Raw genomic sequence first — 70,481 nt, forward strand, 5'->3', positions numbered from 1 at the left:
GAAAGGTTTGAGTCCATCTTGGTGCGGTGTCAGCAGCGCGTTTTGCAAAGGGGAACAAGAAAATCCACTGCAGAGGGGGGAAAGACAATTCCAAAGTAGATAACACAAACATGCTGATGTCTAGATGACACCAGAGGAGAATGAGGGAGGCAGGAACAGGTTTCTTTATAGCAGGAAAGATCTCACACACACAAAGATGAAGTGTGTTTTGTCAAGATACTGAGAGGGATTTCTGCTGTTTTATTTAGATCAAAAACAGAACAGATGCATTGCAAGCCTGTCTGCATAAGCTCTTTTGTTCCATTCAGTTTTCCAGTGAATAATTATATTTGGAGAGTGGAAAAAAAAATATAAACCACCTTGCTATGTGGAAATCAAAGCCCCTGTAACTGAGTGAGTGCCTGTGCTGAGGAGAGGGCTCTGCCTTTGACACCCACCTTCCTCTCCTGCAAGGATGGGTTTCAAGGAGAGGAGTTTCTCCTCTGCTCAAATCCCCACCTGCAGCCGCTGGCGCTGCCAGAACACACGTGGGGAGACCTGAGAACGCTGCTGCCTCTCTGCATTATTTGTGTCACACCAGCAGGGCTGTGTTGCCAGACAACGGTGTAGGAATAGTCACGGGAGTGACTTCCCAAAGCCCTGGGGTTTAAAAATACTGCCTCCATCTTATTTGTTTGGGATTTGGGAGACTTTAGGTATTCTCAGTTCATATTTTCAAGCTTTTGTTTTCATTCAGAAAGACCAAGAGAAAAAAAAGAATTGACTTCCAGAAAGTCCTTGCAGTTCTCATGGAAACACATGAGAACATTTCTGCCTCCCAGAACTGAATCTTTAAAAAACCCCAATATTAAAAGGCTTGGTGAAATTCCTGGAGTTGACACACTATGCAAAACATCACTTCTGTTGCCTTTGAAATATTATTTATAAAATAAAGAGATGTACAAACAGTTCTGCAATGAGAATATACAGAAAATATCCAATTCCTCCTGTTCTTTCTGGAGATGTTTCTCTTCTGATTTTGGGAAACGCTGAGTGCCACAGTTAAACGTTAGTAGCAAGAAAATGCTCATGTGTGAAATGGACAGATAGAATAATTCTTTATTCACTTATAAATTATTGACCCTGGCAAAACTTGTCAGCTGAGCAGCACAAATAATTTGACATTGCTCCACCTGCTCTCTGCAACTTTCTTTGATTTTTCTGCGTTTTGCCTGTGTATATTTAGAACAACATTTTGAGATGCAGCAGCGTCCTTTGTGGTTTCCTTTTAAATATTTTATCTTTTGTATTTTCCTGTGGTCACCCTTTGTTGCAGAGAACACCAATTTGAAATGAGAGGGTGTGTGGAAAAGAAGGATGCTCATTCAAAGAGAGGCAGAGAAGCAGGAGTGTGTCACAACCCGATCTCCATTAGTCCACAAGTGACAGATTGCCTTGCAGTCCCCCAGAATCTCCTCTGCTATTGCACTGAGTTTTTGCCTGTTATTTATGAGCTGTTGCATTCGACTCCAGAAGTGGCTGCACTTCCCACAATGAAAAATTCACTGTACGCTTTTGAAAAGCTCATTAAGTGGGCTCCCATTTATTTATAATATTTACATTTATTATGATCTCCAGCTCTTTGGGTTGGACTGGAGTAAAACACGAGTGAGGAGCTGGAGCTGGCCCGGGATGTGCAGAGGGTGAGGCTGGTGGCAGAGGTGCCCCACAGGCAGGGAAGGGGCTCTGTGAGGTGTCAGTCAACGTGAAATCCCTGTCCCAGAGAGGGGCTGGGGGACACAGGGGACAGGAATGACCCGATGGGCTGCACAAAGCCCAGGGGTGGTGCTGTGCAGGTGGAGACACGGCAGCTGGGGCTGCAGGAGGGCTGCGAGGGCAGAGGAGCCTGGTGGCATCCCTGGGACAGTGGAGGGCAGAGGAGGCTGATGGTGGCATCCCTGGGACAGTGGAGGGCAGGGGAGGCTGGTGGTGACATCCCTGCAGGGACAGTGGAGGGCAGAGGAGGCTGGTGGCATCCCTGAAGGGACAAGGAGCAGAGTGGAGGGCAGGAGGAGGCTGGTGGCATCCCTGCAGGGACAAGGAGCAGAGTGGAGGGCATAGGAGGCTGGTGGCATCCCTGCAGGGACAAAGAGCCAGGTGCCACTCTCCCTCCATCAGCCTCTTCTCTCTGCAGCCAGGTGTGCCCTGCCCAGCTGTAATTTTGGGGGTATGGATGCTCTCCTTGCTCCCAGGGCACGGCAGCTCCAGGCTGTGCCCTGCCCAGGGCCGTGCTGGGCTCTCCTCAGCTGTTCCCCCTACCCGGTGCTCAGAGCAGTGCTCTGGTCTGTGGAGCTGCTCTCTGACAGCTCCTGAGGTTTGTCACTCTGCCTCCCAGGTTGGACCCTCCCTGCTCTCAGCTCCACACTAAACCCCTACTCTCACATTCCCCTGCCACAGAAGCCATGGGTTTCATAGCTGATTTTGAGACCTCCACAACTGACTCCATAAAGACCTGGCTGTGCTCGGGCACTGAAACCCCCCTAAATATTGACCCTGTGTTTAACCTGTGTCCCTTGAGCTCTGTGGGGTCACAGCAGAGCAGTGAGAAGTTTTTTGTATTTCTCCCCACAAAGGAAAAGTGACACTTGGTAATTTGGTGGATATCTTCACTCATTTTTCTCTCAGTAGATGCACAGCTATTAAAAATAGTGGAGATTTAAAAAAAAATTAAAACACATCCTGAGAAATTATAATTTTTTTTCAGAAAACATTTGTCCACGCATTTTTCCCCCTTACTTTTATTGACTGCTAAGTTATTTGCCTTCTGTTTGATTGATTTTATTTTTCATTTCATCTGAGTCATGTAACATTTACCAACAATAGCAGCAGAGCCTGCTGGGGAAAAAAGAACTGCATGTGAATCTAACTCAGAGGAATTCTGACTGAAAATTGTCACCTACTGATGGAATTGGTCTCTTAACTTGGTGGCTGCAGGAACTGCTGCAGCTGGATTGGTGTGGCCAGCTTTGCTAGAACCTGGGGAGGGAATGTGGGAGAGGAGATCCAGGAAAACACCAGGTTCAGCCTCGCCAGAGCTGCTGTTTGCAGGACAAAGCTGAAAGCGTTCAGTGTTAGGAGGCATTTCCTCCTTGCTCTATTTTTAGAAGAACTTTATTTCTTAGGTTGAGATGTTTTAATAAGTATTAGATTTTTTTTAGCTTTTCTTCCCAGAGGATGAGCGTTAACTCAAGCAGAAATGTAATATCTGATTACAGATAGCTGGGAAGTGTGACCCAGAATTGTGAGACCAGAGCACTCTGGAGGAGCCCTACCTCAGATGTGCACTTTTTTTATCTTGAGGAAGCACTGGGAATAGGGAGCAAATTCCTGATTAATATTGGGAACGCAGAGCTGAAATTGCCAACTGCCTACACACGGAACACGAGTTCCCCACTAGGAAATGAACAGCTGCTGTTGAGCTGGGGTGGCTGCGAATTCAGAAGGTAAAATACAGAAAACCTGGTGTAGTCCAAGCCTCATTTACATGGAAAATATGCAGCCAAATGCCTGTCGGGAAACATCTCCAGATTTCAGCAGTTTAGAGCAAATTTGCAATGCGAGCTGTAATTTATCCTGTGGGGCTGGCAGAGGAGTGGCCATCGGTGTTTAAACCTGGATTTCCAGCCGTGATCCTTCACTGGGCAGCTCCGAAAATACCCAAATCTTCCCTCAGAGAATCCCAGGTGATGGAGCTCTCTGCACACACGGGATCAGCAGGGAGAACAACACGGGCGAGCCAGGAATGATCCCAGGCGCTCCACGAGCCTTGCTGCTGCCCAGGCTGGAGGGATTTTAACAGCCCCAAATGATGTCACCGTGGCACTGCATTCGTGGGGGTTCATGTTCCTCTTCTTGAAGGGTTCACCCACTTCTTCATCTCATCAGGAAGAGCTCACAAGGCTTTAGAAAATGAGAACAAAGGAGGCTCTTGGCTATTGCCAAACCATTCCACACTCTTGCCAAACTGTGAGACTTCTATTTTTTTTTTTAATGCTTGAAAGTGTATTCAAAAATAGTTTTCAATTTAAACTGAGTGGTGGAAACAGGAAGCAAAAGGGAAGAATTCTTTTATTTGTCAAATGTAGTGGAAAATGACACCAGATTGCTGGACACTGGTTATCAACCCCATATCGTCATAGATTCATTTGCAGCCATGTCACTACTGTAAGGTTAAAACAATTATTTAATAGATTTTGTTTTCCCTGAAAAGTCTCACAGCCAGCTATTTTTCATTCTTTCTCCTCACTCTCCCAGTGCTTTGCTAGGAATACATTTCTCTGTTTGCAGGCTGTATTTCTGCTGATAAATCTGCTGAGACCTTGGCTCAGCTCTGAGCACGATGCACGAGGAGCTGGATGATATTTCATGTACTGCTTTATATCTAAATTCAGACAATATGACCCTTATGTTCCTAATACTGAAAATGCTTCACAAATGTTCACAGCGTACCTGAAATGGAGTTCGTGGCAGAAGCAGGAAAACAGAAAGAAAAAATTGTATACATTTAACTTTAGGTGGATATTGAGGTTACGCTTTTTTTTTTAACAATACCTTAATGATATTATAATTTAATATAATTTTTTTTTTTTATATCGGTATCTTTAACCTCTTTATTCAGTTCTGAGTGGCAGAGCAGTGGGGATTCACAGCTGGAGCTGCGGGCTGAGGTGTCCTGAGGCTCTGCAATCCCGAGCAGGTACAGCAGTTAATTAGTCCCCCAGTGTGAAGTTTGCAATCAGGTGTCGAAGCAGTTTCAGTTACAGTGTTGTGGTGAATCATTTCCTTCTGATGCTTGTGGTGATCAATCATGTGGGGCCCTCGTCTAGATTTTCACACCAGCTTCAAGACAAAAGACGTTCACAAAGAAAAACAAAATATTATCCATCTGTGGGTGCCCAGCGTGGATCTCGCCTGGCTTTGCTTGTTTTCAAACCACGGGGTTATCCAAACATTCTTCTTTTTGAAAATTTACATATTAATCTGAGACAGGCTTCACGAGGAAATGGCCTAGAAAAAATATCAGTCTAAAATACAAATATTACATTTAGCTCTGAAAGGGTGGTTTATTTGTTGTTGTTATTTTTAATTTTTTTTTAATTGCTGGCCTTTCTGAGCATGACATATCCAGCCCATATAACAGTCAGGAAAATATCCAGCTTTTCCAGAGGCAGCTTTGAAACTGCAGAACGCATTAAAAACCCCGAAATACTTCCATTTTTGGCTGAAATAAACGGCAGCACAGGCCTGTGCTTGTATGACCAGGCATTCTTCCCTGCGTGCACAGCAAGCACGGATGAAGAATTTTCACCTGCAGCTATATGGGAGAGATTGATTTGGATTCAGGAATGCATCCCTGGTGGAGCCCACACGAGTTGGTCACGCACTCAAATGTGGTCTTGGGGAAGGAAAGTGGTTTGTGACTCGTGGCCTTTGCCATTGGCACCAAAACCCCCTGGCCTGGGTGCTTTAGTATCTAAAATAATTGTGTATGTGTGTAACAAAATCGTGTGCTGATGAAGATCTTCAGCTCTGCCATGCTTCAGTGGGAATTCAGGATGGTTGGAGGTGGTGAAACTAACAGCATTTGCATAAAAATGCACACGGGGAAATGAGAACATCAGCTAGATCATAATAATATTCCAAACTATTTCCAGTGTGTTCCCTATTTTTTCAGCTGGCTGATATGTTCAGGGTGGGTTTTGCTAGAAATGTAAATGAAAATGTCTTTCCAAAGATCCATTTTCCCCCTTTTCCTGATGGTAATAGATAATGGAAACAATTTTTAACTTTTGCCCATTGTTCCCTCCATTTCCCAGCCCGGTACCCTGGGGTCTGGGAAGATTATTAACTGTGAGGATTGCTTGCTTTCCATTGCTACTTATAATTATCAAACAGTCAAATGAAAAAGGAATAAGGAACGTGACCTTGTCACCCTGACTCACGCGTGATTGTCAGGTGAGGGATCCCAGCAGGTCAAATGCTGAAGTCTTCATTTATTTGTTTCATTTTGCCACCAACTGCAGAAGGAAATGCTGCTCTCCCAAAGACTTTGGTGCATTCAGACTTTCCAGGGTTTTTTAAAATCTGCCCTAAATCCAGATGGCACAGGAGGGGGCCCGAGGGAATGTGGAGTCAAGCCCAGTGGGTTCCGTGGAGGTTTTCCCATGAAGGGCTGTGGGCTCCTGGGTGACACAAAGGGAATTTCGGCAGCACTGGGGGCGGGAGAGCTCAGTGAGGAAATAATTAAAGTTGCAAGCAAAGTTCCAAACGAGCACTGCTGATGAAAGAGGCAAGCCAAGGAAATGTGAAGGCTCCTGCTCTCCTCTCCTTCGATTCCCAACAATGATTCCCCAAACAGAGGAGGGGGATGGGAACGTTTGCATTTTCAGGGCTGGGGGATATCGCTCCTGTAGGGAGAGCACAGAATCGTGATGATGTGGAGACTCTGGGATGTTACTGCCCTGCTACAGGATTTGGGATGGCTGGATCAATACCACATCGGCTGACCTTGCAAAGCACAACAGGTCAATAAATAAGTTTGTCAGCATTTTTCTGGCTTGCCATGCTGGGAAATAATACAGGTTACTAAAGAATTGTCACCTTTGATTTATAAAGCTAATTAAATGTAGGTGTGTTGGATTCTCTTGAATCATTCAGCAAATTAAAAGATACAGTGGAAGAAAATTCTACAAGTGAGCCAGAGGAATACAAAGTACATCTGGATTCTTCTCAGCTCCTGGGGTGAGCTGCCCTTAATTCCTGTGACTGCTTTTAACACCTGCTTTAGTGCTGCTTACCCCTCATCTATTGACAAAATAGAATTTAAGATTCTAGGAATTCATTTCAACTTTAGTCTTGAAGCAGCAGATATTTTCCTGAGTGATTTCTTGCTTTTTCTGCAGCTACAATTTCCTATTGCTTTGCATGATGTTACATTGATAATACTTGGGTTTGTATTTTCGTTGGGCTAATTTCATGTGCAGACTGGCTGAAGTCTTGTATTAGCAAATATTTCAGTCCCAGACACATCCTTAGAGCAGACTTTGGGAAGGCTACAGACAATTTTTGTTGTGTTGTAAATGAGCAGCTCCTGCAAACTTAAGTAACAGTTCTAGGAATTTTTTTTTAATAATAATGGAATTTCCTCGAGCACCTCTGGCTTGCAAACAATGAGGGAATCCCTGCTAAAAGTTTAATGTTTCATGGCATTAGGATTCCTTTGTTTCATTTTGATAAAAAATCTGGATTTAGGTTGCCTGCATCTGACTGTCATCCCAAACTGTGCCCTCAGCAACCCTGTGCAGCCTCTCCCAAGGAAAACTGGGCTGGGGTTTCCTGGAAATTGCCGGGTGAAGGGCTTTGGATACGCTCAGTCTGAAGAAACCAGGACAATGAACAGGGAGAAATGAAGCCGAGAGGTTGATGGGAATTTCTGGTATTTCCCTGTGGGATCTGGCACTGGGGATGGCAGGTGGTGTCTCCAAAGCCATGGGTCAATAATTCCTGCCAGCCAGCAGCTCCCAAATCCACTCAGCCCCTCCTTGGCTGCGAGGAGCTGATCTGGGCTGATGGATTTCTGGCTGGGACTCCCTGGACAGAAACTCAGGCACGTGTGCTGTGGGATGGCCCAGGGAACAAACCCCACAGTGAACCTGGGCTGCACCAGGCTTGCTGCAGGTGTGGGAACCAGCCCTGCACCCTGGGCTCAAAAACATCCAGCATTTCCCAAAGAGTGGCACAAGATCTCCACATCCATTCGCAGCTCAGGGAATTTGGGCTGTGTGGAAATTCACCCAGCACTGCTGCACAGAAATCCTCATCGTGCTGCTCCTTTAGCCAGAAATCCCAGCTGAGGGGCAAATCCAGCCCTTGGATCTTCCTTGATGAAAGAAAAGGACAAAAAATTACTTTCTCCACTTAGGTGAATAACAAGGGGGGTGCGTGCAAATACCCGAGGCTGGAGCAGCCCTGCTAATCCCAGGGTTTGCATCTTCCCATTCTCCCTCTCCTTGGGCTAATTACTGCCAGATCCATGGAGTTGGTTCATCGGCCGTCACATGGCCATTGTATGGTGCTCTTTAAAGGTTTTATTCCCTGGCTTCAGTGGTTGGTCCCACACTTGTGTCTTGGGGAAAATCCTGTGCCTTTCCAAGCAAGTTCTCCGTCTGTGAGATGGGTGTGGTGATGCCTTGCTCGGTTTGTGAAGGGGAGCTGTGAACACATCAATGTTTCTCTTGTTCCTGTGGCCATCTCTGATTTTAACTAAATTGTGAACACCTTTCAGTGAGACTGGAGCCACCTCTGCAGCTTGGGCCTCCGTAAGACACTTGCTCCTATAAAATGTGGTTTTTCAAAGCCCCACAACCTCACATTACCTTGGGCCTTTTCCTGTGTCACACATGAAGGTCAAGGACATTAGAGCAGTGCTCCACCCTCTCTGAGCCAGCATCAGAAATGGGATTATTCAGAGCTATCTTCAGAAAAGTCTTCTTCCTCCCTTGAAAAATGGTCAAGTAGAAACAAAGGCTGTTCAGGTGACAAATGTTTCTCACTGAGAGTGATTTAAAGCAATGAAAATATTTATAAAATTAAGTATAGGTGAGTTTAGTGAGCCTGCTGACTTTATGTAAGTGGCTATTATAATAAATACAAGGTGTTCTGCTACTACAAATCCATTAACATTCACCCTGTGCCTCCTTGTTCAAAGCAGTTACTGCAGTTATGAACCTGTTAAAAGGATTAGTGATTTTATTACCTCAGGAAAGGATTCTTCCCCCGTTATTTTACAAATTCCCGATTTTATTTCCGAAGCTGAGACAAAGGGAAGGCTGTGCTCCAGCAAGGAGACGCGCTGCTCCAGGCTGACAGCTGGAGCACTGGATATAGGATGGCAGCTCTTGATTTGTCAGCATGTTGCTATGGGATGGCAATCCAGGAGAGGAGTAAAATGCTGGGGAATATTCTGGGATCTCCCAGTGCTCCTGCCCACTCCACCATCCCTCCTCTCCACACTGCCTGCAGCTTCCAGGAAGGAAAACAAATCCTCCTGGTGAAGGCAGAAAGCACATCCTGCCCTTCCTCTCCTCCTTCTGCCTTCGGGCACGGGGACAGAAACGGCCAGAGAGAGGGACAGCACCGAGAACGGGCTCGGGAAAGGGAATGGAGGGAGGAGGGCACGGCAGAGCCCCAGAACGGGCCTGGGAAAGGGAATGGAGGGAGGAGAGCACAGCAGAGCTTCAGAATGGGCTCAGGAAAGGGAATGGGGGGAGGAGAGCACGGCAGAGCTTCAGAATGGGGAAAGGGAAAGGGAATGGGGGGAGGAGAGCACAGCAGAGCCCCAGAATGGGGAAAGGGAAAGGGAATGGGGGGAGGAGAGCACAGCAGAGCCCCAGAATGGGGAAAGGGAAAGGGAATGGAGGGAGGAGAGCACAGCAGAGCCCCAGAATGGGGAGGGGAAGGGAAGGGAAGGGAAGGGAAGGGAAGGGAAGGGAAGGGAAGGGAAGGGAAGGGAAGGGAAGGGAAGGGAAGGGAAGGGAAGGGAAGGGAAGGGAAGGGAAGGGAAGGGAAGGGAAGGGAAGGGAAGGGAAGGGAAGGGAAGGGAAGGGAAGGGAAGGGAAGGGAAGGGAAGGGAAGGGAAGGGAGGCTCAGCATGCTGGCATGGCCTGGGGCATTGAAACTGTGGGATCTCCTCCCTTCAGAGGCAGTTCTGTGTGGGATCCAGAGATCCAGAGGCAGTTCTGTGTGGGATCCAGAGATCCAGAGGCAGTTCTGTGTGGGATCCAGAGATCCAGAGGCAGTTCTGTGTGGATCCAGAGATCCAGAGGCAGTTCTGTGTGGATCCAGAGATCCAGAGGCAGTTCTGTGTGGATGCAGAGATCCAGAGGCAGTTCTGTATGGATCCAGAAGCAGTTCTGTATGGATCCAGAGATCCAGAGGCAGTTCTGTGTGGATCCAGAGATCCAGAGGCAGTTCTGTATGGATCCAGAGATCCAGAGGCAGTTCTGTGTGGATGCAGAGATCCAGAGGCAGTTCTGTGTGGATCCAGAGGCAGTTCTGTATGGATCCAGAGATCCAGAGGCAGTTCTGTGTGGATGCAGAGATCCAGAGGCAGTTCTGTGTGGATCCAGAGGCAGTTCTGTATGGATCCAGAGGCAGTTCTGTATGGATCCAGAGATCCAGAGGCAGTTCTGTGTGGATCCAGAGGCAGTTCTGTATGGATCCAGAGGCAGTTCTGTGTGGGATCCACAGGAGGAGATAAATCTGCCTGCAGTAGAAATGCACAGGCACGTACTCCTAGCGAGCTCTTCCCATCTCTCCTGAGTGTCTGCACAGGTAAAAGCAAATTAAAATTTGCTCAATTAGCTGCTTCCATGTACAATTATCTGGTTTACATGCCCGAATTAGAATAATTACATGCCTAAAGCAGCCATCCAGCTCCACACACATTTGCAACAGTCCTCGAGTTCCTAATTTCTCTTGAAAATCCACTTATTTGACTCTACACCAGCAAAATGATGGAGCTTTTCTGTATGAAACAATCACATTCACCATCACCTTCCAATGTCTGCTGGAGGTATTCATCTAAACCTACACACGCCACACCAGAGGACACAGCACTAGCAGGTTACACTTTTTCTGCACTCGTTAAGGGCTGGAATTCACCTCTCAGCCTGACAGAGATACAGGCCCTGAGCAAAGTGCCCGGCAGGGCAGCAGCAGGAGGCGTGCAGCAGGAAGGGCCTGTTCATGCACGGGGTTTGTAGTGGCACCAGAAATCCTTGATAAAGCCACGGCTGCATCTGTTGGGCAAGGATTTTGTCAGCACCAAAAGCTGTTGTGGGAGAGCTGGGAGAGAGGTCGACAATCCCACAGCTCCCCACTGCCTGTGTCCATAGTCTATCCCAAATATTCTGTTTTCCTAACCACAGGAACCAGCTGTCTCTGCCGAAATTGTTATAGAAACGTCATTATTATAAAACTAGAATATCCTATAATTCTGGGAGAACACTCTGCTATTAAAAAGCCCCATATCAAATTTTTCTCCTATTTAACCTGCAGACACCCTCTCAGATGGGTAAACGGAAAGTGTTTTACATTTGTAATTTCACATTTGATAGTTTAATTTCTGCTTTTGCTTGCACAGAACAAATCACCTTCCTCTTTGTCTCTTGTCAGTAGTTTAAGCTTAGAGAGTCCTCAGTTGGGTTACTGCCTTGTTTGAGAACATCCTTTATAACTGGACAAAAAATTCATTATGTTAATTTAAAAATAAATGAATGCTCTCAGAAACTTCATTATGAAGTAAGAGCTAATTTCTTTTGAGAAGGAAAAAAAAAAATAGCCATACAGGAAATAATGTAACAATGGCAAAAATGAAGCAAAATCTGATTCTTTACTTTGAATAATATCCTGACCCAAGCAGCCTGCAGGAAGATATTCCTGTGTCCCTTACACAATGCTTCCATTGTGCAAAGCACCAACGGCACATTTTGAATTTCCACGTGTGAGTGCAACTCTGGCTTGCTGATGGGCAGGTTTCAGGGGGCTGCAGTGTCCCTGCAGCACCGTGCCCATCACCCCTGCAGAGCAGGAGCTTTCAGACTCCAAACTCCCCTTAAGCCCCTTAACTGCTGGGCTGAAACCCCGGCTGCTGGAAATGGTGGCTGCATTAAGGGCAGGAGTGTCACATTGATATGCACCAGCTGAAGCTCTGCTGTAGCCACAGCCTTCCCCTTCTCATCTTCATCCTCATTCTCATCCTCATCCTCACCCTCACTCTCCCTCACCCTCATCCTTCTCCTCATCCTCATTCTCACCCTCATCCTCATCCTCACCCTCATCCTCACCCTCACCCTCACCCTCATCCTCATCCTCATCCTCATCCTCACCCTCATCCTCACCCTCATCCTCATCCTCACCCTCATCCTCATCCTCACCCTCATCCTCACCCTCCTGCATCGCAGCAGTGCCAGGACTGGGAGGCAGGGCCCCCAGGGGAGGCAGGAGCTCAGTATTTCATACAGGAATGATAACTGGACAGTTCTGCTGGTGTTTTCTGGCTCTCAGGAGTTGCTGTGTGCGACATTGACCAAAATTCCCCGGTGGGATTGTTTGGGAAGTTTGGCACAAGCGGTACAAAGAGGCTGCACTTGGGCTCCGTACTGAAAATTACTTGAAAGCTTCTTAGGTCTGGGAACTGTGGGGGTTTGTGTTCCCCTCCCCTTTCACCCAGCCCAGAGGTGGCAAATGTTCCTCACCTGTCTGCCCCAGCACCCTCCTGCAGTTGTAAAACTTCATTTTTGCAAGAAGAGGGAAGCAGAAAATATAACAAACACAAGAAATGCAAGGACAGGGGTCGGGTTACTTGGCAGTGGTGAAAGGAGAATGTGTTTGGAAGTAAATGATATCTTCTTGTGGTGCTGAAGAGCAATTCTCAATGCCCTGTGAGTGAGAGCATGAGGCGGCTCTGTCCCCATGAGCTGGCCCTGGAAAGCAGGGAGCTCTGGCACACCGCGGGCCTTTGTCCACTGTCATGCTAATTCCCGGCTGGAAACAATTCCTGCTCTCTTTTAGCACCTTTCAAATGCACATTTGGTGCCATAGCAGCTCTGCCGCATTCAGAACCCAGAAGCCCCAGGTTTTTCTTCCTGCATTTCTGATACAAGGAGGAAGTGGTGCTGCTGCGAGTACAATAGGAAGAAACAAATGATGATAACAAAGGCCCGAGCTCAGGGAATTCTTTCTGGTAGCAGATTAGGATGAAGGAAAAAAAAAAACTGTTGCAGCCCTCCAAGAATGGTAATTCCATGTCAGGATTGATCAATATTAGCTTTCTATTTATAGAACACCCTTCATTCTGAGGCTCTGTGGTGTTTATAAATTAATAAACACATGAGCAAGAATCCCACCATCCATTATTAATGTTATCAGCACCTTCAGTTTATGAGAGGCAATTATCATTTTTAACAGCGCGAAAGTCGTGAAAAGAATCACAAAGCCACTTTCGGTATCCTCTTCTCTCTTTATGATTTGGGGAATTAAATGCTGTAGTAGAACCATGGCCCAGTGAGGACACGCTCTGAGGTGAATACTTTTGCAAAAGTATGGCTCAAAAATTAACTGAGCTGCCACGTTTTTCTGAGGGGTTACACCTGACAGAGCCTGGGTAATCTCACAGTAAAACCTTTACAAAATGAACACTTCCTGAACTCTGAATTAGTGTGCAGGGTGCCTCAGTCTCTCTGTTATCTCAAGGCAGATAATTTTGCTTCCTTGCCCATGAGAAGTTCTTAAGGATCTGCCTCCACATCACAATTACAGGGAGCAGTAACTGCCACCTTCAAGGCAGTTTTGGTCTCTGAATACACTGGGAATATGCCATAGGATGGAAAGGAATTAACCTAGAAATGCCTTCTTCAGTCGGGAAACATTCTGTGAGACTCCATTTCCATTATCAGAATCCAATTCCATTATTTTGATGACAGATCCTGTAATAAATACTATTGGTGTGCTTGAAATTTTGATCTAAGATCAAGACAAAGAAGAGAAAAACTTCTATAATTGAAGGCAGAATAGTAACTGGCCCCAAAAAGGAGAAGTGGAAAAAAGGTGACATTTGAATTACACACACAGCACACGTGTCAGAACTGGAAAATGGCTGTAAAATTCTGCTTTGTCTACACCAAGAATCCAACACTCTACAGAGCTCACAAGTCTGTAAAACAAAGCTTTTCAGCTTATTTTGTAACAGGCTTGCACTGAGCTCTCTAATGGAGTGAGGAAGATTATATTAACAAATAGAGAATTTAGGCACATCATCCTATCCAAACAATACATTTAGGTTTCAGTTTTAGAACCAGTTCAGTGCACACCTACTTCTGTATGTGAGTAGTCAGCACAGGGTTGGGTTTTTAATATTAGACTTGTTTTTAATTGAAGAATGGTGTCAGGTGCTAATTAGCAGGAGTGAATGTGCTTTCATTTTGCCATATCCAAGCCATAGAAAGAAGCTGTTTATAAACTGAGAGTGAGAAGACTGGAAGCTCAAACTAATCAAGGAAGGGAGAGGATTAACAGTCAGTCTCTAGATCTAACTCTTGATATTCAGAGTAAAAGCCATGTGATACCGGGAAGGACAATTTGGAAAGTTACAACAGAAGTTTAAGGCCTCTGGTGCTGATAGCTGAGCCATTCTGGGCAGAGACTTCATCATCCCGAGCTGTTTATCTTCCTGAGCAGCCTTTTTCATAGAATTTGTGCTTCACCAATGCATTTCTCTTCCCTCGCTGCCCTGCACAGATGCATGTGAAGCTCATTTCTGTTCCCAGCCCTTTCAGAAGAAGGGCTGCATGCTGAAGGGCTCTTCTCTCTCCTCCAGCCACATCTCAGAAAAGATTTTACTTCTCCATGCAAATCTTTATTCTCTCTGTGTCACTGAGTAGCAACAATTTATTTATTGAATAAATACCAGGAGGATCCCAGAGATCTTTCACCCCATGAGTTACAAGAAAAGAGAACATTCACATGGTGCTGTGCAGTCATTTTGAAAAGGATCCATTTGCAGAACAAAGCACAGGAACAGAACTGCAGGTTGAGTAAAAAGAGGAAAAAAGTGAGATGTTTTCTTTGAGAAATCTGTGTGCTGTTGAAGAAGCTTCTGTTTACTTGTATTTTCCTACTCTAGTGCACTGTGATAAGGAAAAAGAAAGGACGTCACGCTCGAAGTCTGTTAAAGTTCATATGCGGCGAAAACAAAACAAAATCAAGGTCAAACAGAAAATCTTTCATAGCTGGACTGTCAATGCGCCTCGCAGGATTTGAAATCTATGAGTTTACACAGACAGGATGTGTAAAACAGGGACAGAACCCCCCTGCGACTCCTTTATCACTACAAAAACAAACTGTTCTACGTTCAACGTGCTGCTCAGCCAGCAAACTTTAGCGGGGCATCCAAACACCTCCGAGCAGCGCCCAAACAGCGCGGAGGGAGGGCATTGTGCGAGACCGCGGCAGCCTGGGCTGGAGGGCAAGGGGACAGAGCTGATGCTGCCCAGGGAGCCTGGGGCTCGGCGTGGGCTGGGGACAGAGCCCGGCGTGGGCTGGGGACTGAGAGCGACGTGGGCTGGGGACAGAGAGCGGCGTGGGCTGGGGACAGAGCGCGGCGTGGGTTGGGGACAGAGAGCGGCTCGGGCTGGGGACAGAGCGCGGCGTGGGCTGGGGACAGAGAGCGGCGTGGGCTGGGGACAGAGCCCGGCGTGGGCTGGGGACAGAGCCCGGCGTGGGCTGGGGACAGAGAGCTGCGTGGGCTGGGGACAGAGAGCGGCGTGGGCTGGGGACAGAGCCCGGCGTGGGCTGGGGACAGAGAGCGGCGCTCTCCCAGCGCCAGGCGCGTTCCGGGGGAGGGCGAGCCCCGCCGCGCTCATCGCGCCGTGCCCGATGCGATGTCGCAGGAGCCGGTTTGTCACCTCGTGGCTCATCCGTGCCCCAGGCAGCGCAGGAGCCCCGTGGTGGCCCAGTGCGAGCCGAGGGTGCCGGCGCAGCCCCTGCACGGGCGTTTCCTGTAAACACGCGCTGCCGCAGCCGCCCCGACAGCGCGATCCCGGCGCGGGATCCGCTCTCAAATCGTGCTGAAACAGGCGATTTGTGCAAAAAACGCAACAACCACCCCAGCCACAAAACGCCGACAAAGCTTCTCAGAAGCGATCCCACTTTCTGGCCTCGCTCTCCCGTCCGAGCGTTGCACAATTTATTTTGTAAGCGAAGGAGCAACACGATCCTGATTTTGCAAATAGATGGTGTTGTGCACAAACGGAGGGTGTCGAATTTTATATTCCAGCTCGTGGCCCAACAGCCCAAACAGCTCTAAAAAGGACTTCTGGAGCCATTAGGTCACACTCTGATTGTGGTTGCAAGCTTATCTCCTTAAAAGCCTAAAACACTGTGTATTTACTTTATTTATCTATTCATGCCAGCAAACAGAGAATTTCATGTAATAACTTGACTGCTAGAGCATGGGCTTAAAAAAACCCCCAAAAGGGATAAATTTTGGGAGCCTTGGGAAAAGACTTGCCCAAGATCACTCAGGAAGTCTGGGGCAGAGCTGGGACTGAGCCCAGCTCCCCTGAATGCCATCTGTGCCTTAACCACACGACAGGCCAGATTTAATAGCCGCCTAAATATGAATCTAAAATGAGATTCTGTGCAGAAGAATGAAACTTGGCTGATCTGCTGCCAGGGACAGCCCAGGCGTTTGGCTGCTCAGGTCAGTTGTTTGAGACAAACACCCAGCAAGATTTTAAATTTAGGTGAAGGCTTCCTGCTGCCTGCTCTGCTCTGTTTTCATTCTCCCTGACAGCGAGGGTTTCCCTCTGCGTGCTCTGAGAAGAACGGGACTTGAGCCAGATCTCAAAACTTCCAGCCTGGATTTTTGCATAATGTAATTGTGCATAATGCAATTTAAAAGGACTCAGACATTTAAGTACCTTAGGAGTTTGGGGACTGCAATGAAACTTTTCAGCTTTCAGCGGTGTTATTTTATTTCTTGCTGTTGTTCTGGAGGAGATTATCAGAGTTTTGGGCGTGCTGCCTGGTTCTAAAGTCTGCTTTGGGGCTAGGTTGAATATTGCAAGACTGTGGAGTGACATACAGTGCAGCGCAGTAAACACAGGTCTGTCAGGGCGTTTGGTGCAGAAGTTTGTGCCTCATACATAAAATATGGACTGGGGAAGCCTCTCCAGAAAGGCAGCAAATGTCCTCAACACGGGGCAAAACAGAGGGAGAAGAAAATCTAGGATTTATTTTTCCTAGTTGGCCCTTGCCTCATATCAAACATTTCCAGCTCCATGAGCATAAATCACAGAGGTCACCATGGCTAATCTGTAAAAATAAATTGGATGTTTTCATTTCACTCCTGTAATGTGATATTATATGATGCACTTTGAGCAAAAGAAGAAAAGTTTTAAGATATTCTGAGCTTCTCCTTTTTTTTTTTTTCCCTGAAGCAGTCTTTTTATTTTTCTTGTTTTCCACAGAGGTCCCATATCTCGGTGGATAAAAACCATGCGGCTTCTGTGTTCTCTGGTAAGTCATGTTTACAGTTAGCCAGAGCCCTGGCTCCAGGGAGCAGCCCTTGTGATCAAGGGGATCAGTAGATTTCACATGGAAAAGTAAAATTTTCAAAAAATTAAAGAGGGAGGGGGCAAATAACGGGGGTTTGGTGTGTGATGAGAACAAGAAATACCTCAACACCTGACTCAGGGAGGCTTTAAGAATACCAAGTTAAGAGCAAAAATACAAATTTAATGTTTTTATTCCTTTGTGTGCCTTGAATTTGTTTTTAACTCTTCCATACAAGGTCTTTCAAAACGCTAACATCAGAGCCTAACACAAAGAATACATTTTTAACAGACTGTTAAGAGTCATTTGTGGTGGCAAAAACTGGTCCCTCCCACACCCATTTCCAGCAAAATTCCGATTTGTCCTCCTGGCCTCGCTGCCATTTGGAGATAATCAATACTTAAACTGCTCCTGTGCTCCAGACTGGCAGTGTCTGTGGGAGCAGGTTTGGTCACGCAGCGCAAGGTGGTGTGCAGCGAGTTCCGAAGAAATGCAGAGCTCTTGCGAGACAAAGGAATATTTTGCATGCACGGATAAACACCGGGCTCCGATACATCCTACTGCAAAAAAAATCACATTAAACTAGCAGGGATTGAGCAATGAGCTCTCCTGTGTCAGTTCAAAACTCCATCCAGGGCAGTGGGAAGGCCGGGATTTAACACCTGGAAATCTGTGAAGGAGCACAAGGTAAATCCCTTTTCCTCATGGTTCACACAGCTGATGGACAGAGATTTTTAAACTTCAGGAAATTAGTGAGGCTCTATCAGCCCATATGACCATTGGAAAGGGCAGGACTTAATTATCTGTCTTTTAAAATTTTGGCCTTATCAGGTTTGACCACTTCATGAAGATAAATCTGCTTCAAGTCACCGTGAGGCAACATTCAAATTTGCCAATGAAGATATTTCACCTTCCAGAAATACCTGGTAAGTAATTACCGTGTACATATTACACATTCTGTAATGCTTTTTATTAATCTTTATTTGCCAAATAAGGGACCTAAATTTCAGCCTGGCTAGGGCTGCTCATTTTAGACTGGGAGAACATTTTGAGAAGAACTTTAAAAAAACACATTAAAAAAACCCCCAAAACACATGATTTTAGCTGCAATTATTTTAGAAATGTCCTCCATTCAGGCAGGATGATTCTTCTATTGAAGGAAACGAGCCCCCGGGTGCGATGTAAATGTGGTGATGTAAACTGAACTGACTTTAGCAGGTCTCGGTGTGTCTTTGGGGGAAAAAGCAGAGAGCACATGGAGGCTCACCTCCTCCTTATCCCATTTACTCGAGGGAGGTGCTAACCTCAGAGTCTAGCGGAGATTAAGCACTTTGCTAACAGCATTACAGATTGCATTTAACTCCTAAAAACCTCCTCAGTGCCAAGTGGAACACTCGGAAATGTATTTTAAGTCTTTGCCTGCCGCACTGCATTCCTCTGGAGTGTCCATCCCTCTGGAGCAGAGAGAACAGCTGGGTGTTAAAAAAATAAAGAAAAATAGATGAGCCCTCGCTTCTTTGGGGGCAATTTCCACAGTGAATCTGTGTATTCTGAGCCCTCGGCTCTTTGGGGGCAATTTCCACAGTGAATCTGTGTATTCTGAGCCCTCGGCTGTTTTGGGGCAATTTCCACAGTGAATCTGTGTTTTCTGTCCCCCTGCTCCTCGGGCAGCCCTGATGTGTTCCAGGCCCCTCACGGAGCCCTCGGGATCATCGGGGCTGCAGCCACACGACAAAAAGGGTCGTGCTCATGATGTCCCCAGTGACCCACGCAAGGATCAGTGCCCATGAGGTGTGCTGCCTGCCATTGCCCTGGTGCCTGGGTGACACGGGTGGGAGCGCTGCGTGTGGATCGCGTCCATCACTCCTTGCCCCCTCTGAGGGGGACGGGGCGTGGCCACCGCCGGGCGTGGCCCTGGGGGGCGTGGCCGGCGTTGATTGAAACGCGCCGGGCGCGTGGCCAGCGGAGGCCCCGCCCCGCCGTGGGCGTGTCCCGCGGGAGGGGCGTGGCCCGGGGCTGCCCGAGCAACAGCTGCCGCGGAGCCGTTTACAAACAGTGCCCCGAGCGCGGCGCGGCCGCTGCCCCGCGGCGCCTCGGCTCAGGTGAGGCAGGGCTGGGGGGCACCTGCCGGGGGCTGCGGGCCCCTTCCTCCTCCTCCTCACCTTCCCCGCCCCCCCCCGGGGGCACCTGCGGCAGGCGCAGCCCCGTCCCTCGGGCGGCCTCTGCCGTGAGGGGCCGGTTGTGCGAGCGAGCGCGGGGGGGCCGCTGCCGCCGGCATGTCTGAAGGGTTCGGGGCGCAGCCCCCCCCCCGGTTCCAAGCGGGGCTCGGATCCCCCCTGTCCCCGCGCTGTCCCGCGGGGCACGGCAGGAGGAGGAGGAAGGGCGGCGCGGGCGCGGGGGGGCGGAGGAAGGTCCAGGTGTGTGTGGCCGCGCCGGCCCCGCCCGCGGCCGCAGGTAGCGGCCCCTCCCGCCGCCCCCTCCCCAGCGCGGGGCGGGCGCAGCGGCGGCGCGGCCGGAGCCCTTCCCCGCCGCCTCCCGCCCCGAAGTTGGCGCTGGCCCCGCGCTGCCGCCGCCGCCGCCCCCTCCCCTGGCGCCCCCGGACGGGGCCGCGCTGCCATCCAACACCTGGGGGGTCGCTGGGGCCCCCCCCGAGGCGCCGGGCCGGGCCCGGGGGCCGCTCTCGGCCGGGGTGGGGGTGTGCAGCGACAAGAGACTATTTCTTTGTGAGTCAAAGATGTTCCTGGAAGAAGGATTTGTAGTAAGTGGCTCATGGGGCGGAGGGGGGGGGGGTGTTAATGAAAAGTTTATTGATCCGTTTTGCCCGTTTTTGTTTCGTTTACCTTTGTCTTTCAAAGACCAAAGCCTTCCCGATCATTTCTTTAGCATCGTGGTTCTTTTTTTTCTTCTTTTTTTTTTTTTTTTAAAGGGGAATAGGAAGTTTAGGAAATAAATAAATAAGCCTCAACTGACTTCTTGAACAACAAAAGAGGTTGCCAGGCGAGGACAATAAAATTCTAGAATATCCAGAGATTGGATTTCATTCCTGTTCCGTGATGCCCCCTGGACTTTCTGTTTTGGGGTGTGAGGCTTTTTTTGTTTGTTTGTCTGTCTCCCACACAGAAAACCTGCACCCAAAGTAAGCTCTGTATGTTCTCTAATGAGCCATCCCATAAAATGTGCTGTGTGACTCTCAGTAAGTATTTGAATTGAAGTGTAATAGTTTTGAAGTGGTGGGGAACAAAAATCTTTCTGTTGGGTTATTGATCTGCTGATGAAAGGCGTTTGAATGTGAAAAGGGTTTAGTTTAGGGGGGTTGTGTGTTTAAAGGTTTTTTTTATTTAAGGCAACTTTTTTTTTTTTTTTTCATTTTTGAAATGACCTTGAGAGCTTTAAAACTACATCAGTTTCTACCAGTGGGTTTGAGGGGGAGGCAGGAGCAGAAGAATCTAGTGAAAATCGAAAATAGAAATAGGAACTGAAGTGTAGCTGCAGTGAAATATTTTCTTATAGAAGTATGTGAAAAGGGAAGTTTTTGTAAGAATGTGTGGAAAAGAAGAGAGGGAAATAACGCAGTTTCAGATCCAGGGAGGGAGGGGGGAGAGAAGGGAGCATATCATTCTTCACATTTTATTAGGCCGTGAAATGCAGGAGTGATATGATCTGGAAGACACAGAAATAAAACGCCTAACTACAAGTTGAATAGCAGGCATTGACTTGCTGACCAACGCTTCCACGCTTGCTGGGGGCTGCTTTGGGGCTGCAAAGGTAGCAGAGCACAGGGCTGTGACAATGGCTTGCAAATGCTTTAACGCCATGTTTTATTGCTCTTAGGAGCTCTTCTTAACTGGAGGTTTGGGAATACGACCGAGACTTTAATTTGGGATGTCCACACTGAGGTTTCAGCCTTTCCTTGGATAATAGAAAAGGACAGTTGCAAATAAGTAGGATAAACTGCATTCTTTGGCAGAGGGGGAGGGAGCAGGCGAGGGTGGAGGAGGGTTTTTTTTCTTCCCCTTTACTAGTTCTGTAACTGAGTCAATATTTTAAGATCTGTAGCAGGAATGTGGCTTTGTGATCACTGATCGTTCTGCAACGTGTTTTTTTTAGTGAGCAATCTCGTCATGCTGAGAAAAATACTTGGATTTTCGATCTCAATAGGGCTCTTTCCTGAAATCAGCATCTGAGTTTTCAAGTTTTGCCTTTTAAGTTTTTCAGGGTGGTGAATATGAAAAACAAATAACTTTAGAGCCATGGCCATTACAGTGATTATTGATTGGCTTGGCCTTCAGCCAAGCAACTCTTCTGCATGCAGCAGAGTTGCTGATTTAAATTCTGTGGATTGTTTTTCATAAGTTAGCCTTTTTTAATCTCTGAGCAGCATATATGGCAGTTGAGGAACAGTAGATCAGTTTTTAGTTAAGGTTGTTCAATTATGTCTTCATCGCTTTGGAGTTGGTTGAATGACTTGACATGAGATTAGGCACAACAAAAGAAAAGGCAGGGGAACAACAGCTGCCTTCCAGTACCAGAGCTCCAGATTCTGAGCACTTCAGCGTTTTACCTTTTACTATTGCGTGGTGTCAGGTTTAAATGTGAATATTTCTATTCCCCTTTGCGAGGAGCTCGGGCTTGCTGATAACACATCAGCCACTCAGAGCCTGGATGTTCGTGTTTTGGGGGTTGTTTGTCTGCTGCATTTTGCAGAAAATGATCTGAGGATCTGATACTGAGCGGTGAATTGATCTCATTAACTTTTAAGACAAAAGTAGCAAGCAGTCCCCACTAGTTTGTACTTGTTTAGTTACTGTGTGGTAAGAACTTTAAGGTGTGTCCTTAATGGCAACTGACGATTCTCGCTGCGAAGCCTTGTTTATTTTAGGTAGATGTTTTATACAGAATTTCCAGTGGGACAAATTACTCCACTGACTGCACTTATTCTTTCTGAAGGCCGACTGTGAGCATAAGAGAATAATTTTGCCATGCTGCAATCAGGCTATATTTAAAAATTGAAGCCATTAAGTTTTGCTGTGTATTTTAAGGCTTTTCCTACTTCCTTTGTTTAAACATTCTCAAACAGTGCATATCATAGATGAGTTTAAAACATTCATATGGCACTGTTGGGGCCGAATTTAAAATTAAAATGAATACCGACGTCCTTGTTGATGAAAATAGCAAAAGCATTTCTTTAAATAAGTGGATGTTTTCTGGTTTTGAGTGTGGTGAGGAGGCTATATTGGTGTCTTGTAAACAAAGTTTCATATTAAGTAGTCTTTAGAGAATGGCTTCCAGGCTTTGCATTAAAGGATTTCTTTCTTTCCCTCTTTAAGTGAATAATGTTTTTTGGTTTTGCTTTGTTTTGGTGGGGGGGTGGGGAGGGCAGGATTTAGGGTAGGGGCTGGAAAAGAGAGGAAGATAATAAACTTTAGCACCTTTTTATCAGACTGTCTTACACAAAAGGCTACTTGATTCTGGTTTCCCCTTTCATTAGATCACACTCCAAAAATTCCTTTTTGAGCACTGATTCTAACATTCAGAAATACCTCCTCTTCCCACTGTATTTTCATTTAGAACTATGCTGATAGATTAATACCATGTTTTATACAAAGTGCTAGGTTATTACTGTAATCAGGGGGAAATTATTTTAAAGGGGAACTGTGGCTTTCACTTAGACTTTCAATCCAGTGATTACTGTAAACTTTTAGTTACAAAAAAAAAAATCTGAGAGTTTGCAATTAAGAAGCTCTGGGGAAACGTTAAGTAAATTTTAACTTCCCTTTGTTCTTTGGGAGTTTTTGTTGTCCCAGCTCTTTCTAACCTGAATCTTGATCTGGAATGCATTGTCCTAGGAGAAGATTCCATGCAGCGTAGATGTAAATACAGCCCCTCTTTCCTGTGTTATGAAATGCTGGCATATGGAACGAGCAGCCCCCCTTTCCCCAAGGTAAAAGGGGCTGAGCTTTCTTTTCTTTGCGAGAAGCTGAAAGAAGAGTTTGACCTTTGAACTCAGCCTCACACTTCCACGCTGCTTTCAGGATGATTAAATAACCGAGGATATTTGCCCGTGTCTTATGCTTATTTATCTCACTTTAAATGTTGTAATACTTCACCGTTGAGGTATTGTCTTTAAATATAGCAGGACGAGCCTTTGGGTTGCAGCAGGGCTGCCATGTGCCAGCTCAGCTCTCACTGGGGACACTCTGCCTTTCCACCCCCCCTCAGAGCCTTCCCACATCTCATCTCGGCATCGTTTGCAGATTGCTTTTAACTTTTAACCGACTTGGGGGCATTTCTGATCACCTCCCCCCCGACTTTCTAAGGTGACTTTAGAAAAAAAAAAGTTTTTCTTCCTGGTGCATGAATGCGCTGAGGGGATTCTGCTGACTACTGTATGCGTGCTTTGAGAGAGATGTGACTCATTCCACTGGAGATTTGCAACTGAATACAAAAGTAAGGAAAAGGATATGACCAAGCCGTGTAAGATTCTCAACACATGTTGTATTTGAGGATTACAAAAGCATTTTTCAGCCTAAATTTACCTAGGTTTTTATGTGCTTCTAAACAGAAAGTTGCTCTCTCTAAATAATTTGCCTTTAGAAGTCAACTTTTTTTTTTTTTCCCTTCAGTGAAATTGCCAAATAGTCTCCTTTTGTTGCTGATGAAGGGTGTTTATGCCAAACGTGGGTGTATGTCAATGGGAAAAATACATAAAAACTTCTACTGTTATAATCATATGACTTTGGTCAGAGCATAGTTTATAGCTTATCATAAATCTAGCACTCTTGATTCTTCCTCCTTTTTTTTTTTTTTAAGCGGTGTGATAAGAGCAGACTTTGCAGTTTCAAAGTAGAGCAGTGTACATGCTGGGAAAAATGAGTTTGAAATTAAAAATATAGGTGACATACGTGTTTGGAAACACAATGAGATGGAATTGCTTATCGGGCTGCCTTGAGGATTTCAAAAGAAAAGAACAAGAGGAAATGTGGGTAGAATATGCAGGGAAATCTTTGTAGATCAGGGTGACTTCAAGACTGGAGCAGAGAACCATGCAAGCAGAAGTGAATAATTGACTGGATGGTGCTTTTCTATGTGCTGCAGATTTTATGTAACTAAAAGTATCAAAGTCTGAGTTTGTTTATGCGCAATAGGTACACTTGCATTTCTCACTGTAATAAAGGGAGTGCAGTGTGCTCTGATTGAGCTGCATCAGGGAAACTGAGGCCTTTGTGTTGTGCCTGCACTTTATTGTGATAGCAGAGAGCTGGGTGGGTGGAATCCCGGGGTTCTCCTTTGGTACTCAGGATAAAGCAAATTAGATGTGCTTAGATTTACACCAGGGACTGGCTCTGGGTACAGAAAATGATATAAAGGAGGCCCAGAGAAGCCTCAATTTCTGTTCACCTTTCCTGTTTGTTTCTAACTTCTTTTTGTTCTTAGGCTGGTAAACTTGGGCTCTGAAATTGCCTGTTAGAGAGCTCAGCTTCTTGCAGATGCCTCCTTCGCTTTTCAGGCCAGCGTGGCCCTGTGCAGCCCAGGCTGTTGGGTGCATCACGCACACCCCTGCGGCCCACTGGGGAGGGGGAATGTGAGGCCGAGGAGTTAAAAAGTCTCCATCAGTCTCGGGGAGATCTCCCACCTGCATGGGAGAAGGGAGGCAGCTTTTGGAAGTGCCCGTTTCTGTCACTTTTCTATTTTAGTACCTTCAGATGCTGCTCCAGGGGATGACTGAGCTACAAGTAAATGTCTTTTCCCTGGACTCTGTTCCTTCTTCCATATTTCAAGACTGCCTTTTGCAAGCACCTAATTGTGGTTGTGTTTGAGAGTGACTACTTCCCAGTGCCCTGCAGAGGACAGGGATCAGGCAGTGCTCTGTTCTTCCAAGGGGCAGCACTTTGAGCTGTGCTGGGTGAGAGCTGGGTTCGGGCTTGAAGCCAGGTGAGAGCGCTAAGGGCACACTAATGGCCTTAACAAAAGGAACTCCTTGGAAGTGACCACTTCTCTCAGATTCAGGAGTAAAATAATCTCTTTTCCTGTTATTTCACCTATGCTGCCCAAAGGGATGCAACTTGCCTGTAATTGGTACAGAGGAACTCCTGGCTCTTGAGTAATAAGGAATTAAGTCTAATTTGGTGAACTGAATTTACCACTTCTTTGTAGTTGTGGCTGTTGGAGAGACCTTACATCCCTCTGCCAAGAAGTAAAAAAGTCAAATTTGCTTTTAAAGTCTCTGAAAATACCTTCTTTTAAATGAAAACCAAGACTAAACATACAAGGCAGTCTGTGTAAGGTGAGACTGACTCAACAATAAAAATGTATCACTCATTCCACCGAGAGCCTTTACCTGCTGTGGAGAGAACAATAAACTGTTTTGTAAGGTAAGGGGTCATTGCCAGTTTAAGTGCGTGTAACTTCTTGATTTAATGAAGTTGCATCATCCTGCAGCAGTGGTGAAATGTGTCCCAGACTTATTTAAAATAGGATTATTCTTGTTTCTTTCAGCTCTTCTCCAACAGGTATTGGCCACTTCTGTTGTCTAGAGTACACTTTGGTTTTGTGGCTCCTGAGAATATGTTCTGAGAGTATATTCTCTCCTAATCAGAGCGAAAAAGGAAAAAAATCTGGCAGTTTGAGCAGTCCTTCTGAACTTTAAAAGTCAATACTTACTTGTAGTACTTCCTCCTTTAATGCCAAGAATTAGTCTCTTTTATATTTGCTCTTGCTCAGTGGAGGAAAAACATGTGCAGAATGCTGCAAGCTTATACGTTGCCTGCTTTAAAAGGCCTAATTACATCCTTTGATAGAAGAGGCATTCAGCTCTCGGAGGAGACACTCAGCTCATCCATCCTCTGCCAAACCCCTGGTAGACATACAGCCTTCAAGAAAAAGGGACTCCAGGAAAAGGTTTTTGAGAGAAAGAGGATATCCTTTGTTTTTATTAGTATAGATGTCTGAGATGGGGGAGGGAGTTTTCCTAATATTGTTCATTATTAACTATGAGTTATTTTCCACTGGTGATTAAAATCCTGTTTGCGAGGCTTCAGGGGGAAAATGACTCGTGTGTGTGTGTGTCTGTTTTATCTGACTGCAAAAGGGCTTTCAACACAAAATCTTTCTGAAGTGTGTGTGCAGAAATGCTTGGATAATAACAGTCTCGAATTCTCAGTATGCCTCACTCTGGTTATGTTCTTGTGAATTGTTTTAGGATCATTGTGTTGGAAATCTCTGGTGGGGTTAGAAGGAACTATAACTGAGCGTGTCTCTTAGAGGGGATAAAAAGGATAAGCCATGAAAGAGTTTAAGTTTAGGATAAGTTTGAGATCTTCAAGCCCGAAGGATGAAGACTAATGAGGGGGACTTCAATTTGCAGATGGAGGGAGTGGAAATTCCAGTTTAGGGTCATCTTTTATGTTCTCTTTTCAACCTGAACATCTTCGTTTTGATCTTTCCTGCAACTGAAACAAACAACTCTCTTCCTCCCCTTCCTCCCCCTGAATCTCCATTTCCTTTACAAGTGCCGGTGTTAGTTCTTTATCAGGCTGAACTGTTAACAAAGTATAAAAACAGTTTTGTGCTTGCACAGTTGGTATAAGAGGCTCGGTGTGCACGAGAAGCAGCCCTGGGATCGCTCACGTGCTCCTCCTAACACAGAACGCTCTGGGAAGTTGTGTGAAATGATCTACTGTTAGAGATGGGAGTAGCTCTTTCCCTCCCTAGAAAGCAGCAGAATGCCCAGTAATGAGGGATAATTCTTGTTTTCTGTGCTGCCTGGCACAGGCAGGTTTGATCTGGGCTGACTTCAAGAACTTTCCGGTGTTGTCACTGGAGCCGTGGGCATTGGACACTTGTATTCTTTGAGAAATAAGGTCATGGTCTGTGGAGCAAATAGTGCATCATCTTCCCTAGGATCAGGCTGTCCCTGTGTCAGAGGGGGTGGCAGAGGGTTTGTGCCCGAGGAGGAAAGCCCCTCCTGCCCCGAGTGTGCCACGCGCCTTTCCGCTGAAGCGCGCAGAGGAAGTCCCGCGGTTGCCATAAACCCCAGCTACCTGCAGAGACAAACCCCAAGTGTCACGCCGTGGACTTTGGAAAAGTGACTCACCTTTTGGGACAGTCGGTGAGTGAGAACCTCCCGATGACACTTGGCTTCGCTGTCTGACAAAGTGTGGGAGCTTAGGAATGCCAGGGTACACCAGCACTGCTCCCAGCACGGGGCTGGGGTCACTGGTGGAATGAATGCCAGGGTACACCAGCACTGCTCCCAGCACAGGGCTGGGGACACTGGTGGAGTGCCAGGGTACACCAGCACTGCTCCCAGCACGGGGCTGGGGTCACTGGTGGAATGAATGCCAGGGTACACCAGCACTGCTCCCAGCACGGGGCTGGGGTCACTGGTGGCTCATGCAGACACCACGCTCAGCCAGGACAAGGGAGGAGCATCCCAAAATCTGGAGCTCCTAAATATTGTTAGGAACTGTTTGAGGGTGCTCTTTGTGCTTAACTTTGTAGGTGTGGTGCAGCTGCCTTAGCATTGTGCAATCATGTATAAGTATATTAAAAAACCTCCTAAATAAGTTTAAGTTCAGCCTCGGCTCAGGTTTTAGTTGAGGATTTGAAGGTGTATTTATTTATGCATGAGCTGCTCTGCCTGTGATCAGTGTTACACCTGAACACAGCTGTGCCCAGATAAAACAGATAACACACATAAAGTAGTTTTTATTTGTGGTCCCAGTGAGGTGGTGTTAAAAGTGATGTTAACTGGTTTGTTTTATCTCTGGTCCTTAGGTAGGACTGGAACAATTGCAGTAAATCTTTGAAATTGGAAATAAAAAAAGGTGGTAAACTTGTAATTTCCAATAAGCAATCAGCAGTGTAAAATCCATCTACCAGCAATCTGTTCTGGGGCATAAACACACCAAGAGGAAAGAACAGTTCATGTGAAATGACTCTTAATATCCTGAAACTTCTTGAAACACGAGGAAAACTGGAGGGTTTTTTTAAGTGGAAATGAGAGTTGCATGTAAGTTTTTCAAGTTCAGTAGACCCAGTGAAAATTAAGGTGGTTGATTTGCAGCAGCTGGAAGAAGCTGGTCAGCTAAGCAGTGATAATTTTGCTGCTGGCCTTGAATTTGAGAATCTGGGTTTGTTGAGGTAGTTATGTCTGAGTTTATTTCTGCCAGAGAAGAAAAGTAACTTCAGTGTCCTGCATTTGGCTGTAACTCTTCAAGTTTTCTCACTTCTCTTTTCCAGAAAGTGTTGCAGCAACTACTTTAACTTCTGTAATTGTTCCAGGTCGCTTTTAACAGTTTAACAATAGTTTTACAGGACTGAATTAGCAAAGAATAGCTGCTTATCCTGAGACTTGCCATGCAACTTTTATTCCCGGTGCCTCTGTAATGTGTTTCAAATGGGAAATTCAATGGTTAGGCTGTGCTGTTCTCCGAAAGGTGTGTCTAGAGTTTTTGTTACATATTCATGGAAATTTTGAAATGCAGGAAGTAGAAATGCAATAAAATTACTCCTGATAGGTCATTTCCCAAAGAAATCTTCAAGACCGTGTAATATGTTGTCTCGGGTTGTGTAATTTAATAAAAATAAATTAAATTTCTCTACGGGCACTTAATTAAACTTTTCTCTGTTTTAATAATCCATTTATATGCAGCAGGATTTTGGTGTGGTTCTTAGGTTGTGTGGCAAGTGCAATGAAAACAAGATGTTCTCATCTGTCCAGTGGAATCTTTATGGGTGTTTTGTGGTGTTTATAAATATAATGGGTATTGCTGTGAACCTGCTGAAATACTCAGCCAGGGATGACTCACTTGTGAGCTGCAGTGTGCTGAATGCTCAGGCTGAGACTTTTCCGGTAGTTTTATTCTTTCTTCTCAGCTGGAATACATTTCTAGTTGCATCAAGTGCAGTAGGTGGCACCCTGGAACCGAGGTGGATTGGTGACTCCAGGAAGAGTCCAGGGGAGCTGTGCAGGCTCCTCCTGCCCTGCTCACTGCCCTCGGAGCAGCCCCTGGGAGCTGTGGGCCCTGGGCTGGGCAGGAGGCACAGGGGGGTGTTTGCAGATGGGCAGGGAAGTCACAAGTGGAACTTCTTGCCTTGCTGTGTGAGGGGGACAAGTAAAAATTTTTTTTTCAACCTTGAGTTCATCTGTAGCAAGTTTATCGCTTTTCAGCTGTTGGAAGGAAGGATTTCCTGTTTTGTTCTGTTCCTTTACTCAGTATCTCTGATACTGGTGTGTCCTTTTGTCTTCTGAAAGTGAAAGAAGGCAGAAGAAATGCAGGTATTGTATTTTATTTGCTGAGCTCCTGCACAGACCTTCAGCCATAGTCAGTGTTGCAGGTTGTCCACTTTTCCAAGGGAGCGACAGAATTGAGGTGACTCTGGACGGTTTTCCTGCTGCCTCCAGGGTTTTGGATAGCAGGAATGTGATTAATCAGCGGTTTTGGTCCTCAAATCCAAGGCATGTTATCTTCAGTAGGAAGAAGGGTTTGTTACTGATGGATAAAATCCTGGTGGGGATATTTGGGTTGTAGTTCTGGCATGTGTTGGCTTGTCTGAACAGCAAGAGCGTAAAACCCTGCCGACTTGTAAAAGGCATGGATCTAATCAGAGAAGTGTGTAATCACCAGATACAGAATAAGACTGGAGTTTCTAACTCGCCTCCTGCCTCCAGTGCTTGTATCCTTTCTTCTTCTCAGCGTAAATACATTCTTGTCTAGTTGTATCTGCCCTTTCCTGCAGGAATGCTCCCTGCAGTTTCCCCAGTCTGCAGCTGCTCTCTCCTGTGTGTCCACGAGCAGGAGCTGCAGAGAGGCATTTCAGATTCCTGAAACAGGAATATCTTGCTCTGTGCTGCCTAGAGGATGAGCTGTGGCTGCTTCTCAGGGCTGTTCAGAGCCTCCATGAAAAGCAGTGCGAGCAGCCAGCACAGCTTGGTGGAGGCTGCAGAGTGCTCTGAAGTCTCCAAAGGGCTTCAAATCTACTGATAGCCCCCAAAATTGGCCCCAAGCTCCTGTGGAACTCCTGTCATGACTCAGGTGTTGGTTGTACGCTCTGTGTTGTGTGGTTGTGAGGACAGGTTTTGTTTGCCAGACAGCTGAGATGGGATTGAAGCAGCCCTGTTTCCAAAGACTTATCAGAGAAGATGTTCTTGATTGATTGAGGTGGGTTTTTCACCCATCCATGACCAACCTGGGGCATTCCCTAAATGTGATCTTTGTCTCTTAAATTCTAAAAAATCCTGCAGCTGTGGCTGTCAGTGTTGGTTTTGTGCTAGGCTGGCTTTGGGTAGGGCCATGTGTGGTGGCCCATGTTGGAAGGAGCTCTCTTCTCCTCCACCTCGCCCCAGAATGCCACGAAGAGCAGAGCACTGAGGGTGGATTTTGCTGTTCTCATCTGTTTCCTTTCTCCAGTGGTTTAATTCTCGTTGCTCTGTCGTGTGTTTGTTGTAGTGCCACGAAGTGGGAGTGTGAGGAACCTTAATTGGCTTTTTCTGTTTGTAGGCATGAGCAGGGAAGCAGTGGCTGCTGAGTCCCAGCAGTTCCTGTGTGGGACTGCAGGCTCTGCCCTTTGGATCTGCCTCCATGCCCCAGAAATGCCTCTGGCCTCTCTCCAGCAGGATTTTTACACTTCTTCCTGCAGAGCGCTTCCCTATGGCTCTGAAAGCAAATGCACTCCGCTCTTAAGTTTGTTCCACTTTTTTAATCTCGCCTAGATTGTTTTTTGAAATTTGAAACTTAAGTTATTTTCGGGCAGATGCTCACTGAGCTTTGCTGTAGCATGTTGGGTAAAAAATACCTTTTAAAACTCCAGTAGAAATAGAACAAAAAGGCAAGTTGAAACATGAAGTACAAAGCATGCTAACCAGCAGCCTTTGATATGTTTTCTCCTGATGTTTTACAAAAGAGAAAAAGTTTTTTGAATACTTGAGCTTCAAACTTTGGTTCTGGCTCCTTCACCTGCCTGTAGGGAGTGAGGGAAGGTCCGAGCTGGGTGGGGAGGGGAGAAGGGCAAAGGCTGCAGTAGAAGCAGAAGTGTCACCCCTCGCTGAAGTGAACCTGCCTGTTACAGGAGATTTTTGATTCATTCTGCAGAGAGGAAGTGTTAATCATGGCAGTGATGAAACTGAAAACGAGGATAAAGGGCGTAGTTAGAAAAGAGACTTTGGCTGCAGAAACTGCAGGTTCTGTCGCCACCAGCAGTGATCTGGTCCCTCTTACACTCCACCTTCCCCTGGAGGATCCTGCATTTGTGTCTCCCTTGGGATCAGTCTAAAAAAACCCTATACAATTCTTGATACTAATTGTGCTGATTGTGTCAGCCTGGGTTAGAGGACTGGGCAGTGAAGAGACTTTAAACTTTGGAGAAACAGAAAAAAATGAAAACCAAGCAGCTGGCAACAATAATTTTCTCCTGTTCCTGGCGTTCTGGTGTGGTGGTGTTTTATTTTCTATTTTATTTTCTATTTTTACCCACGTTCATTAGGCCCCAGGATCTTGTGGTCTGCATGATGGGAAAGGAGGTGCTGACTTTTCAAATTAAAAGCAAGGAGTGTTCTCAGGGCAAGGCTGCAGGAAGTGGATGAGGTGTTGGAGATGTCGGATCCATGACTCCTGCCAGTGTGTGCTGAGGTTTCCTTGCCCAGCTACTTCTCTTGTCTGGGCTGATTTCTTCTGAAATGGTTTAAGATTTAACGGCTTGAGACCACTTTTTCTGTCCAGCCAGCTCTGATCTGAAATAGCTGAGAGTCCACTGATAATCATCTTTGTTGTGGAAAGCTGGCAGCCTGAACTATTGCAGGGCTGTGGTTGAATTATTGTCCTTTCTTTGGGTCAAATAAAACAAAATGCTTCCTTTTTTCCATGTAAAAGCAAGGCAGATGTGGAAATTGAGGTGAATTTTAAACCCCAATTGTGTCCATGCTGTATTCTGCTCTAAAAGTTACAGAGCATAATGTATTTGGGGTATATTAGTTCAAGTCATGTGGTCACTGGCCAGCTGGCTCTTAGGAAATAATTTGCCAAAGTTTGAGTCAGATTTTGAATGAATTCTTTTCATTAGTTATTACTTTATTTGGAAATGTCTCAGAACAATCCTTCTGCAGTTTATATTAGTCTTGTATTAGTTTGCTAGACTTTTCCTTTACCCAGAAATTTCATCAACCGGAGCCCTGAACTCCACAAAACTGTAATTTGTCAGCCCAAAGTGGTGGTCCACGAGTTGCTGCTAACAGGCATTATAATTCAGTAAACTTAGAGATTTAAATTGGGGTTGTGATTAGCTATATTATAACCCTGTTTAATCTTGCTGAATCTTAAACCTTCCTTTGTAACAAATAAATCATTTTTTTGTTTTGTGCCACTTTGAAAGTAGAATAATTTTGTTTTCATAATGTAATAATTGGCCTCTTGGATGATTTAAATACTAGATTTAAACACTGTTCAAGAAACAGTATTATTAGTTCCCACAAAATGTTGATGTTACCCTGCCAGCCTGGAATTGTCACAGGCATTATGAATTTGTGGCGATAGGGAAAGCTCTGAGCAGTGGGGCTGGTGAATGGTTCTTAACACAAAGATTTGTGCTGACACTCCCTGTGTTCCAGGACTATAAAAGCTGATGCCAAGCTATCTGGTCTTGAAAAAAAAAAAGCCTTTTGCTTAGCAGCCTTTAGGTGACAAACAAGTGAAGTTCTGCTGGGGTTTTACAGGTTCAGGGAAGGGTACTTGGGCCACTGCATTGTTCTGAGTTCAGGAGAGCACTGGAACACGGTGTCAGCAGCTCTGTGTAACTGGGTAAGTGCAGGTTTAGAAGGGATTGACAAAGTCTTGCAAAGAAATAACAGCTGTAAACAGCAGGATGTTCAACCAAACTATTTCAGCTGTGGCAGGTAGAAAAGTGACCCAGGTGCCTTCTACCTATCCCTCGTTGGCTCTTAAAAATACGCTTTCTTCTAAAGCACTTGATGGTTCTCAGCCCTAATGTTTTCATTATTTGGGAGACAATACTTCTCTTTCCAAAGGTCTGACTAACTCTTTTCTCTCTTTCCCAGGTGCTGGAGTTTCCTTGTGGCACTGAACTTGGCCTTGAGTGTATTTTACCCAATGCAACTATTTGAAAAGTTTGTGCAACAAAACTAAGTGCAACGGACTGTATCTGTAGACTTGAAAAATCTGAAGAAACAATCCAAAAGAAAACCTCATCCCATCACTGAGAGAATCTTTGGATGCTTTTACTGGGATGTGTGCAAGCACATAAAGCTGAAGAAGAAACAATTTTCTGCTGGTGGAAAAAAAAAATTAAAAATAATTTTCCCGGCAGAGGTTTTCCAGCTGAGCAGACTTTTGAGCACATGTTGGAGAACTCCACAAGTGTCCTTACTGTGATCAGGGAGCACCCCCAGAGAAGTGCAGGCTGCCTTTAAGGGATGTAAAAGGGAGCAGAAGGGAGGAAAGATGCCCACGCAGCCTCTCCTGGCATACATGGACGGACCCGAGGGAATCGCCAGCGCCGTGGGAGCCCAGATGGAGACCAGCGACGCCTCCATGACCATCAAAGGAACCAACACCATCTCCTACAAAAGCCTGCAGGAGAAGTTCCTGCTGCAGGCCGAGGGCTGCATGCCCCTGGACTGCATGTTCTGTGACGAGACTTTCAAGCACCCCGAGGAGCTGGGCAAGCACGTGTTGACTGAGCACAGGCCCACGCTGTGCGAGCCGGCCGTGCTCAGGGTGGAGGCCGAGTATCTCAGCCCTCTGGATAAGTGTCAGGTAAGAACCAGCTCGCCCTCACCGAGCAACGAGCAGGACAGCGAGGAGCTGAGCTGCAAAGTTTGTGGGCAAACGTTTGATAAAGCTTTTGACATTGAGGCGCACATGAAAAAGCATAAAGATTCTTTCACTTATTGGTGTAATGTTTGTGGGCGAAGATTTAAAGAGCCCTGGTTCCTCAAAAATCATATGAGAACGCACACTGGAAAACCTGGTTCTAGAAACAAGCATCAGCAAGGTTCTGAAGGCCCCATAACAATAAATGAGGTGGTGCAGGAGCATGTAACTGAAAATGTAACGTCACCTTACAAAATTTGTATGGTTTGTGGTTTCCTATTTCACAATAAAGAGACTCTAATTGAGCACAGTAAAGTGCATACCAAAGAATCAGTTCCCAACGGTGAAAGCCCCCAAGTGACTGCTGAAGTCAATGCAGAAGAAACATCTCAAAACCAGGAGTTTTTCCAATTCTTGAACTTAAGACCAAATTCAGTTCCAGAAAAGGACAAACTGCAGAAGCTCGCCAAGTGGATCGCTGAGCTGGATCCTTTCACCACCTATCAAGCATGGCAGCTGGCTACCAAAGGTAAAATTGCAGTTGGCCACGGGCAGATTAAAGAGCCTGGGCAAGAAGGAAGTACAGACAACGATGAGTCATCTTCAGATAAAGAAGAACTCTGTGAAATTTGGAATGCAAATAAAGGTAGCCAGGCTGAAACTACAGGGAAGTCAAAGGTAAATAAAAACAGCAGTTTCACAGGGAATGGTAACTTAACCCAGGACAAACTGAAACATCCCGCTGGTGAAGTGCCTTCTATGGAGATGGATTCTAAATCATCCCAGAACAAAGAGAAGCCAACCCACTGCTCTGAGTGTGGGAAAGCCTTCAGGACGTACCACCAGCTGGTCCTTCACTCCAGAGTGCACAAGAGGGACCGGCGGGGTGATGGGGAGACTTCCACTGCTGCCAGGACCTACTGCGCCGACATCATCGGGAACCTGGAGGAGAACGGGGCAGCAGAGAGGATGGAGGGAGGCTCTGAGGATGGCTCTGAGGATGGGCTTCCAGAAACAATTAATTTAGGTGAGTAGCACTGGGAGCACTTCAGTTTGAAGTGGCTGTTACTGAGAGCTGTTTGTGAGCTCCTTAGAGCCAAAGAACGCGTCGTGCTTTTCCATTATCTTTGCAGAACGCGATAGGAAATGGTAAAAAACTAGATAGGGAATGTGATGGTGGGGAAAAGGGAAAAATGGGAGGGTAAGGAAGGTTTGGATGCTGCCATCTTGGAAGTTGTGCTGGGGCTTCTTGCAGTTACTGCAGTCATTGAAGTCGATTTGATAGCAGTGAGTTTAACAATTGGGAAAAGTCACTGTTTACTCACCCCTTATCTCTGACTTTACTGGATGCTTTGGAGTGTTCCATATCCCTTCTCATCCAGCACATGTTTTTTACAAAGAGCATTTTATGAGAAATAATTGCAGTTTCTCTTTCTGCTCCCCTTTATCTTGTAAGGGCAAAACATGTTCAGTGCTTGACAGCAGCAGTTTTTGAGGCTCTGAGAAGTAAAGAACAATTTAAAACTTTTCTGTCTAACTGCGAGTTCAGTGTTTGTTTTGAACAGTAATTTGAAAGCCTAAATGTCAGAACCAGCATGTCTGAATCATTTGTGTGAGGCCACAGGCTGTTAACATGTGGGCCTGTAGGTAAGAGAGGTGTGTGTTTAACTCCTCTGCCTGGAAGGGTTGCTGACAGCGTGGATGGACTCCATCTGTACATTACCCAGGAGTAATTCTGCATGTCACAGTGTCTTAGAAAAGCAAGTGATACTGAATGATTCCTTAATTGAAAAAGATTGCATGTCAGGGGACACAAGGCCTGGCAGAAAGTCTCCAGCTAATGTGCCGCTGTGTGTGTGACACGCTCCCAGCCGGCTTTACAGAGCAGACACTTGCATAATCTCAGGGCAAGACACGGCGTACAGAATGTCCTGGCACCCACACAGCCCTGACTTGGCCATTTCTGGTAATGTGCAGCCCTTTATTTTGCCTGCAGGAACAAAGGAATGAAGTGATTACCTAATGTGAAGTTGCTTAGTTTGTTTCTCAGCACCTTATCCTAAAGCAGAGCAGATTGTGGTGCGAGCTGCTGAGTCACCCTGGAGACACGAGCTGTGTGTTGAACTCACCGGGCTGAGCCCTGCGCAGCCTTTCCAGGAGAGAAACTTCCCAGCAGGCAGGAACCTCAAAGAGCTCTTTCTAGTCTATTATATATCCGACTTCTTAGTCACGCCGAAGGTCTCCTTCCTCCCGAGCTTTCAGTCAGCCTTGCCTTGGGTGTTGAGTGGAGCTGTCTGGCTTTGCAGTGGGAGCTGCAGCGCAGTCGCTGTGGCTGCCGCTGGTGTCTGGGGGAATTCTCTGCCATTCCGCTGTCCCTGCCGCCCTCCTGTGGCACCTCCTGCCTCTGCACTGGAGTGGAACTGCTTGGGCATCCCTGGATTTGTTCCTGGAATACCCGGGGCACCCACTGGGATGCCCTGGCGCTTCCTCACTCCATAATAATGCAGTGAAGTACTCCTCACCGAATCTAAGGAGCTTGTAGGAAATACTCCTCATCAAACCTGAGTGTCTCTCTACAGGCATTCCATTGATTAGCACATGAATAATACCATTAGTAGAATTAATTTAAGAGAAGGAATATTTGCCTTCCTTCCCCACCTCTCTGTGTTGGGCTGCCGTGCACAGAGCAGATTTTTAGTCTGAATCATCCCACTTGCACTAATTCAAACATCCCCTTTAATGAAATAATACAGTTTATAACCTGTGTGAGTATTTGAGATGGGCCATTCTCCATCAAGGTTCTGTAGGTCAATAAAGAAAACTTTTTTCTTCTTCTTCTTTGAATCTTGTTTGAAATCTTGTTCGTTCTCTGGGCTCCTTGGTCACTGTCACAGACCACAGTGTTGTGGACAGAAATCTCTTCAACTCTTGTGCTCTTGTTACTCAGAGTGCAGCAAAACACAGCAGAAGTTACTTGCAGAGTGTAGAATTTGACTGCAGTTCAGAATTTTATGTTTATCATGAAAAAAATTACTGTTTTCAACAAGACTGCAAATTTGCATTTGCTCTTCATAATATGCCTGTGTTTTCTCCCAAAGATAAAAATGAAGACAGTTTGGAAAGAACAAAAGTTAAAACCCTTGGAACCTCCAGAGAATGCAGCTACTGTGGAAAGTATTTTCGCTCCAATTATTACCTCAATATTCATCTCAGAACTCATACAGGTAAATGGGGGCTGCACCTTTTGGGGAGGACAGGGAAATCTGCTGAATCCACTTGGATAGGATGTTTGATTTTGCTTTTGAAAAACAGAAAATGCCTTCAAAATTGCTGCTGTTAAGAACAAAGTTTTCTCTAATTCTAAACAAAATTAAATAATTGCCATTAAAATTTATTTGAATTATTTACGTAAGTATAAATGGTTTTAAATAATGCTAATTGCATTAAGTATTTTTAAAACCATCTATTTAAAAGTTTTAATTTTTCCTGCATTTAGTGGTACAGCAGAAGTTTAGGGTTTGGTTTTAATTTAAAAACCAGCCAATCTCTCAGGTGTGAAGTTGGTTGTCTGCCAGCTGCTGCTACCTGGGGAAAAGCTGAGTCTCTTTTTCAACTCGACTCCTTGTTTTGCATAGCCAGACAAACCCTTCCTGCTGCTGCCTGTGTGTCCTTGGGACACAGCTCCGTTTCCAGCTGAGCTGTGCCGTTTGTGCAGGGCATAGGGCACTTGTGGGATGATCAAGGGCTGCAGCTCTTGGGGCTGACCCAGAGTTCCAGTCCCTGCTCATCTCTGCCACACACGTCATCAGCTCCATCTCCATCCGCAGCCAGCGTGTGGAAACATCCCAGCACAGCCAGAAGATGTCACTGTAGTTAGTAAAAGCATTGAGATACTGTTGTTTAAATGTTTTGCATGAGTTTGGGACTTGAGAGTGTGTGGAAGGGGAGAAAAAAATCAGTTTTAGTGTTTTAGAGTCCACAGTGTTCCCTTGCGTTTGTGATCAAGACTTCTCTCAGAGGGATTTACTGAGAAATCTGTGTTGCAGGTGAAAAGCCGTACAAATGTGAATTCTGCGAGTATGCAGCAGCCCAGAAGACTTCCCTGAGGTATCATTTAGAGAGACACCACAAGGACAGGCACGGTGACAGTGCAGCTGATGGGAAGGGTGACAGCAAAGGTTCCCTGCGGGGTCAGGAGACGGCGCTGTCGCTGGCTGCTGATGCTGCTCCAGAAACCAAAAATCTCAAGAGGCTTTTCGATGGTGCCAAAGATGCTGAGAGCTGCCCACCTGCCAAGCAGCAAAAGGAAGTTCTGTCCTTGAGCAACGCAATGGGCAGCACAGTCTTTTTAAAAGTAAAGAACAATCCCAGGGAATCGAACAAAGGTTCTGTTTGTGGCGGTTTGAGTCAAGGACCTGAGAACGTGCCCGCTCCTTTCCCAGAGAAACTAAAGGCTGAGAAGGAAACCAAGGAAGCTCAGCCTAAAAGAGAGAGAAAGGCTTCTGTGGCATCAGAGGAAGATGATGTCCAGTACATCTGTGCTTTTATTGGTGGGAAAAATGTGAACAATATGCAAGAATGCACTGAGAACTACAAACGCAGACCCGTCGTGGACTGTCACGAGCAGCCCTTGGACTTATCCAGTAAGACTTCCCAGGAGTGTTCAGTGATTGCAAGCAGAGGCCCGCTGGCCCCCAGCACCTGCCCCTTCTGTACCTACAGGACATTTTACCCCGAGGTCCTCATGATGCACCAGAGGCTGATGCACAAGTACAACCCTGACACCGTTAACAAGAACGGCTACAGGAGCAAGGCCGTGGCCAAGGCCCGGCGCACGGGCTGCCCCCCGGCCCTGCTGGGCAAGGACGTGCCTCCTCTGCCTCTCCATCCCAGTAAAAACAAGGCTCCCGCAAATCCACAGCCAAAGCCACTGCAGACGGGGAAGGCCAAGCAGTGTGCCCCTCCTCAGAACAAAGCCCCTCTCTTCTCCGCGAGCGAGTCGAGCAGTACAGCCCCGAGTAACCTCAAGTTTCATAAACAGCAAAGCAACATTGGAGCTCAGGCAAACAACTACAGACAACCTCAGCAAGAAGAAGTGCACTCCAGTTTCAGGATCTCTCCAGTACTGGACAGAGTAAAAAAATCTGAATATAAAATCAAAGTTCTGGGTGCCCCAGTGACTCAGTCTGGTCTGGTCAGCAGCAGCGTGAATGGGGTTCTGGAGTCTCACCTCAGTGAACCTGGCTGGGCTTGCCAGCGAGGGAGAGACTATCTCTGTAGTAAATCCGGGAGCAATGCAAGCCTGGACTATGGAGAAACCTCTTCCAAACGGATGAAACCCTCTGTGGTGGCTGTGGAGCACCTGGACTCTCCTCTGGCCAATTACAGGAGATACGAAATGAGCAGATTTCGGGTTGCAAACAGATATGCAAATCTGCTACCTCAGGAATACCCTCGCACCAAACCCACATCCTCTGTTCTGCCAAGCAAGCAAGGGCTCCTCAGAGCAGACGATGGTGATCCCCCCAATGGACTGACTGCTCTCAAACCTTACGAGCCATACAGCTGTGGATCCCTTTATGCTGCTTGTGGATCTAGCAACGGCCAAGTCACCAGCTCGACAGGAGAAGGTACAGTCCCTCCTCCTCCTCTCACACCACTGCACGGGGAGGGGAATGGGATATAAATGAGTGTGTGCCCACCCTGAAACATTGAAAATGCAGCTCTGCTTAGCATTTCACCACGTTCAGCCAGTGCTTGGATTTTAAGCTTAAAATCCGGGTTCAGCAAATCCTGCCTTGGGGAATGAGGTGTGGAAGGGCTGAATTTTAAAGAGGGGTCTGAAGTTCCTCAAGTTCCCCCTTCCCCTCTGCCATGGGTTTCTGATGGCAAACATGTATTGTTTGCTCATCAGACAGCTCCAGACATGTTGACTAATCCAGGATACGGAATGAGACTTTCTGCTTAATGTGCCAGAAGTCTTGGACTGTCTGGAATATTAATAAAACTTTTTACCAACAAAAAAGCTACCGTGGACAATTGTTCCCTTCAAGAGCAGAGAGGGATGTATTGCAGATCATAAAACTGCTGTAAGTTTTAGACTTCTGCTCTTCAATGGATTTTTTCTTTAATGTTTAACTTCTAGTAGGAGCAGAATACTTTGTTAAATCAAGACAATGGATTTCTGCTATTCTAATTAGGGTGTAGCAATGCTCTGTGGAAACTTCTGGGCCTAACAGAGATAAATGATTTGTGGTGTATTGGGAGAACTCTGGTACTTCTACAAAATACATGATTCTTGTGTTTTGTCCTTGGTCAAGATTTTCAGAAAGTCAGCAGGAGGCCAGGATTAAAAGGTGCTGGGTGATATTTAAGCAGTTGTCTGACTATTTGTAGAAGGTGGTATTTATGACTTGAAGCTGAGCTCAGCATGGACTTAGCTACAAATACAGGACTTTGAATTTTGAGACGAAGATCCCATTATAAAAATGAATAGCCTGTGTGGGCTGTGTAGTCTGAAAGTCTGTGAAGTTCCTGAACTCTGAATGCTCCCATTCTCTGGAAGCAGTAAAGTTGCTCCTCTGAAGTAGTCTGGGATGGTAAAAAGCAGGGGTGTGTTCCCTCAGGTCAGCAAACTGCAAATACTGAATCCACATTTAGTTATGAGGCCAAAAAAAAAAAAAAAAAGTATCTGCTCACTCTGTTCTGGTTTTTGTTTGCTTGTTTTAAGGTTGTGGGCTTCAAAAATACATCACATATAAATAATTTATATTGATATAGAAATACTCAGGCTTTCCTGGTGGGTTATGGGGAAGGTGAGGGAAGGTGTCACAGTTGTGTGCCCAGGCTGGGCAGGGAGTGGAAGGGGACAAGCACCACAGCTGAGTCACTGAGGGGCGAGGAAATGGGGTTAATCCTGCTGTGGTGCAGGCTCTGGACTGCTGTGAGCAATGCCCAGTGGCACTGGCTTCTGCACAGGGCCGGCCAGGAGCACAGAAGCTGCTGTCCTGACGAGGTGACAGGGGTCAGAGAGTGTGGGGAGGGATGGGGAGGTGAGCAGCACAGAAGCTGCTGTCCTGGCGAGGTGACAGGGGTCAGAGAGTGTGGGGAGGGATGGGGAGGTGAGCAGCACAGAAGCTGCTGTCCTGGCGAGGTGACAGGGGTCAGAGAGTGTGGGGAGGGATGGGGAGGTGAGCAGCGTGAGCCTGCCGCGGGGGCAGCTCTGCTTTTAAACCTCTCTGGAGTCCACTTGGTTGTTCTTTTGGAAGCCCCACCTGTGCCAGAGAAGTCTCGGGCTGGGCTTGGCTTCCTCTTCCCTGGTGCCAGCCTGGAGACGCTGCCCTGCAGTCCAGAACTTCGCCTGGATTGTTGTTTGGAGCCCTCACAACTGTGGCTGCAGCTAATGTGACAGCATTGTTGGCATGGAAATGAGATTTTCATTGTTCATTGCTCGATGCTGGCTCAGGGCAGAAAAACAACTTTTTCTGGCTGTTACCTCGATTGGAAAGGCTCTGAAACAAGCTCCCCTCTAGTGGGTTTTCATAGCAACTTCCATAAAAACCCTGGGCTAGAAGATGTAGGTTTGTGAGCTTAATTTCTTGATTTTTCAGCCAATTTGCTCAGAAGCACCCAACCCAAACCTTGCTGGTTATTGAGAAGGGTTCAGGGTAACAGCCAAGCAACCTCTCTCACTGTCAGAATTTTATTGTGGGTGGAGAGCAGCGATAAAAACTTCTTTAAATTCTTTTTATTTTTCGTTAAAAATCTGAAACGTACCAGTTTCCCTAGACTTCAGCTGTGCGATACCATCTGCAGAGCTGTGCAGGTGCAGACCTGCAGCTTTCTGCCCTCTCTTCCTCTTGAACCCTGCTGATTTTATAATCCACAATGTCAAAACCTTTTTCTAAGGGCCCGTGTGCCTCGTGGCAGCATCCCCGCGGTGCCCCCACCGTGTTCCGTCGCCGTTAAATGCTGGATCAAGTTGTCAGGAGAATATGTTCCACTTGGCAAACTTGATTAAAGCATGATGCCTTCCCTTATTGCTTGTAAGCTTTGCCATCCCGTGTTGCCCTGAAGAGACAGAAACATTCTGAAACCACTCAGTTTGTGTTATTCTCAAATTAGTTGCCTTTGCAATGGCAACATGTTATCGGGGATAACCTGTTGGCTGATTGATTTGGCAGAGGCTGCAAATTAAAGACAATTGCTCGTGACACACTCCAATGGCTCCGTGGATTCTGTTGAAATATTAATCTGGCTGTGCCATTTTAATTTAATTAAAGCTCAGGAGGTTTTTTTTCCCCCAATGCTGCGCTGGAAGCTTTCGTGGAATCTGGATGGCAGTTGGGCTTTTTGGATCCTGTGGGAGTAATGATTCTGGACTTCTTGCCTTGATTTTATGAAGTGTTTTTGACTGCTTGCCTAAGCTAGTAAGACTTCATATGGAACAGGCATTGATTTCACATCTATAAATGTGAATTAATGGTCTCAGATAAACACAAAACGACCTCTATACTAGACTGAAAATTGCTTAACAAAGGTCTGCAAGCAAATGTGTCTTACCACTCTTCAAAGTGTCACGAGTTCCATGTAATCCTCAATGGCAGCAATGAGGCGCCCCAGTTTCCCTCTCAAATACTCACTGAAAAATTCAATTTCCTAACAAATACAGGAACTGAGTTAAGCATTAAGGGTGCAGCACTTAGACCTCCTTAGGTGGGGCATCTGCTGTGGGATGAGTTAAGCAAAGACATCGCTTGGATAAAACTTAGCACAAAGTTGTTAAATTATCTTTTCATTCTCCTTGTATTTATTCTGGATCCTGAATTTCATATAATGGGAATATAGATATAATCTATCTATAGATATAATAATATAGTCTAGATTTTTGAGGCCTGATTGTGAGATGATTTGTCAAGGTGTTTTGGATTCTGGATGCTGATGTGGACCTGGGAGGAGCAGGAAATAATGCTAACTCCCTTAAATGACTTTATTTGCAGGAAAGAGATCAGTGTCATACCAACACTTACCCAGCAGCCTGCTGCAGAAGAGAAGTTACGAGCCCTTTGTGGGGAGCACACCCTTCAGACCCAGTGACAAGAAGAACTGAATCACTCGAGAATGGTACACAAACCTTCTGAACTAATTGAATTGTTCCTTAAATGTTGCATGGGGTGCTGATGGCATCAAAGGTTCCTGCACAGCATGAGGAGAGCTTGTGAAAGTCTGAGCCTGAAAAGATAAAAATTTCCTCCTTATAAAATCACCAGATGCCGGGGTGGCAGCACTGATTGTTTGGAGTAGGGGTAATGGCATGTTTGTGTGGGATAGGGTGCTCCTTTTTGAAGAGAAATGGCAGTGTGACACTAAATAAATCCATTCATAGTTGTAATTCCAGTGGGATGTTCAGCAGAAGCCAGGAAGTCAAAGTTCCGTCAGTCCTTGAGGGTGCAGGAGCAGGAGGGAGAGGAGGTGCCTGTGACACAGTTATGGGTGCTGGGGGCTCTTGGTTGGGCCCGAGGGTGCAGCCCCTGCCCATCCTGCCCCTGGGAGCACCCAGGGCTGCTCTGAGCTCAGCTCTGGGGGGCTGAGGCCAGGGAGGCCTCCTGACAGCTGCTGGGCAGCTCCTCCCTGTGATCAGGGCTTGTCCCAGATGGCTTTCCCTGGCCAGAGGGAGCGTGTGCCCTCCTGGGGAGGGAGGTCAGCTGGAAGCTACCTGGTGCTGTGAGTTCATCTCGGTGCTGCAGCTGGATCTGAGCCTCCACACCCCCGTCCCTGCTCAGGACAGAAGTGCTCTGCAGGACTGGCAGTGAATAGACCTGACCCAGAGCTGCAGATCATTTCCCTTTCAAGGGGAATACTTCAGGAGTAGTTCTGGAATGCTGTAGCACCTGGGCCAGCACACATGATTTTATGGAAAAGATTTTGGGAGCAGAGCTGTCTGACGTTGAGTTGACAGCTTTAAAAACACTTTTATTTCTTGGTATTCTTCTAATCTTACTGCTCCTATTGTCCCCCTGCTAAGCATAGGTGTGCCTGCTTGTGTTGTTGACTTGATTTCATGCCTGAAATTCTTCTTGGGGCTGAGCATCTTCCAAAGTAGGCTTTACTGGTCGGATAAAAGCTGGTAATCCAGCCTTCATGGCAGTATCAATTCATCAGCTAGGACGTGGAAGGAATTCCCTGTGTTATAAAGCCATTCCTCACAGCAAAAATTGCACTGTGCTATTTTAGAGCTGTATACCACAAATTTATATTTATTCCTCTTTTTCCCCCTCCAGGTGTAAGGACACAAGTGCATATTCCATGGAGTTATTCCTGCAGTTCATCCCCTGAGGAAGAGAAAATGGTGAAAGCTACTGAACTAAGCTGTGATTGTACTGTATATAGAAACACTACAGTTTTATAATATTGGTTCTTTTAACATTTTGTACCAAATAGCCATACAAAAGTAGTCTAAACAGTTGGGTTATGAAGGTGTGTGGAGAATGTATATCTTGACCTTGACTTTTGAGTATTTTTCATTAGAATTAATTGACCAAATATTAGGTAGGAGTTCTATTTTTACATACTTGAGCGCTGCTGAAGAGTTTCTCTTGGAAAGAATATATATCGTTGCACCTCAGGTAAACTGTAAATATTGAAGTTGAAAATCCTGTTGGCGTAATGCTCCTTTTTCATAAAAGTGAAAGTTTCTCATCTGTTGGGTTTTTTTTTTCCCTGTTGAACTGTTAGTTTTTTTAAAGTTCCAAATAAACTGTCTGAAACTGTCCGGTTGATAAATGTCGTGAACATTAAAGCAACGGTGCTGACATTGATCTGCCTTGGCTGGGTGAGGACCAGGCCGTGCTGGAGGGCTCTGCTGCTCTGGGGTTCTTTCCAGCTTTTAAATGCAAGCATGAGGCAATACTTGACATTTTGGATTTCCTGAAATGTGGCTGGATTCTTCTCTTGGCACTGGTTGCTGTTCTTCAGAGAAGCCTCTTAAAAACACCTCTGCCACCATCCAAACAGAAAATCCCTGGGACTCGCTTGAGAAACAATAATAATCTCCATGTTCAAATGTTTGGTTCTGTACTAAGCTCCACACAGACACATTTCAAGAAAAAAACTCCTTTGCACCTTTGTCCAAAGCTGTAAAGTCTCGGTAAGAGCCTTGAAGTATGAATTTGGGTTCTGCAGACTGCAAAAGGGATGTGGCTGTGATGGAGCCTGCTTGACTGTGCTTGGAAGCTTCTTGATGTCAAGTTTTAGCATCTACTGGGTGTTTAAAATGAGTGAGAAATAACCTGTAAATGGGAGAATATCTCCTTTTATTTTTTTGTGAAGACAACAAGAGTTTTTTCTAATGCACACGCAGTTTAATTTTTGTAAAGGGAAGATGGCCAGTTACCAGCCAGTAAAGCAGAACTGTTGCATTTTTTAACTTGCCTTCCTCGTTTCTTCTCATGAAGTTGTAGTTAAGAGTTAATTCCTTCTGTACCTGGCTTTGACTTCCATATATTTTAGTAAAACAAAACAATTAAATATTTTGCACTGTTTGTTTTTCCTCTCTTCCCTCTTACAGCAAATGTAAAATAGCAGAACCTCTAGAAACTCTTGTTTTTTCATTATGCAACGTGAGATGTTCCAGTTGTCTTAGTTCCTGTTCGTGGGACTGGTTTTAATGTCTCTGTAAACTGGCAATGGAATGAAGTGCTGTGTATCAGGAAATTGTACACTATTGACCTGTTTTCCTGTTCATAAGCTGAGCCATATGTACATAATCTAGATTTTTGTTTTCCTAGTTTTGCACTTTTATAGGCTATTTTTTGAAGATGAATTCACTTGGAAAAGGGTTAATCTATTTTTGTGTGTGATCTCTCCCTGTCCCGGAGGTGCAGGGCTGTGCCACCCGGGGCAGGGCTGCTTTTTAACGTGTTGCAGCAAACAGACCTAAGGCTTGTTTGTTTTTTAATCTCCCTTCATGCTGGTACAGTTTCCCTCAAGGCTTTTTTTGGGGTTGGAATGGAAAAATGGACCTGAAGACTCCATTCCATGGCAGCATCACCACACTTTGCCCATCAGTATTAACTATTGGGATACTACTGGTTTTGTATGTTCCTTTGGAAATAACAGTGCATATATAGAGGTACAAATTGTTGATTTTTTTTTCCCTTTTTTTTTCCTTTTTTAAATGTATTTATTTCATTCCATTTTGTTCTATTTTAATTGTTGGACCCGGAAGTCGGCAAGCAGCAGGCACACATTACTCATTTAATTTATGATGTATTTCACTTTAGTTGAGTATATTATTACATGTGGATGTAAATATAGACTTGGTGTTTTGCAAAACTGGTTTCTGTGTCTTGCTTTTAAGGCTTAAAAGATGTTGCCTGGAATTTCATGTTCACTTGACCTTTCACCATCCTCGCATTGCTGGGGGAGAGGGAGAAGCTGCCAGTAACCAAATCCAAATTCATGTTCAGTTACATGAAAATACTGAGTCACTCCCCAGAAAATCTGTCTTGAAATAAGGAAGAAACTTTTGCTTTCTTCTCTTGCAGTTATTTTCCTTCAAGAAAGGAGGTTATGAGTTATCAAATGAGTTATTAAATGCATTTTTGTGATAATAACATTGAGAGGAGCATTAATTGTGTTTTTTATTGTGAGACTTCATAATTTGTATTAAATTATTATGAAGTGTTTTAAACCACGTGTGTTCTGCAGAATTTTCTAGGTCTGTTGTGTTCTTGGAGCTCTCCTGAGGTGCCAGACCTCACCAGCACCTCTCAAAACTGAAATGAGCAGCTTGGAAGGCATCCAGGGGAGAGTGGTCCAAGGCAGCTGAGCCTTGGGAGAGAGGGATTTCAGCAGCTGAGAGCCCCCGTGAGAACCAGCCCCATCTGGGGGCACTAACGAGGGGCACTGACGAGGGGCACAGCCTCCTGTGTGCCCAGGCCGGGCTGGTTTGTGGGAATAGGCTGGGCCACGTTCTTGGTTTTACAAAAGCAGCGCTGCTGGGAGGGGGAGCCTTCCAGAATGATGTGGAAATGGAATTGTGGGTGCTGCCTGGGCCTGCCGTGCCTCTGGTGCGGGTCACAGGGGCTGGTGGCACTGCTGGGGAGGGGGAATGTTCCAAAACCATGCAGAAATGGAATGGTGGGTGCTGCCTGGGCCTGCCGTGCCTCTGGTGCGGGTCACAGGGGCTGGTGGCACTGCTGGGGAGGGGGAGCCTTCCAGAATGATGTGGAAATGGGATGGTGGGTGCTGCCTGGGCCTGCCGTGCCTCTGGTGCGGGTCACAGGGGCTGGGTGGCACTGCTGGCGGGACACCAGCGTGGCTGTGAGCTCCGCAGCCATCCCCAGCCCTGTCCCCAGGCTGAGGGTCCCTGCTTTCAGGCCAGCCACGCAGACCCGGCTGGCTGGGATGGGTCTGTGAGCTCCGCACGGATCCCAGGCCAAGGAGCAGCTGCAGCGCTGGCTGAGGAGGGGCTGGAGGGAGCAACCAGGACAGCCTGCGAGCGCCAGGCTCTGTTTGCTGCCTCCAAGCAGAGTTCTGGGGTTTCAAACTGTCCAAAATCGCCAAACTCCAGTGCGAGTGCTCGGAGCAGCATCACCAACACTCGCTTGAGGGCTCTTCCTCCCTGCTCTTAGCAAATTGCCCCGTTAGATCCATCTCTGACTGCTCTGTGCCCTGGAATTGTGAGGAAGCAACTCGTCACTTAGGAGGAAGAGCTAATATTAAACCAGCAAACAGTTTCTTCTCCCCCTTTGTGAAAAAGGAAAATATGCAAGTGCTTTCCCGAGCAGATTTCTCTCTTCATTTGCACACACTTGAGAAAAGTGCATTTAATTAGGATTAGCAAGTCTCTAAATTGCAGATGGTTCTCAGGGGAAAAAAATAGTTATGAGTGCATTCATGACATTAAAATCAGTACATTTAATTCAATTTCATCTTAATATTAATTCATAACATCTAAAGTAGCAGTTCCTACTGAAGAGATTCATATGATCCAGGATTACTGGGGCCAATGAGATCTGCAGCTCCAAACAGGCTGCAGCATGATTACCACGTGTAATTATGCAGATTGACTAATCACGTGCTAATTGCGAGAATGCCCATTTTGGCACGCGGCATCGGAACGAGGGTCAGGTGTGTGATGAGCTTTGTTTGTGGAGTTCTTTGTTGGTGAACACAGAGTCCAGGACCGGATCAGGTGTGAAATACAGAAAAGCCAGGAGCTGGGGAGCAGCTGGAGCAGAATTCCATGGAGGAGGCTGCTGGGATGAGTAATAAAAACCACAAAATGCTCTGGTGCTCCGGCTTCAGGCTTCTCCTCCTGCCCCAGGCTCTCCTTCCTGAAGGATCCCAAGGGGAAGGTGAGGTGTCCTCCCAGCCCACCCTCACTGTGGGATCAGTTCTGTCTGGGTGTCCCAGCAGCTTTGTGTGAAATCAAACCGCCCCAATCCGCCCCGGCCCTTTCTGCAGGACAGGAAATCTGGATTTTGGGAATAATATTCCCTCTCCAGAAGTTTTCCCCGTTTGCTTCCCCTCCGTTTACACCTTTTCCCAGCGCTCAGAGCTCCATCCTGCAGCCTCCAGGAGCTCGCCTGGCTTCTTTCAACCCCTCTCAAATGTCCCTGAGCCTCCGTGGGTGAGAGAAACCCAGCGCTCGGGGGCACTGGGTGGTCCAGGGGCAGGAAAGGCTCTGGGAGCAGCATTCCCGGTGCCAGGGGAAAAACACCAGAGCACCATTCCCGGTGCCAGGGCTCTGCAGCTCCATTCCCAGTGCCAGAGGGGTTCTGGGAACACCGTTCCTGGTGCCAGGGCAGGGCTCTGGAGCTCCATTCCTGGTGCCAGGGCTTCGGGAACACCATTCCCATGCCAGAGCAGGGCCCTGCAGCTCCATTCCCATGCCATGCCAGGGTTCTGGAGCTCCATTTCCGTGCCATTCCAGGGTTCTGGATCTCCATTCCCATGCCAGGGTTCTGGAGCTCCATTCCTGTGCCATGCCAGGGTTCTGGATCTCCATTCCCGTGCCAGGGTTCTGGAGCTCCATTCCCATGCCATGCCAGGGTTCTGGAGCTCCATTTCCGTGCCATTCCAGGGTTCTGGATCTCCATTCCCATGCCAGGGTTCTGGAGCTCCATTCCTGTGCCATGCCAGGGTTCTGGATCTCCATTCCCATTCCAGGGTTCTGGAGCTCCATTCCTGTGCCATGCCAGGGTTCTGGATCTCCATTCCCATTCCAGGGCCCCGCAGCTCCATTCCCGTGCCAGGGTTCTGGAGCTCCATTCCCATGCCATGCCAGGGTTCTGGAGCTCCATTTCCGTGCCATTCCAGGGTTCTGGATCTCCATTCCCATGCCAGGGTTCTGGAGCTCCATTCCTGTGCCATGCCAGGGTTCTGGATCTCCATTTCCGTGCCATTCCAGGGTTCTGGATCTCCATTCCCATGCCAGGGTTCTGGAGCTCCATTCCTGTGCCATGCCAGGGTTCTGGATCTCCATTCCCATTCCAGGGCCCCGCAGCTCCATTCCCGTGCCAGGGTTCTGGAGCTCCATTCCCATGCCATGCCAGGGTTCTGGAGCTCCATTTCCGTGCCATTCCAGGGTTCTGGATCTCCATTCCCATGCCAGGGTTCTGGAGCTCCATTTCCGTGCCATTCCAGGGTTCTGGATCTCCATTCCCATGCCAGGGTTCTGGAGCTCCATTCCTGTGCCATGCCAGGGTTCTGGATCTCCATTCCCATGCCAGGGTTCTGGAGCTCCATTCCCTTGCCATTCCAGAGCCCCGCAGCTCCATTCCCGTGCCAGGGTTCTGGAGCTCCATTCCCGTGCCATTCCAGGGTTCCGGAGCACCATTCCCATGCCATTCCAGGGTTCTGGATCTCCGTTCCCGTTCCAGAGCCCGCAGCTCCGCTCCGTCCCGGGCTCCGGGCAGCCCGCCCAGCATTAGGTGGCGGTGTCGGCCAAGCCGCGGAGCCGCGGCGCGTCCCGAGCCCCGGTCCCTGCAATGCCCGAATTCCTCCGAAACAGCCCCAAAGCCGGCGGTGCAGCCAGCGCAGCCCCGCGGGAAGGCGCTGCCGGCCCGCTCGGGAATCGGGAATGCGGCATCAGCCGCAGCTCCAGGCACAGGGAGATGAGCAGGGGCAAACCCGTCCATCCCGAAAGGTTATCCCGGCTTTTCCCTCCTCTCCCCATCGCTGTTTCCTGAAATGCGTTGCCACCGAGCGGATTGAGCTGCTGGCAGACGTTATTTGTGCCTGCTGAGATCCTGCCATTAGGGAAGGGAAGGGGCTGGAACGTGGGACTCTTCACCAGGACACCCCTTCTGCACCAGCAGGTTCAGCCACAAATAACTGCGGGGCACACTGGCATTTAAAACTCATTTTGCTCATGCAAAATGTTTTCATGAATCCTCTCTGAAAGTCATGACCTAATTACTGATTTTTTGTCTCGTTGAATTATTACAAGGAACTTTCCTGTGATTTCATCCCTTCAGTAGGAAGTGGGAAAGAGTGAGCCCTGTAAACCACGGGCTCCTTGGATCACTGATAATTCTGGAAAATCGGGAAAGAGCTTGCACATATAAAGCAAAAAAAAAAAAAATTAAAAAATCACATTTTGTCATGAAATATTATTTCAGTTTAGGGTAGTTCTGAATTTTTAATATATATATGTATGCTCTCGAAAGTCTAATTAAACATTGCTAAATAAAGTAGATCTGAGCAAACCCAATGAAATTTTAATGTCAAAGTTGAGCACAGTTTGGGAAAAGAGAAGATCAGAACTGAGTGAAATGATAATTAATGCTGAAATACATTTTCACCAAACTTGATCTTTTTTGCCTTCTGTTTCTTTGCAGCCCGCTCCCACCAGAACCTCCTGACACCTCGCAGGCTTCCAGCAGCAGCCAGGATATTTCCTGCCTCTGGGATGGCTCCTGCTCTCAGCTGGTGGCTCTGGGCTCTCCAGGGAACATCTCCGGGCTCAGTTTTTGGGGTTTTTCCACCTTTCTGCCCTGTGCTGGTGCTGGGTTCACTCCGTGTGCTCAGGGAGGGGCTGAGGATGAGACTGGGCATTATTTCATTTCAGTTTCCTCTGGGTTCTCCTTCAGGGCTGTGTTTGGGGCTGGGTTTCTGCTCTCGCTCCAGCTGTTTGGTGAGGTTCAAAGGTAATTGAACTCAGCGTTTCTCTTCAAAGTGGGTCTCGTTAAAGTCTCTTTTGGCAGAACCTAAATCTGGGCCTTTGGCATTTTGACAGAATTTGTTTTCAGGTTGAAAAATCTCTTTCCTGATAAGATTTTGGGTTGTTTTCCTGTTTGACTCCAAAAGCCTGAGCTGCTCATCTTTAAAGCATTAGCACAATTGCTTACAGATGGACTTTTCATATAAAAATGTGATTTCCCCCTTCTCCAACCAGGCATTATTGCTGTTTGCCTGGGCTCAGGGGCTTCTCCTTTTGTTAATTTAACCTCGATGTGTTCTGGATGAGTTTAGCCAGAGCTATTGGTGTTTTATTAGCTTGGAAAAACAAGCAAACAAAATTCTTTAACACTTGTGATGCTGTTCAGCTTTTGTCAGTTCAAGGGGAATATTGAATACACCGGTGCACGAAATGCTTTGGGTTTGGTTTTGGTTCTGGACTTTTATTTTTTTAAAGATTTGTTAATGGTTTTTGGCACTGGATTTATAGAGCCCAGTCTCAGGACACCTCAATCCCACCTGAGCTGCCCTGCACCACTGGCCTGCCCGCTCAGAAAGCCCAATGGAGTGAATTCGGTTGTGAATGCTTTAAAAGTAGAAATAAGTGATAGCTGGACAGCAAAAAGCACTTTCTGGTGGAGGGCCATGACTGGTAACTGAGGAACTGTGGCTGTACTTGCATCATTGTAAGATAAAGTTGAGTGTTGACGTAAAGCCGGGATCCATTTCTAGAAAAAGAAACGTATTTCAGGTGGATTTCTGTGGGAAATCTGTCTTTCATGTAATTTAAAGCTTCCTTGGTGCAGTGCCACCCGAAATGCCCAACCCCAGAGGTCTGCTCTGCCTGGTCGCTGCAGGACACCAGGGCCTCCAGACAGGAGCAGAGCTCACACTTTGGGGTTTCGGGCGTGTTTTGCAGGACAGCCAAGGAGGTGGCAGAGGCCTTAGCCCAGGTTACCACTCAGGCTGCAGAAAACTCTGCCAAAGTCCTAAATTTTACAAAATTATGAGGTCTGGACCTTGCTCCACGAGCCTGGCGTGGTCTGCAGCGCTGAGAGGAAATTAAGGCAGGATTTGAAGGGTGTTTGCCCAGGCAGAGCTTGGATAAAACTGCTCCGGGCAGGCCCATGGGGAGCTGGGGACCCCCAAGAGCTTTTTATCCCCATGAGGATGGAATCCTACAGGACCACACCCCTTTTGATGCTCGTTTGTGGTGCCAGCTGTGCTGCTGATCCCCAGAACCTGGGGACACGAGCAGCCAGGGCCCTGCTCAGGCCTCGTGTGCCTGCAGATGAATTTGGGATGTTTAATTTGGCTCTTTGTCCCTGCTGGGACAGAGCCCTGGGCCTGGGGAGGGAGGGGGACGAGTCCCAGCCCAGTGCTCTGGGTGTGCTGCACTCCAGGAGAATCCCCATCATCATCATCATCATCATCATCATCATCATCATCATCATCATCATCATCATCATCATCCTCAGGGCTCAACTCCTTCCCTGAACAAAGATCTTCCCAGGGGCAGGGAGAAACTGGATGCAGCCTGATGTTCGATGCTGGGTTTTGGGTTGTTTTTGTGATGTTTGTTGCTGCTCCCTCCCTGAGGGCAGCCTGAGGTCTGGAGCCCAGAGCAAGCTTGGTTTGCTCCAGAGCTGCCTCTGAGCGGGGCTGGGCGGTCACCGTGGGCTGGGGACAGAGGGGTTTGTTCATCTTCCCAGGCACAAATCCTCCCAAGGATCTCCAAGTGACAGAGCCCTGTGCTGGCTGTGGTGTCCCAGCCTGGGGCTGCAGCTCCCAGGAAAGCTCAGCCAGACCCACCTGGAGATGTCCTGGGCCAGGGACAGCCCCAAACACAGAGGGGACAGGGACAGGGACAGGGACAGGGGCTGCGTGTGCAGGGCCACCAGCTCCAGGGGCCCTTCTGTGCTGGGAGACTGCAGAGCAAACCGTGGGTCACACACCCACAGGATGGGACTGGGGTGGGATTGGGATGGGACTGGGATGGGACTGGAATGGGATTGGGATGGGACTGTGAGGGGATTGGGATGGGACTGTGAGGGGATTGGGATGGGATTGGGATGGGACTTGGAGGGGATTGGGATGGGACTGTGAGGGGATTGGGATGGGACTGGGATGGGATCACCCAGCCCAGGAACTCATCCAGGTGGGTTTGGGGTGTCTCCACAGGGGGAGATCCGTGCCCTCCCTGGAGCTGTTCCTGAGCTCTGCCCCCTCCACAGAAGGTTTGTGCTGACGTTGAGGTGCAGCCTGTTTGGTTTGGTTTGTGTTCCTTGCTCCTCATCCCACTGGTGTTCCATCCCACCGTGTTCCATCCCTTGTGCCCATCCTTGTTGCTCATGCCCAGGTGTTCCTGGGACCCCGGGAAGAGCCTGGCGGCCCCTCCAGGCACTGCTTGGAGATATTTCCATGGATCGATGGCATGCCCTCTCTGTTGTCTCTCCCTCCCATTCCCTGGTCCCAGGAAGGTGTCACCTCCCCCCTGAGCTGTGTCCCCACGCTGGTGCCAGGCCCTGCTCTCTGCCTGCCCCGTTCCTGGAGCTGTGCCCCCGAGCCTCGTGCCCTGACCCCGGTGCCCTCCTGCAGCCAGGGGGCCCCTCCTCAGCACCCAGCCCCTCTGCCAGACCATTCCAGCTGTGAAACGCTCAGCAAAGGGAGGCAGAATTAAATTTATTCCTGAATTGTTGAATAATGTAATATTCGTGTTGTACATAAAAGAATCACAAACCACCCAGCCTGATTTTCCTATGAAAACATTTAACTTTTATTAAATCAAGACAGTTTTGAGGAGCAGAGAAAACAAATGAAAGCAAAAAACAACTGAACCAGCTTTCAGAGCTGCCCTGTAGCCAAAGCATCCATCTGAGAAGCTGAAGGGTTGATTTTATTTGTTTGTTTGTTTGTTCTTCTGCTGGAGTGAATCACCAATAATTAAAAAAACAAAAATAAAAGGGAGACGAGCGAGTTCAACCCTCGGAATAAATCAGAGCTGTCTCTGCGGGCTGCGGGGAGCTGCCTCCAGCTGCTCTGGGGTCCCCAGGATTTGGGAATGCTGTCCTGGGGGCACCAGGGCTCTGGCACAGGGGGGACGGGGATCTCTGGGAGTCTTTGGGGATCCCTGGGGATTCCTGCTGCTCCCTGTGGATCCCTGGGGATTCCTGCTGATCCCTGGGGATCTTTGGGGATTCTTTGGGGTCTTGGGGGATCCCTGTGGACCCCTGTTGATCCCAGTTGATTCATGTGGATCCCTGTGGATCTCTGCTGATCCCTGTGGATCTCTGCTGATCCCAGTGGATCTCTGCTGATCCCTGTGGATCCCTGTGGATCCCTGTGGATCTCTGCTGATCCCTGTGGATCTCTGCTGATCCCAGTGGATCTCTGCTGATCCCTGTGGATCCCTGTGGATCCCTGTGAATCTCTGCTGATCCCAGTGGATCTCTGCTGATCCCTGTGGATCCCCGTTGATCCCTGTTGATCCCCGTTGATCCCTGTGGATCCCCGTTGATCCCTGTGGATCCCTGTTGATCCCCGTTGATCCCTGTGGATCCCTGCTGATCTCTGTTGATCCCTGTGGATCCCTGCTGATCCCTGTTGATCCCCATGGATCCCCGTGGATCCCAATCCCAGCCCCACAGCCCGGGGATGCCGTAGGCAGGTGAAACCCCTCCCAGCCCAGCAAATCCCAGCTCTGTGGGCTCCGGAGTCTCTGGGGTGGCAGTGCAGGTGAGCCTCCCCGCGGGCAGGGTCTGGCCCCGTCCCTGTCAAACATTCCCGAGCCCTCCCGGGCCCTGGCAGGGACGGGGCAGAGGAGGCAGAGCTGGAGTTGAGCCAGAGAGGCGCGACAAAGCCCAGGGGAACAGAGCAAACCTGTATTGGCAGACAGCAAGATAAATTGGATGATCTAATAGTCCTTTTCCATCTCGAAGTTTTATGATTCATTTGTTATTTTAGCCATCTATATATATTTTTTATTTTACCCCAGAGGGGTTTCTTGAAATGTGTGCAATATATTCCTTTTTTTTTTTTAAAAAAAAAAATCACTTTAAGAAAGAGAGAAGAGGTCAGTGTTGGAGGATCAGAGGCAGCACGGGGACGGAACGGGATGGGATGGGATGGGATGGGTGTGTCCCCCCACCCCATAAATCACCCCACAGCCAGAGGAGGGAGAGGGAAAGACTGGGAGAAACCAACACAGCGTGGGGCTGCTGCTTCCCCCTGCTCATTTTCTTACTTTAAATTATTATTATTGCAGGGACAAGAGCTTGTAGAAATCCTGTGTGAGTTTTACTGAACCAGGCACATTCCTGTGGTTTTTTCACTCCCACAGCCTCTCCAGGTCAGTCTTTTTCTTTCTCTGCAGAGAAAGACAGGCAAAAAAAAAAAAAAAAAAAAAGAACGAAAGAAAAGAAAAACCCACACAAAAATCAATCCATCAAATGTCATTACAGATTTATTAAGCCTGATGTAGAAAGACTTTTAACAGTAACATCTTCAGAAAGCATAAAAAGAGCACTTCTGTTCAGTCTTGTGCTTTGAAAATCTAAATATATTTTTATCATATAAATAATTCTTTTCATGTTTTAAGTGCATCTGTTTTTTTTTCTTTTTTTTTTTTTTCCTTTTTTTTCCTCCCCTTTTCAAATTTCCATTTTACAATTGGCCAAAAAACCTGAAGCCTGCATTGACTGAAATGAAGCCATTTGCAAAGCTAATGATGTTGTGAAGCATGTCTGTGGCGAGCCATATCAGCTAGATTTCAGAAAGGTAGTTCAATGAGTGCAGCATTAAAATGAGGGACAGCCTCCAGCAAAATCATAATTGAACACACCCAAGTCCTTAATGTCTGCAGTTGGGTTTCCTGATGCAAATTACGATAACATTTCAGATGTGAGCGCTCGCTTTCCAGTAGCTGCAGTGGAAAAGAGACATTTTATGCCACAAAGGGAAGAATTACCATGTTTAAAAATGTAAATAATATATGTATAGAAACCTTTTTTATGGAAATGAGGCATTCAGGATTATGTGAACAGTTTGGGCTATTTTTTTTTTTCCCTTTTAAACACAACAGATAAAGATGTGTGATCTATTATTCAGGGCTTTAATTACAGTTCTAAAACTGCAGTGATTTTATTAAAAAAAAAAATCCCTGGGCATAAAAAGTAATGTTTTCTGTGGGAAAGTTGAGGGATTTTTTTTTTAATACAATGTATTTACCGTGGTGAAAATACAGAACAAAAAAATCACCGTAAATAGATTTCAATGCTACAAAATCATACACAGAAATGCATCTTAAATGCTCTGGAATGCAGTCATCTTCCTGTGAATCAGAAAAGGCCTTAGATAAATAGGTTTGACCTGATTTAAATTTAATGAGATACATAGTCCTGATTGTTAATAATTGGTTTGGGGGAACCCAAAACAATAAAAGCAATAATCTCCTCTAGTATAAATTATACGAATTTATTTAGCAATCAGCTGAAGGGAGGGTGGGGGGGAAAAAAGCCATTAACATTATCAATTTGTTTAGCTGAAGTTAGTTATAATAAGCAAATAATTGGAAGCCAAATTGCCAGGCAGGCTCGGAGAAAGTGAATGTGGGGAGGATGCCTGTGTGTGATGAAGCTCTGGGGCCACTAGATGGTATGGTCCTCCCAGCAGAAAGGGCTTTTTCCATGCAAGGACCATTCATAATCATCCAAACCAAGTGAAACATGGTTTTGATTAAAGCAGCCTGTTGGCTCAATAATCTCGGTAATTTTAAAAACATCCTTAATGTGGAAGAAGAACACTGCAATGTCAGAGATGGCCTTGGGGCCCATTATAAACAGCAACAAAATAAATAAGGAGAAGAAATGAGAGGTCATGAAAACAAAATTAAGCTAATGTTTCAAATTTTGACAATTATGAATTGTTCCTCCAAGAAGACATTAAAAAAATAATTCAGGCACTATTAGATAAAATACAAAGAGAATAATTGTACATGTATGAGTTTCCCATGGGACTAAGCATGCTTTAAAAGCAAAACTTGACTTCGATTCCCCCTCTTCCCCCCGCCCCCCTTTCTAGCCAGCATTTGGGCAGGTCTCATGCAAACACAGACTTGCTTCTCCGAGTTCCTCCAAAAGCTCCTCTCTAATTCCTTTATAAGCCATTAAAAGATGATGACCAAGAAAACAAACAAACAGAAATTACAAGCGTATTTTCTATGGAAAAAAAAAAAATATCCCCCGTTATGGACCTTTTTTTTTTTTTTTTTTTGTAGGAAACCGAAACAAGCAAATATAACAAAATCTGTGTTCATACCATGGCAATATAGTTAATATATACAAATATGTACAGTATAAAAATGCATCAAAGGCGCAACTTTTCATCCAAACAAGCTGCAGTGCCCGAGGAAGAGCAGCTTGGCCCCCTCCTCTCTAAGTTACAGGCAATATGTTCTATACAGCATGCACTGGTTACAAAATGAGTGCAGGAGCACCGAGACATTCGCCAGGGAAAGTCACCGCCAGGCCCCTCGCGGGGAGTCCCGTCTGCCTTGTTCATATAAAAAATGGGTTTAATCTTGCCTTTTTTGCCATTTGGAGTATATACATTTGTGGGGTTTTTTTTAAAGAGAAATGAGCTTTCGATTCTTTATTTTCCTTATTGTTTTGGAAACAGGATGCTAACACCACGGGTCACGGATGGAACCTGAGGATGCTGCCAACACCAAGCGCGCGAGGAAGCAGCAGCAGCGCTGGGGCAGAGCAAACCCATCCAGATTCAGCGGCGCGGCCAGCTGTGCTCCACGGCTGAAATGGGGGTGGGTCCCTCCTGGTTCGTGCCGACGTGTTCCAGGTAACAAAACCCAAAACAAACACGCAGAGTAAAAGACCAACAAAGGATTAAGAAGAGGTGCCTGAGCACAAGACAAAAGGGCGCATTGTACCGGAGACATAGGACAGAGGAGTACCCTGAGCCAAATGAGAACTGTTGAGCTTGTCAGCTTTTGCAACCTGTATTGCACATTCCAGCACCTGCTGCGGGGTAGAGCCAAGGTCCTGCCCTGCACACCCTGCAGGTTCCTGCTGCCAGCAGTGCCCAGCTGCTGCCTCAGCCCCGGAGCCCTGCCTGCTCCTGCAGGGATGCACCAACACACTCACACCCGTGTGCCCGTGTCTGACGGGTGCTGTGGAAATGTCTGCGAGCACCTGCATGTCCTCCTGGATGCACACAGATGTGCCATTCTTAAACGTTACCTGGACCAGCTTCTCAGTGAAAATACTGCCCACAGAGATCTCCCACATTTCGGGCAGTTGGGAGGACGTGTGATGCCGTGTGGGGATGGGGAAAACGTTCCCTGCCTTTAACGTGGCTGCATTTTGCAAGACGTTATTTTTGTTTTCTTCATGAAACACTGATCGTTTCCCCCCTGCTATCTCATCTAAGGAATCTAATGAAAGAATTTGTTGCCTTTACTTAGATCAAAAAAGGAAAGGAAAAAAAAAGTTTGCTCAGCTCGATGGTGTGAAGTGGAGCTGTGCAATCCGCCAGGATTAGTGTTTAATCTGTTGTCTCAAACAGGGCTTTTTACAAAGGCCTAAAGACATTTCATGAGCTGAGAGGGATGATGAACTGGACGTTTATTATCCTGCAGTTAAGTCCAGTGGTACAGCGAGTTCACTTTTAAAAATACTCCCCAAGAAAATATTGTGCAAACATTTTGGTACAAGAAATAAGTGTTGTCTGAAACTTCATCTACTCTTCACATCTCTTCTGGCAGAATGAGAGCAAAAAATCCACCACTAGGCTGAAGGATGCTGGGATGAGAGTGCTTGCTCTGGTATAAAAGTGGTCCAGCAGAGCAAAAGGAGCTGTACCAGTATAAAGTGCTTTATAGTGATACAACTGGTGTAATTTTACAAGCATGAGCACATCAATATCAAAGTTTTGCAATCACCTCCGTGACATAACTAAAAACCTTCTCAAGTGCAGGAGATTTAATTTGCCTGGAGCTAGGGACTGAAGTTTGCTGGACTTGTTTTGAAAAATGCCTAAATATGTTCAGAATATGAGGTTGGGACCACGAGGATGGCGTTTGGAGCTGGGTAGACAGAGGGTAAACCTGCTGGGTTTGAAAGGGTGGCTCTGGATTTACACAGGAATAAATGCACCCAGAATCTGGCCTCTGTTTTCAGACATTGGACTGAAATGGGAGGGAGGTGGTTACAGGGAGGATCGGGGGGGGATGTGCCACAGCATGTGTGGGGTGCAAAGCTGAGTCAGCTTCCAAACCCATTATTTGTATTATTTTATTCTTTCACTTTCCTTTGGAAGACAACTGGAGGGTAAGAATTCTGAATTCTACATTGTTTCCACGGCAGGAAATAATGAAGAAAAAGAGAAAACCCAGGAAGCATTTCTGGAATAACAACCCAGTGGCTCACCCAGGGCCATCAACCAACAGGCTGACCTTGAGCTCAGGTGCTGACAAATCAAGACCTCATTGATGAAATGTAATTGGAATCTGCCTTCAGATGCATGTCCTTTATTCCTTTGTTATGTTTACAAGTATTACACTCGCTGTGGTCCAAACTGACACAAATGGTCAAAGGTTGGACTTGATGATCTTGGAGATCTTTCCCAACCTGAGTGATTCTGTGACATAAAAAAGGCTCTGTTTGCACCCACGATGGCCAACTCAAACTCTTCAGCACCATTATGGAATTGTTCTGAGTTCTAGGGAAATTCAGGAACTTCTTGCTGAGCATTTCCAGCTGAGGGCAAGGAAAGTTGTGACCTGTGGGACAAATTGTGATGGGGAGCAGAAAACCCAAGTGAGGAAAGCTCCAGTGTCACTGACCCTGCTGTGAAACCCAACCAGGAGCTGGTCTGGGGGCTCTGGGGTGGTCAATATCCAGGAGTTACAGCTCCATAATTCCTAACCCAACTTCCTAGGAGCAGAAATGACATGTCTGTGCCGGGAGAAGGTGGGCACACACCAGCAGCGCTTGCTGACAATCCATGGAAGTGGCTCTATCGGTGCTCCTGCTTGGGGACAGATGGCCTTTAAAGCCGGCTGTAATTGCAACGTATTGATCTGGAATCTGTGATCAATACTGTCTTTATAGAGAGAATTTTAAATATAAATTGCATCGTATATCTGTTGGTGAGGACAAAAGCCCTGTGTGATGGAGATCTCCCTCCACCAGCCCCGGAGTGACGATGGAAAATGGACAGGGGACAGGGGACAGCCCAGCCAGAGCCACCTCATCAATCTCTGCCAAAAATCAGGCTGCCTTCCTCATTCCCTTGTTCTTCACAGGTTTGATCCCAAAAGAACACCCCCAGCATGACCCTGAGTGTCTGGGATGCGGCTGAATCAGGCCAGGGGACCTGCACAGAGCCAGAGTCCCCTCAGCAGCTGCCACCCAAAACCCCAATATTCCTTTTTCCTGGTCACCTGGGGCAGCTCGTATTCCATGCAAATCCTGCATGGAATTGCTTCCAGTGCTTCCCAGTGGGAATTTCCCCTTCTGGTTTAGGAGCTGAGCTGTGGGTATGAAGTAATCAATAAATATGGCACTTTAGCAAAACATGATTACGGAAAGAAAAAGAGGCCAAAAATTAGGGAAACAATCCTGCCATTTGAATGCATGAGAGTTGGCTCAATAGCCTGTAAAGCTGGCTTGGAAGGCTTCACCCCCTGTCGTGCTAATATATAATTATTGATTTTTAAAATGACTTTTTATATCCTCCCTGATCTCTAAAAAAGCTAGGGAGGTCAGTCTTGTAAATACTTTTACAAGTAGGTAATAAAACCCATAATAACTTGCATTGACAAGTAATTACTGGGCAGGTTTGTTAGCAGATTCTCAAAGATATTCTTTTAACCCAACAATTACTATTGTACTAATGACAGCCATTTTTAAAGTTAAGTGTCCTTCTCCCTCTCAGCTGAAGTAACAAAAACGTGGAAAAAACACCTGAGACTGATCCACTGAAATTCTCACATATTAGGCCCCAAAGGGATGCTAATTACATCTCCCTGTTTTAAAATAGAACATTTTTTTTTCAGGTGATATGGCTTATTTTGACATGGATGGTGGCAGGAAGGGAGCTCTGGTTTCTGAATAAATCTTTCAAAGCAGTGTGTGAGGGTAACAATTCTTCCTGCTTTATTTCAGTGCAAGAGCATAAACAGCTTGGATATGTGGTGTATCAATATGCCACTTGTTAATAAGCAAGGGCGTGAATCATAAATATTCGGCTGTTTGATCACCAGGCTTTTAATTAATGTTTTGATGATCTCCAATAAGAATAAAAGTCAGAACGATAGATATTGAGTAGCGACAACAGAGAAAAGATGCAATGATTTTTTTGTGCTACCTGATTTATATGACAGAAAAACTATCAACTCATCCAGTTTCGTACAGAGAAAAGAGAGGAGAGATGTACATTTTCCCTTCTTTATATCGTATTGTAAAAAAAAAATAAAAATCACTTAATTCAAATGTGTACCTAAAACGTTCCCCGAGGACAGCGATGCAGGCAAAATGATCAAGCTTTAGCACCGTGTGATAAAGGTTTGTGGCCAGATTTTTAAACAGAGCACCTGCTCCCACACAGTGGGGACTCCTGAGCAAAACCTGACCTCCCTCAGGGGCTTTGGCCTTTCCAAAATCTCCCCAAGCCTTTGCAGCTCCGGGGTCCCGGGTGGGGCCGTGAACCCTCTGCTCAGCCTGAGGGCACCATAAAGCTAATTTCCTGCCAAAATTGAGCAGCTGGTGCCCCAGATAGCCCCAGCTCCGGGTGCTGTGGGCTGGCTGGGAACCCCAGTCCTCCTTTTTGTGGGCAGGGGCTCCTGAGAGCTCCCCGTGTGGGAATTCCTACAGCCTGGCCTTGCCACAGGTGCAAACCCCTGCATGGAGAATCCAATTAAAAACCAGCCAACTCCCAGCAGTGACAGCACCAGGGCCGGGAGCTTCACCTGCCACATGCTGCCAGCAGCCCAGTATTTTCTCCCTGCACCCAGAAGCTCAGGGAAAGGAGCCACACGTTCAGTTTCTCCCCCGGGCGATTTTCTGCGGCGCTCGTGGCCTTTGGGTCGGCACCACAGGCCCCACCTTGTGCAACTTCACCTCGTAACTCTGGCCCAGGCTGTGCAATTTAACAGCTTCTGAGGAGCTCGATGCTAATGCATTGATTTTCCTTTAATAGAATTTTGTTGTCGATGGCCGGTGCTCAGCACGGTGCAGGCTTCAATCTTAACCCATCTGAAGGCTCTGCTCGTTTCCAGTTGAGCTCCGTTCATTTCCAGTTGAATAGGTTAAGCAAAGACAGACCTCACTGTTCTCAATTCACTTTATGATCCTCCCATCATAAAAAATAATATCAGCACCTTGCTTTTCATGTCAGAACTACATTTGAGCTGCTATTCCCTATGCCCATGAGTAAATCCCATAAAAGCCGCCCCGTTGTACTGTCGCTATTTTTCCTTGTGGATGATTGATTGATGGATGAGTGCTGACACTTCAATGAAGCTATTTCGACTGCCATCTCAATCCGATGATGTGAGGGGTATATTTTCTGTCCATGCCTCATTACTTCAGAATGACATTCCTGGAACTTCATTTACTTTTTCCCTCCTTCCCTCAAGCGCCATATTTTTTCCCATCTAGGTTATGCATGCCATAAAAAAAGCAATTTGCTATTATATGTGGCATAAGGGCAACACTTTCCCTAGGAGGTAAATAAGAAGGGCCTTTTTTTCTCCTCCATGTTGAGTTTAGGGATCATGTCAAAATTTCCCAAGCAGTGCCAAACCAGGCCCTTCTGCACAGGCCACAGGGAATGCGGGGAACGTATTTAGTCTGATTTTGTGACTGCTGCACTTCAATTATATCCTTGAACATCACGAACAAAACAACAGCAAAAGACACTCCAAAGCCCTTTCTGATTTGAGAAAGAGCCTCTTCTCCACTTGTGCCTCGCATACTTTGAATATTTCATTTGCCACGGAATAGCGATTTACAACTTGATCCAGACTTATTTTTCCTTGGAGAATAGGGGGAAGTTCATCGTCAAATGCAGAGATGGATTTGTCTACTGGAGGTTGTTTTCTCTGAGCGAGAGCAAGCAGGGCTGCGCCTGGATTTCCAAGCAGTGCACTAGGAACAGTGGGACTCGTGACATTGGCATATCCTGGAAGATTCTGGGAGTTGACTTGGGACCCGATTTTAATCTGTGTAATACAGTATTCCCGTTAATAATAATGTATAATTAAGACATCCGTTAAAAATCCATAACGTTAATTTAATGGAGAAAATCTAATACAGTTCTATTGGAATTTTTACGTTAAATTAACTTTAACGGGCTTTTAATGGATGTCTTAATTAGATCTCATTATTAACGTGAATATTCCACAAATTAAAATTGGGCCCTCGAAGTTTTAATGAAAAAAGTTACAAGCACAAATTTGAAATTGCCATTTTTGTAGCCCCCTTCTCCCAGGTCGGGTGGGTTTGAAGGCACGGCCGTGGTGCTGGCCGGGCCGGACAGAGCTCGGACACCAGATTCTGATCCCAGTTTTGGTGGCACAAATCCAAAGTCACTCTGTTGACCACAACAGAGCTTCAGATTTACACTCACCTAACTGAGAAAGGAACTCTACTTTTATTCTTTTATATCTATATATAGATATTTATATAGTGATATTTATATATAGATATATCTATATTTATATAATGTTCAATAATCTAACAATAGTACTTTTGTTTAAAAATCCCTCCATCCCATATGTCTCGTCATAAACCGTAATGGAGATTTAAATATATATCTATATCTGAGGAATAAAACAAACTGAAAATAATCCATTTCAAACAAATCTTTGGCAGCAACATGGTTAAGCATAACTATTTGAACAACTTGCACAGAAGATTAACATTGTTCAGAGGTTTTTTGGCTCAGAATCTGTTTTAACTTAATAATTCTTGTACTTACTGTGATGTATTGATCCCTAGTGCAATGACTGGATTGGGCAACCCAGGTGCAACAGTAATAGCTGCACAGAATAGAAACATTTCCTTTAGACAAACTATCCCAAAGGGGTTATAAATAGGAAATGGACATTACCATGAAAAGTAAAGCTTCCAATGTGACTGCATCTTGTGTAGCACACTTGGACATTAAACTATGAAGAATTTTTTTTTCCTGTCAAGTGTTACAAATTGACGAAATAAGTACATCAATGTTCTCAGTCATTATCTTACTTCAGTGGCACTTTGTTTTAGTGACAGCAAAAAGGGACAGTGGAGACCAGACAGCCCCAGTGCAGTTTATCAATGAAAATCTAATATCGTCCATAAGCAGGGGAGTGGAAATCAATACTTCATTACCAAATTGTTAGTGAGGATGAAGAAGAATAGCAGGAGTTTTTTGGCAGCCTCCTCGGTCCGGGTTGCTGTGAGTTCAATGTCAGGGCCGCGGTGGCGCGCGGGGCCGGGCGCGGAGCTGGGCTGGAGAGCTGGACTAAGGCATTCGTCCTGCAAGCACAACAACAACAACACAGCCACATTACACGGTCTGGTGACAGCCACACCTCTGAGCAGGCACTTCCAGCCGTGGAAATGTCTGCAAATGAGCTCTGCTTCATTCTGTGCACCCACAGGCTCACAGCAAGCCAGGACTCACAAGTGGGGATGGAACCCTGGTTCCACAACCGTGCAGGGAACCATTCAGTGGGTGAACTCCAGCTGGTGCTGAGGCTCTGCCTGGTCTCTGAGCCCCTTACTCTGCTCCCCCATGCTCCTTAAACTTGGAATTTTAGAGCCAAGAACACGCTCTGAAACCCTCATGGAGAGTTGGACATCTCAGTACCCACACAGTGTCTATTACCCGGCTATTCCTGCATTGTTCCTACTTGTTGTGGCACCTTCCCAGCATTAAAAACCATCTTGCAATGGGCCTTTTCCATCCTGCAGCTGCTAAAAGTGCTAAGTGACTCAAGTTGTGAAGCTGCTGCTACACAGAGACAGAAGGGGCTTGTTTTATTTAATTTCAAGATGTGGGTTTAAAAGTTCAGCCCAAAGTTGGGTTCTGCTTTGCTTATTACCTGGGAGAAAGATACCGAAGAAAGCAGTATTAAAAAACCAACTGGAAAAATAGGGTGAGAAATGAGGCAGGCAATAAGTAGAGTGAAAGTCAATCTGGAGAAAGCACAGAGGAAAAAAAGACCTGCAGTGGGCAAAGAAATATGTTACTGAAAAATATATTATCTGTTCAAGGCCATGGCTATTTCAGCAAACACAACTCAAATCCTGCAGTGTGTTCTCTGTGTTCTGGCTAAATCAACTGGAAATTCAGTAGCAGCTTTATTTAAAGTAAAATAAACTCAGCTTTTCAAAAAATTCCATATGAAAACAAAAAAGTCCATTGACATCATGCTAGTTAGTTTATAATTTGGTTTGGTTTACAATATCTTCACCTTTTCAGTTTTCACAGTGATGCTGAGTTTTGCATTGGCAACCCAGACCTGCTGTGGAGAAACTGTTGGAAGGGAAGAGGAGGTTTTGGCAGCTGAACGCAGAGACTTTTGGCAACTGAGGATGCATGGAAGCCAGTCTGAAATTGTGGTGAATACCTTGGATCATTATTCCCACTTAAAAGATATTAAAAGCAATCCATGTTGACACTTTAAGATGTTGCCTTTAGGTTTCAGAGGTAACACTCCAGAGCTATTCTCGCTTTGCAAAGCTATTATTTTTCACTGCAAAAGGGCAGAGCTGTGCCAGTTTATACCCTGCTCAAATCTTAAAGAAATCCAGAAGCATTGCTGTGGTAGGGCCTGGAGCTGACACACAGCAACGCTGCAGCCAAATTCTCACTGTGGGATCACCTCTGCAAACGATCCAAGGGAGACTGGGGATGGAAGAGGCGCTGGGCTTCACCCTTCCAAGAGGTTTCCAGGATGGAAAACTCCCTGTGACACCCCAGCTGAGTCCTGCCTTGGATCGTAGCAGGCCCTGCAGTATCTGCCTCCCTCACGGAGGTGGGACACAGGCACCGTGGCCGTGGTGAGGGACACTGGTGACCCAGCTGAGAGCAGGAGTGGTGACTCATCGTTAGGATAATTAAGCCAAATTAGTGTCACTGAAAGTGCTAAATCTGGGAAGGAGTTTTGGAGTTACCGCAGGGCACTGGTTCCCTGCCAGTGGGAAATATTTATAAAGCTTGGAGTGGAAAAATGAAAAGCCAAACTCCTGCCTCCTTTTCTTTTTGTGCCATTGTGAGGAAGGCCCTGGGACTTTTGAACCAGCATAGCAATATCCCTGGTCACTTCCCTGTCACAGAACAACTTTGAGGACACTGTTAGCACTGGGCAGATGCTTCAGAGGCACAGTGGTCAGAGGGAAGATCCATGAGAAACTCCTCTGGCAACAAATAAACTTTTGAGGCTCAGTGTCCACCTACTTGACAAATGGTAACATCTGTGCACAAGTCAAATCAATTGGGACTTGGCATTGATTTCCATGGGATAAATACTTCACCCCTAAGGTCCTTTGGCCAACTGAAGTCTCCATCCTTGTGGGTTTTGTTGGGTTTTTTTGGTTTTTTTTTTATTGATACCACTGCAGGCTGGGACAGGACTTTGGGAAATTAATTAGTGTGAGCCCTGATCAATAAGGGTCATAGTTTATGTATTTCATTATCAAGTCTGTTAGAGATTCAGGGAGTTTGTGGAGAGCTTGTCACCTGCAGTCAGGGCAGAGCAGCCGGCACATTCCAACAGCACATGATGGGCAGAGTCTGGTGCTTGCTGGGCATTTGCTGAAATGTAGCTCACCCTGTGCCATAAAGAAAACTCCACCATTTAAATCATGCTCTGAAAACGTGGCTGAGGGTGTTCATTATACTGGTGTCTTGTACAGCATATGTGAAATATCAGTTGCAGATACTGAAGCTTTGCTTTTATTTAACACTAATTATCGAGCCATCAACAGATGTAAAAAGCTGTATCTATTTTAACGCGGACGTGGCAGGACTCAGCATTCCTCCTAACAGCCTCCTTCCCTCTCCTTGTCCATGGCACAGCTTCCCTCTGCTCATCCCAGCATTGCCAGGAAAACACAGCTGTGAAACCTCTGAGATGGGAGCTCTCAAAGGCGCCTGCAGCCCCAGACACCTGTCAAGGGTGTGTCAGCAGCTCGTGGCACGCCAGGCTCGGTGGTGACAGCGGCGCTGCCCGGCTGGGCTGGGCTCGTGGAGCTCCCAGGGCTGAGCTGGGCTCAGCTGAGCTGGGCTCCCGGCTCACACAGCAGTGTCCAGCTCGCCTCCCACCCCAGTGCTTCTCTGCCCTCTGCAGTGTCCCCTTTTCCCCATGGCCAAAGGCCACACCGACGGAGTGACGCGGCCTCCCAGGGCTTGCCCATCGTGGGGTGGTTCTCAAGTCATGGAATCCCAGAATGGTTTGGGTTGAAGGGACCTTAAAGCTCACCTTGTTCCACCCTTTCACACCTTCCACCATCCCAGGCTGCTCCGAACCCCATCCAGCCTGGCCTTGGGCACTGCCAGGGACTCAGGGACAGCTACAGCCGCTCTGGGCACCTGTGCCAGGGCCTGCCCGCCCTCACAGGGAGGGATTTCTTCCTGACACCTCACCTAAATGTCCCCCCTTTCAGTGTGAAGCCATTCTCCCTTGTCCTGTCTCTCCAGTTCCTGTGAGGAGCCCTTCCAGCCTCCCTGCAGGCCCCCTCAGATCCTGCAAGGTGCTGTGAGGTCCTTCCAGAATCTCAAGTCCTTTTCTTGGGGATTGCTGTCACCATTTGATTTTTGGGTTCTGCCACCTCTTCAGGCTGAGGTGGGATGGAACTCCAGAGCCAGGCAGATGACAGCAGCTTCAAGTATTTATAACATCTTCTCTGTATTTCCATATCTTTGCTAATATCATATTTCCAGCTCCTATTTATGCAATGGGATAACAAAAATGACAATATTCCTCTGTGATCCACCCACCACAGTCCATGGGAGCCTATGGATCAAAACTTTTCCAGGCTGCAGCTGTACCTATCACAATAAATTGCAGGACTCTTTAAAGGCCACATAGAAAGACACAGACAGGCCCTTTGTGGTTACCAAACATGTTATCTCTAGATGTCATTTCTGACCTACTTTTGCTGGATTTTTGCAGCAGCACAAAATCTGTTCCTTAAAGAACCATGCCACGTGCACAGTACCTAGAAAGGGGGAAACAGCAAATCTGGATATATTTTATTTCATTTAGGACTCCTCTCACCATGAATTACAATGTTACAGGCTCTAAACGCCTTCTCGTTACCCATAATTATAACTAAAATTATATCAATCTAAACAGTAACTACTGGAATGATTCATCCTGATTGGGAGGAGCATGCTCCCTGGAGTTCTGCCTGCCCATCCATTTTAAAGCCTCGTGGCAGGAATAGCTTTCCAGAAGGTCATTTAACAGCACATTAAATAAATAAACAGAACACATTTGCTTCAGCAAACACACTCTAATAGGATGGGAAAACATTTGGGGAGAGGTAGGAATAACCCTCATGAAAACCAAATCTTTCAGTTCTCACCTTGCTGGGGGTGCAGCACCCACCAAAGGCAGGCAGAGGCTCCGTGTGATGCCAGCAGGGACAATCCCTCATGTCCTGCACACCGAAGGGTCCCACAGCCCACCAATGTCACCAGCAGGTCCCTGAGCCACCCATGTCCCTGCAGGAGCCACCAGTCTTTGTCCATTCACCCCCAGCCATCAGCCACGCGGAGAGGGAAGCGTGGAAAACATTTCAGGTCTGAGCTTGTGGGAGTGTGGGGCAAGAGGAAGGAAATGCGGGCTGGAACTCAGCTCTAGCTGGGGTGTGTCTGCCTGAACGCAGAGCTAACTGCTCTAACACCCAGCTGCAAGAATTGAGAGACCTTGCATGGGATGATGCTTCCCCCCATTGTTTGGAGCTTTGCAGGGAGGCAGCAACGGTGCAGGAGGGACAAGGAGCTCAGTCCTGAAGGGAGCCAAACAGAAAGGTGGGAAGAGACAATTTCCTGGAGTAATAGCACAAGGGGGAATGGCTTCCTACTGACAGAGGGGAGGTTTAGATTGGATATTGGGAAAATATTCTTCCCTCTGAGGGTGGGGAGGTGCTGCCACAGGTGGCCCAGAGAAGCTGTGGATGGGTCAGACACAAAACTGGGGCTGCAGCTCCCCGTGGCTCCAGAGAGACCCAGTGGAATCCTGGGCTGCTGGAAAGAGAGGGATTTGTGCCACCTGTGTAGAGAGAGGCCCAGATTTCACCCTGAGCCCAGTAAGAGGTGGCACAGTGACACAGAGCACAAAGGGGTGACATTCACCTGGTCCCTCAGGTGTGTCTGGAAGAATCACAGACTTGGAAAGACGAAAAAAAATACAGGGAACATTTAACTTCTATTTCTTCCTATAAATAAAGTTTAGCCATCAAATCACAATGTATTTAGGAGCACATGTTATTGACAGCCTATTCTTGGAGGGGGGAAAAAAAATGGATTTTTTGGCAAAGTTTCCTAAAGATTAAATTGTTCATTGTACAGGGCACCATCTGCCCTTGGAGAGAGATTTAGTTGATGGCAGCTGCAACCAAAGTGTGGAAGATAAAGCTGAATTTCTGGTTTCTTTTCAACTAGCAACTGTCATTACAGGTCGCATGCAAACTGTGCCATTTTCTGTGACAAGCAGGTTCTGTAGGATTGGGTGCTTGCTACATTTTAAAGTGCCACCTGTAAGGATCCCAGCCGAGAAACAGCTTTTGGAACACACCTTGCAAAACGTGAATTTACAGCACATGAGACAAAGCAATTATGGACCAACCATCTGGCCAAGGGCTGCGTGTTCCAGGCCCAGGTGCACGGGGATGGAGGTCAGGAGGAACTCGTGGGTCACCCAAAGGTACATCCCTCAATGCACTTGAGTGCTTAAAAAGGCTGAATTATCTGCAAGAGTTCACTCAACTGTTGCATAATCCACAATTGCCTCCCTGTGTTCACTGGAGTGTAATTCCCCCTGAGAATAAACTCCACATTTTTTAAACCCTGAAGAGAATTTCTAAATCACCAAACCAGAGGCTGCTGTGGGTGGGTTTTTCCTCAACCCCACCTCTGAGCTATGACACTGACATATCTCAACTCACTGTGAGGCAGCAAAGGCCACTTGACAGTGGGGAGATGTTGATTTGTCTCTGCACTCTGAGTTACTTAAATATCACACAAACCTCGTCCTGGCTACAGCACACCCCTCCAGCAGGGAATTTGTACCTCCTCCCT

The 70,481-nt window shown here is 46.6% G+C and overlaps 2 protein-coding genes across 5 annotated transcripts in view; one reads left to right on the top strand and one right to left on the bottom strand.

Annotated features, from left to right (window-relative positions):
* Positions 1–19,136: 19,136 nt before the first annotated feature.
* Positions 19,137–46,313, top strand: ZNF217 (zinc finger protein 217). 3 transcript variants are annotated; one of them, XM_038158884.1, is made up of 6 exons: positions 19,137–19,256; positions 33,206–35,007; positions 37,079–37,204; positions 38,027–39,610; positions 42,980–43,103; positions 44,261–46,313. In XM_038158884.1, exons 2-5 carry the CDS (start codon positions 33,609–33,611, stop codon positions 43,087–43,089), a joined length of 3,219 nt encoding a protein of 1,072 aa, XP_038014812.1. In that variant the 5' UTR covers positions 19,137–19,256; positions 33,206–33,608; the 3' UTR covers positions 43,090–43,103; positions 44,261–46,313. The 3 variants fall into 3 exon arrangements, with proteins under 3 accessions (XP_038014812.1, XP_038014811.1, XP_038014813.1); XM_038158883.1 differs by lacking the exon at positions 19,137–19,256 and adding an exon at positions 19,690–19,912; XM_038158885.1 differs by lacking the exon at positions 19,137–19,256 and adding an exon at positions 22,511–27,262.
* A 9,060-nt stretch (positions 46,314–55,373) lies between these two features.
* The window catches only part of TSHZ2 (teashirt zinc finger homeobox 2), a 210,316-nt gene continuing 195,208 nt past the window's right edge, over positions 55,374–70,481 (bottom strand). For both annotated transcript variants that reach the window (XM_038159451.1, XM_038159449.1), the window contains exon 3: positions 55,374–64,705. In XM_038159451.1, coding sequence (XP_038015379.1) covers positions 64,704–64,705 — 2 coding nt within the window. In that variant the 3' untranslated portion in view covers positions 55,374–64,703. The remainder of the gene's footprint in view (positions 64,706–70,481) is intronic.

The sequence above is a fragment of the Motacilla alba genome, chromosome 20, assembly GCF_015832195.1.
Source record: "Motacilla alba alba isolate MOTALB_02 chromosome 20, Motacilla_alba_V1.0_pri, whole genome shotgun sequence".
Taxonomy (NCBI): Eukaryota; Metazoa; Chordata; class Aves; order Passeriformes; family Motacillidae; genus Motacilla; species Motacilla alba.

Coding starts and splice junctions, on each gene's coding strand:
- ZNF217 (XM_038158884.1), top strand. CDS start 33,609: ATGCCCACGCAGCCTCTCCTGGCATACATGGACGGACCCGAGGGAATC. Junction 37,205..38,026: donor TCATCTCAGAACTCATACAG/GTAAATGGGGGC, acceptor TCTGTGTTGCAG/GTGAAAAGCCGTACAAATGT. Junction 39,611..42,979: donor CACCAGCTCGACAGGAGAAG/GTACAGTCCCTC, acceptor CTTTATTTGCAG/GAAAGAGATCAGTGTCATAC.